The sequence below is a fragment of the Mirounga leonina genome, unplaced genomic scaffold, assembly GCF_011800145.1.
Source record: "Mirounga leonina isolate KUSES-001 unplaced genomic scaffold, KU_Mleo_1.0 Mir_91, whole genome shotgun sequence".
NCBI lineage: Eukaryota > Metazoa > Chordata > Mammalia > Carnivora > Phocidae > Mirounga > Mirounga leonina.
The window spans coordinates 17,724,160-17,796,248 of record NW_023270839.1 but is presented as its reverse complement, the minus strand read 5'-3'; the positions used below and the strand labels follow the sequence as shown (position 1 = coordinate 17,796,248).

Genomic DNA, 72,089 nt, shown 5'->3' with positions numbered 1-72,089 from the left:
TGTCAAGTCAGTGTTTTCATTTTCTTTGGGTAAATACCCTGTAGTGGAATTACTGGATCACATGGTATTTCTATTTTTAATTTTTTGAGGAACCTACAAACTGTTTTCCATAGCAGCTGCAATAAATGTAAATTAGTGCACCAACAGTTCACGAGGGTTCCTTTATCTCCACATCCTCACCAGCCAGGTTCCCTTATTTCTTATCTTTTTAATTTTAGCCATTCTGACAGATGGGAGGTGATATCTCATTGTGGTTTTGGTCTGCATTTCCCTGATGATTAGTGATGTTGAGCACCTTTTCATGTGTCTGTTTGCCATTTGTGTCTTCTTTGGAGATGACCATTTGTTCTTGATTAGTTCAGATGCAGATCTCTTAGAGGGCAGATTTAGCATAATGTGCCTATGATAATGCTAAATATCGGAATCACCTGAATGCAATTTAAATTTAAACCTCTCCCTTCATAATTTATGAAAAAGATGGAACTCCAGAGTAATGGAGAAAGGATGGTCTTTTCAATAAACAGTGTTGAGTTGATGGAAGAGCCTTACAGAATAAGCAACCACCCCCGGCCCCCACCACACACACACAGAAGAAACATCCATTTCCAATTCATTATAGATCTAAATGTAAGACGTAAAACAAAGCTTTTGGAATATAAGCAAGTATCTTCATGACTTAAGGATAAAGATTTCTTAAACTGGATACATAAAGCAACAACCAAAAAAGAAAAGACTGAAAAACTGGACTACATTTAAATTTAGAACTTCTATCTATCAAAAGACACTATTAAGAAAATAAAAAAACTATAGTTGGGGGACAAAATATTTACCACATATACAACCAAGGGCTGATAATTAAAATATATAAGAAACTTCAGGGGCGCCTGGGTGGCTCAGTGGGTTAAGCGTCTGCCTTCGGCTCAGGTCATGATCCCAGGGTCCCGGGATTGAGCCCCGACTCGGGCTCCCTGCTCAGTGGGAAGTCTGTTCTCCCTCTGCCTGCCGCTCTGCCTACTTGTGCTCTCTGTCAAATGAATAAATAAAATTTAAAAAAATCATAATAAATAAAATATATAAAAAACTTCAAATCAGCAAGAAAGACAACCCAATAGAAAAAGAGAGATCTGAACGAGCACTTCAGTATAGAAGATATTCAATGGTCAATAAACTTATGAACCAACGCTCAACCTAATTATCAGGAATATTAAAACCATAAGGTATTACTATATGCCACCAAAATAGATAAAATTAAAAAGACTGACAATATCAAGTGTTGGCAAACATGTGAAACAACTGAACACTCATATACTGCTGGTTTGAATGTAAATCGGTACTTTAGAAAACTGGCATTAAATGTGGAAGTTGAATATAGACAAATGCTATGACCCAGGAATTTCAACACTGTATTACTAACCAACTGAAAAGCATACCCATGTGCACCAAAATATACATAGGCCTGTTCTCAGCAGCCTTTCTCCTTTAAAAAGTCAGAAACTAGAAACAACCCAAATGTCCACCATAGGCAGGAAGAATAAGGAATTCGATAGGGGGGTAAAAAAACCAACTATTACTATATACAAAGATATATATGAATCTACAGACAGAATGTTGGGCAAAACCAGACACAAAAATATAAACAGTATCACTTAGATAAAATTCAAACACAGGCAAATTTAGTCACTGGTGTTAGAAGTCAATACAGTGGTTACCTTTGGGGAGAAAAAGGGACCTACTAGAGGGGGAACAAGGGAAGTTTTGGGGGTGCTGACAACATTCTATTTATTGACCTGAGTAGTGATTACACAGATATATTCTCTTTGAAATAATTCAGAGCTGTATACACTTTTGATTTGTGCATTCTTCTATATGCATATTACACTTCACTTTAGAAGTTAAAAAGAAAACAAACAAACCAAAACCTCACTACAGATGATTCCCTAGGTATCACGTTCACGGCCTTCCGCATTAGGTAACGAAAACACCTTTTAGGAAACTGGAGGCGGGTACTTCGTAAGCAAAGCACGGAGTAATGGAAAGAGGACTGACTAGAAATCCGGAAACCCTGGCCCTGACACATACAGCTGTGACATTATATCTTTACACTTCTCTAGATCTCGGCTTTCTCGCCTCCGCTCATAAAATGGGTGTTGGAAATGAAGGCTTCTAAGGTTCCTCCCAGCTCTGGAGCCTGAGGACCGCATCAGTTGTCGCCATAACCAGCTCCGACGGGGGGCTGGGCCCAGGCATGCCCCTGCTCCGCCCGGCCAACTCCGGTTTCTCACTTGGCGCAGAGGGGCCTATAAGCCGGCTGCCGGGCCACGGGCCCGGTCCGGTTAATGCGGGGACGCCCCGGGACGCAGAAAGGGGCCAGGTCTACGCCTCACACACTCACCTCGGCCCACAGCCCTTCTCACTCGGGCGGGCTGCGCGCTCCGACTTCTGTCCGCTGGTCTGGTCCGCGGCCGACCCCGGACGGACTTCAAATGCCCTCCCTTGCTGCCAACTTCTCTACTCCCTTGCTCTGCACACAACGCACGCGAGTTTTAGCTCCAAACTACGCCCCTCACGGCGCGTCAACTCTCCTCAGACCAGAGTCTCAGGCCGCAGAGCTCTCCCCGACCGGCAACTTTCGGAGATCCCGCCAAATTCTCCGGGAGGGTCACGCCAGCGTCAACGTAACGTCTCCCCGCCCCCCTCGGCTCCGCCGTCTAGCCCCCCCGCCCGCTGCTGGGGAGCCGGAGATGGGCCCAAGGATCTTGATCTTGCATGATGTTAAGGAGTTCCCTTTTCCGTTTACCCCTAAGAACTAATTCACAATTTGGGAGTTTCCTCCTTCTTCTCTTTTACCAGACCAAGGACTACAACTCCCAAGAGGTAGTGGGGTCGGTCGAAGACTCCATCTCCCAGTATGCACCGCCAGCGCCTGCGCCTCAGCCCCTCTGGGGAAAAGCTTGGCTCTGGAGAGCTTTTTTTTTTTTAAGATTCTTAATTAATTTGACAGAGACACAGCGAGACACAGCGAGACATAGCGAGAGAGGGAACACAAGCAAGGGGAGTGGGAAAGGGAGAAGCAGGCTTCTCGCAGAGCAGGGAGCTCGATGTGGGGCTCAGTCCCAGGACGCCGGGATCATGACCTCAGCCAAATGCAGAGGCTTAACAACTGAGCCACCCAGGCGCCCCCTGGAGAGCTATTCTTGATTTGATTCTGAAGTATCTTAAGCCTGTGTTTGCTCTAAGCTTCCGACCCTGAAATTCCCGCCTGGCGTTTTCTATGCCCCTAGAGGTGGTAGAGCTGAGGATGCTTGAGTAGACAGATGGAATTGGAAAACAGAGCTAGTGAAGGGGAGAAAAATGCCTGAAATATTAGTCAAGCCTTGGTAATTTACTGGAGATTTGCAAGACTCCAGGGGAAAGAGACATTGATTTTGAGAAGGTAAACCTTATCATGGTTTACTGGAAACTTTGACCCGTGATTCTGGTTTTAAAGGGTGAATGGGGTTTCCTGGGCAAGGAAGAGGAGATGGAAGACATAAGCATATAGAACAGTATGGGCATGGAAATTAACGACGTGGTCAAGCCATAGTATTGTCTGATGAGGGAGGAAAAGTGTCCCGGAGGCGCTGATACTGGAAAGTTAACATTTAGTTCAAGTTATGAAGAAGCTTAAGAACATATATGGAGCTTTAGTCTTTGATTCTTTAGGTAATGGGGAAATCATTGAAAGTTTTTTTTTATTTTTTTTAATTTTTATTTATTTTTTGACAGAGAGAGACAGCGAGAGAGGGAACACAAGCAGGCGGAGTGGGAGAGGGAGAAGCAGGCTTCCCTGCTGAGCAAGGAGCCCGATGCGGGGCTCGATCCCAGGACTCTGGGATCATGACCTGAGCCGAAGGCAGACGCTAAACGGCTAAGCCACCCAGGTGCCCCTGAAAGTTTTTTTTTTTTTTTTTTAAGATTTTATTTATTTATTTGACAGAGAGAGACACAGCGAGAGAGGGAACACAAGCAGGGGGAGTGGGAGAGGGAGAAGCAGGCTTCCCGTCAAGCAGGGAGCCCAATGCGGGGCTCGATCCCAGGACCCTGAGATCATGACCTGAGACGAAGGCAGACGCTTAAAAACTGAGCCACCAAGGTGCCCCGAAATCACTGAGAGTTTTTTAAGGAGAGGAGTCCTCTGGTTTGATCTATTTTTTTCCCCCCAGTACTACTTTATTTAGATCTATTTTTTGCCCCACCACTATACATTTGTGGAATGCTTTAAAGTTCATGAAGTTTTTATTTAATCCTCCCATCGTTGTCTTGTGGCAGTGAAGGAGAGATTTCAGGAAAGAGATAGTAAGGACAGCAAAAACTGTTAGGAAGCTCTTGCAGTATTTCAGACTAGGGATGAAGGCTTGCTTGAGTTAGAGCAATGACAGAATTCAGGAAGCATTCTGGGGGTAGACTCAACCTAACTTAGTAATTACAGATAGTACCTGGGGATAATAGTAACTGCCTTCCATACCAAATATACCCACCTTTACCTCCCCTTCTTCACACCCCTTCCTTAGAGCATCTGCAAACCCACAGCCCCTCTTGGCTGAATGAAATCACATGTGACTTTGACCTTTCATTAAAATGAAATTCCTATTCCCTGCATATTTTCAGACCACAATGCTTTGAAACTAGAACTCAATCACAAGAGGAAAGTCGGAAAGAACTCAAATACGTGGAGGCTAAAGAGCATCCTACTAAAGAATGAATGGGTCAACCAGGAAATTAAAGAAGAATTTAAAAAATTCATGGAAACAAATGAAAATGAAAACACAACTGTTCAAAATCTTTGGGATACAGCAAAGGCAGCCCTAAGAGGAAAGTATATAGCAATACAAGCCTTTCTCAAGAAACAAGAAAGGTCTCAAATACACAATCTAACTCTACACCTAAAGGAGCTGGAGAAAGAACAGCAAATAAAGCCTAAACCCAGCAGGAGATGAGAAATAATAAAGATCAGAGCAGAAATCAATGAAATAGAAACCAAAAGAACAGTAGCACAGATCAATGAAACTAGGAGCTGGTTCTTTGAAAGAATTAACAAGATTGATAACCCCCTGGCCAGACTTATCAAATAGAAAAGAGGAATGACCAAAATCAACAAAATCATGAATGAAAGAGGAGAGATCACAACCAACACCAAAGAAATACAATTATAAGAACATATTATGAGCAACTATATGCCAGCAAATTAGATAATCTAATTTCTGGAAGAAATGGAGGCATTCCTAGAGATGTATCAACTACCAAAACTGAACCAGGAAGAAATAGAAAACCTGAACAGACCTAAACCACTAAGGAAATTGAAGCAGTAATCAAAAAATCTCCCAACAAACAAAAGCCCAGGGCCAGATGGCTTCCCAGGGGAATTCTACCAAACATTTAAAGAAGAATTAATACCCATTCTTCTGAAACTGTTCCAAAAAATAGAAATGGAAGGAAAACTTCCAAACTTGTTTTATGAGGCCACCATTATCTTGATCCCAAAACCAGAAAAAGACCCCATCAAAAAGGAGAATTACAGACCAATATCCTTGATGAACATGGATGCAAAAATTCTCATCAAAATACGAGCCAATAGGATCCAACAGTACATTAAAAGGACTATTCACCACGACCAAGTGGGATTTATCCCTGGGCTGCAAGGTTGGTTCAACATCCACAAACCAATCAATGTGATACAATACATTAATAAAAGAAAGAACAAGAACCATATGATCCTCTCAATAGATGCAGAAAAAGCATTTGGCAAAGTACAGCATCCTTTCTTGATCAAAACTCTTCAGAGTACAGGGATAGAGGGTACATACTTCAATATCATAAAAGCCATCTATGAAAAACCCACAGCAAATATCATTCTCAATGGGGAAAAACTGAGAGCTTTCCCCCTAAGGTCAGGAACACAGCAGGGATGTCCACTATCACCACTGCTATTCAACATAGTATTAGAAGTCCTAGCCACAGCAATCAGACAACAAAAGGAAATAAAAGGCATCCGAATCAGCAAAGAAGTAGTCAAACTCTCATTCTTTGCAGATGATATGATATTTTATGTGGAAAACCCAAAAGACTCCACCCCAAACTGCTAGAACTCATACAGGAATTCAGTAAAGTGGCAGGATATAAAATCAATGCACAGAAATCAGTGGGATTCCTATACACCAACAACAAGACAGAAGGAAGAGAAATTAAGGAGTCGATCCCATTTACAACTGCACCCAAAACCATAAGATACCTAGGAATAAATCTAACCAAAGAGGCAAAGAATGTGTACTCAGAAAACAATAAAATACTCATGAAAGAAATTGAGGAAGACACAAAGAAATGGAAAAATGTTCCATGCTCATGGATTGGAAGAACAAATATTGTGAAGATGTCAATGCTACCTAGAGCAATCTACACATTCAATGCAATCCCCATCAAAATACCATCCACTTTTTTCAAAGAAATGGAAAAAATAATCCTAAAATTTGAATGGAACCAGAAAAGACCCCGAATAGCCAGAGGAATGTTGAAAAAGAAAAGCAAAGCTGGCGGCATCACAATTCTGGATTTCAAGCTCTATTACAAAGCTGTCATCATCAAGACAGTATGGTACTGGCACAAAAACAGACACATAGATCAGTGGAACAGAATAGAGAGCCCAGAAATGGACCCTCAACTCTATGGTCAACTAATCTTGGACAAAGCAGGAAAGAATGTCCAATGGAAAAAAGACAGTCTCTTCAACAAATGGTGTTGGGAAAATTGGACAGCCACATGCAGAAGAATGAAACTGGACCATTTCTTTACACCACACACAAAAGTAGACTCAAAATGGGTGAAAGACCTAAATGTGAGACAGGAGTCCATCAAAATCCTAGAGGAGAACACAGGCAGCAACCTCTTCGAACTCAGCCACAGCAACTTCTTCCTAGAAACATCACCAAAGGCAAGGGAAGCAAGGGCGAAAATGAACTATTGAGACTTCATCAAGATAAAAAGCTTTTGCACAGCAAAAGAAACAGTCAACAAAACCAAAAGACATCCAACAGAATGGGAGAAGACATTTGCAAATGACATACCAGATAAAGGGCTAGTATCCAAAATCTATAAAGAACTTCTTAAACTCAACACCCAAAGAACAAATGATCCAATCAAGAAATGGGCAGAAGACATTTTCCCAAAGAAGACATCCAAATAGCCAACAGACACTTGGAAAAGTGCTCAACATCGCTCAGCATCAGGGGGATACAAATCAAAACCTCAATGAGATATCACCTCACACCAGTCAGAATGGCTAAAATTAACAAGTCAGGAAAGGATGGATGTTGGCGAGGATGCGGAGAAAGGGGAACCCTCCTACACTGTTGGTGGGAATGCAAGCTGGTGCAGCCACTCTGGAAAACAGTGTGGAGGTTCCTCAAAAAGTTGAAAATAGAGCTACCCTACGACCCAGCAATTGCACTACTGGGTATTTACCCCAAAGATACAAATGTAGGGATCCGAAGGGGTATGTGCACCCCGATGTTTATAGCAGCAATGTCCATGATAGCCAAACTATGGAAAGAGTCAAGATGTCCATCGACAGATGAATGGATAAAGAAGATGTGGTATATATATACAATGGAATATTATGCAGCCATCAAAAGGAATGAGATCATTTGCAACGACTTGGATGGAACTGGAGGGTGTTATGCTGAGTTAAATAAGTCAATCAGAGAAACACATGTATCATATGACCTCACTGATATGAGGAATTCTTAATCTCAGGAAACAAACTGAGGGTTGCTGGAGTGGTGGGGGGGTGGGAGGGATGGGGTGGCTGGGTGATAGACATTGGGGAAGGTATGTGCTATTTTGAGTGCTGTGAATTGTGCAAGACTGTTGAATCACAGATCTGTACCTCTGAAACAAATAATGCATTATATGTTAAAAAAAAAAAAAGAAGATAGCAGGAGGGCAAGAATGAAGGGGGGAAATCGGAGGGGGAGACGAACCATGAGAGACTATGGACTCTGAAAAACAAACTGAGGGTTCTAGAGGGGAGGGGGGTGGGAGGATGGGTTAGCTTGGTGATGGGTATTAAAGAGGGCACGTTCTGCATGGAGCACTGGGTGTTATATGCAAACAATGAATCATGGAACACTACATCAAAAACTAATGATGTAATGTATGGTAATTAACATAACATAGTAATTTAAAAAAAATGAAATTCCTGTGGCTGTGTGGTTGTCAAACCAGAGAAACCCTATCTGTAGAAAGATTAAGAAATTGAGAGACCAAGAAAGTGGGAGAGAATGAGACAGAAAGGAAAGAAACAATTTTGAAATCTGTTTCCAAATCTTTCCAATTTCTCAGGAGCCCAGCAGCACTTACTGTTCTTGAGATCTATGAGATACTCCTACATTCCAATAAATCTTCCTTCCATTTCTTCTGCTTAAACCAGTTTGAGTAGTTTTCTGTTCCTTTCTTCCAAGACAACCCACTAAACACTTGGAAATAAGACAAACTAGAGTTCTTGCTAGCAATCCATATGTTTTTAAGTGTGTAATTGAAAAGTTTTGGATATATATATCCTAAATTACAGTCCAGTGACCTATCTGAAATCTCAAAGAGGTAACCTCTAGTAAAACCAAAACTTAATCGTGAGAAACCTAATCTTTTGTCTCAAGGATAATAATCTCCTGGTATAGTCAGCCTGAAGCATAGTAAGGGAAATCCAGAAAGGGAAACCCACTGTCATGTCCAAGTGATCCAGTTGAGTAGTACAAGGATGATCCAGTATTGGGAAATCTGTTATAATTGACTATATTAATAGGTCAAGGAGAAAACCCATAGGGTTAATTTCATCATTTTGAAAAAGCATTCAATAAAATTCAACATAAATTCCTCATTAAGGGGGAAAAAGGTAAAAAGGAATTAGATGTTTCCTTAGCATGATCAAGAAAAAAACATATATTCCAAACAAGCTGCCATTGTCTGCTTACTGGTGAAATTTTGGAAATACTTTCATTAAAACCAAGAACTGAGGCTCCTGGCTGGCTCAGTAGGAGCACATGACTCTTAATCTCGGGTTCGTGAGTTTGAGCCGCATATTTGGTGTAGAGATTACTTAAAAAAGAAAAAAACAAAAACAAAATTGTCTATTGCCACTATTATTTACTATTGTTCAGGAAGTGTCACTGGGTGTAATAATTAAAGATAAATAATAAAAGATGTAAATTTTGGGAAAGATTTACAGATATGACTGCATACCTAGATAGTTTAAGGGACAATAAGAAAGTACATTAGTGTAACCAATTATGAAATACAAAAAGATCAGCACTTTAAGTCTTAATAACTAATTAGACAATGTAATAGAAAAAGATCCTATTCACAGTAGTAACAAACCATAAGTGTCTAGGAATAAACTTTTAGAAATGTTCAGGACCTCTATGGAAAAATCCCCAAAACCATCTTCCCAGAGGAAAAGGCTCAAAATTATAAAGTTGAAACTTCTTCAACATCAATGAATTCCCAATAGAAATCCCAATGTGATTCATGGCAATCACCATTGGTTGCCTACCCAAAAGCCATTACCCTTCTTTATGGCTAAGAGAACCTAGTATGTAGGAATGATGCTCACTAGTAAGATTTTGGATGACTGGGGGCGCCTGGGTGGCTCAGATGGTTAAGCGCCTGCCTTCGGCTCGGGTCATGATCCCAGGGTCCTGGGATCAAGCCCCACATCAGGCTCCTGACTCAGCGGAGAGTCTGCTTCTTCCTCTCCCTCTGCCTCTCGCACTGCTCATGCTCTCTCTCTCTCTCTGTATCTCTGTGTCTCAAATGAATAAATAAAATCTTAAAAAAAAAAAAGATTTTGGATGATTTTGCCTTCATCTGTATTCTTTTGTATATTATTTGAATTTTTGGTTTGAATTTATCTTGTCTTTATTATAATTTAAAAATTGTAACAATATAAAATGCCTTGGAATAAGTCTAACAAGAGAAGTGCACATCCTATATAAAGGATATTTTAAGATATTAAACGAAGGACACAAAACAGAAAAGCATACTATTGGAAGACTCACTATCTTAAAGATATCGGTTGTCCATGAGTTGTTCTTTAAATTTAATATAACATGATCTCATTAAAATTACATTAAGAGTTTTTGGAGAACAAAACAATCTAGTTCTTACCTTTATATGATAAAATAAAAAAGCAAGAAGAGCTAGGAAAACTCTGAAATAAAAGGGCCTGAACTGACCAGATATTAAAACATATTATGAAACTACATTACGGGGCCGCCTGAGTGGCTCAGTTGGTTAAGAATCCAACTCTTGATCTTGGTCAGGTCATGATCTCAGAGTTGTGAGATGGAGCCCTGTGTCGGGCTCCGTGCTGAGTGTGGAGCCTGATTAAGATTCTCTCTCCCTCTCCCTCTGCCCCTCCCTGGCTCTCTCCCTCTCAACAAAACAAAACAAAACAAAACAAAACAAAACAAAACTATAATAATTACAAAGGACTTGTAAGATAAGATAGGTCAATGGAATAGAATAGTTATATCAGTATCTTAGTTTCCTATTGCTGCTGTAACAAATTACCACAAATGTAGTGGCTTAAAACAACAAAAATGTATCATCTTACAATTCTGGAGCTCAGAATTCCTAATGGGTTTCACTGTCACTGGACTAAAAGCAAGATGTTGGCAGAATTGTGTCTCTTCTGGAAGTCCCAGGAGAAAAAACTGTTTCCTTGCCTTTTCCAGTTTTTAGAGGCATCTATATTCTTTGGCTCAAGGTCCCTTCTTCCCTCTTCAAAGTCAATGATTACTCTGATCTCTGTTTCCATTATCACATCTCCTCTTCTGATTCTGACGTCCTGCCTTCCTCTTATAAAAACCCTTGTGATTACACTGGGCCTACCCAGCTAATCCAAGATAGCCGCCCCATGTCAAGATCCTTCAAAAGCTCTGAAGAGGGGGTGCCTGGGTGGCTCAGTCGTTAAGCGTCTGCCTTCGGCTTGGGTCATGATCCCAGGGTCCCGGGATTGAGCCCCGAGTCAGGCTCCCCGCTCTGTGGGAGTCTGCTTCTCTCTCTCCCACTCCCCCTGCTTGTGTTCTCTCTCTGGCTGTCTCTCTCTCTGTCAAATAAATATAAAAATCTTAAAAAAAAAAAAGCTCTGAAGAGTCCCTACTGTGATGACATTCACAGGTTTCAGGATGTGGACATTTTGGTGTTGGGGGGGGTGGTTACTATTCTGCCTACTGCACTCAGATATGAATACGCAGAGAAATCTAGTATATGATAAAAAAATCATTCCAAATCAGTGGGGGAAAATAACCTGTTTGTTAAATGGTGCAGGGATAGCCACATAGCCATCTAGAAAAAAAAATTATTTTGGATCCTTAAACTTTATGTTAGGATAAATTTCCAATTGGTTCAAAGATATAAATGTAAAGTATTAAGCCATAAAAGTTCTAAGAGAAACCATAGATCTTACAGTGGGGAGAGTCTAAATATAACACAAACTCAAAAGCCATAAAAGAAAATATTGATACATTAGACTACATATCTTTAAAATTCTAAATGGCAAAACCTATAATAACTAAAGTCAAATAAAACCACAAATTAGGGGGAAACTTGGCAAACAACTATCACAAAGAGTTTCTTTTAAAAAAAAAAAATTTAAATTTAAATTCAATTAATTAACATATAATGTATTATTGGTTTCAGAGGTGGAGGTCAGTGTTTCATCAGTCTTATATAATACCGAGTTCTCATTACATCATGTGCCCTCCTTAATGTCCATCACCCAGTTACCCCCTCCCCCTCAACAACCCTCAGTTTGTTTCCTATGATTAAGAGTCTCATGGTTTGTTTCCCTCTCTGATTTCGTTTTATTTTTTCCTCTCTTCCCCTATGATCCTGTTTTGTTTCTTAAATTCCACATTAGTGAGAACATATAATTGTCTTTCTCTGATTGACTTATTTTGCTTAGCATAATACCCCCTAGTTCCATCCATGTCTGTTGCAAATGGCAAGATTTCTTTTTTTTGATGGCTGAGTAGTATTCCTTTGTATATATATACCACTTTTTTTTTTTAATTTTATTTTCTTAAAGATTTTGTTTATTTATTTGGCACAGAGAGAGCACAAGGAGGGGGAGCAGCAGGCAGAGGGAGAGGGAGAAGCAGGCTCCCCAGTGAGCAAGGAGCCCGACTCGGGGCTCGATCCCAGGACCCTGGGATCATGACCTGGGCCAAAGGCAGACGCTTAACCAAGTGAACCACCCAGGCATCCCAATTGTGCACTTTAAAAGGTGAGTTATATGATGTAAATTACATTTCAGTGACGCTGTTTTTAAAAAAAGGAAGTTAAGGGGCACCTGGGTGGCTCAGTCGTTAAGCGTCTGCCTTCAGCTCAGGTCATGATCCCAGGGTCCTGGGATCGAGCCCCGCATCAGGCTCCCTGCTCAGCGGGGAGTCTGCTTCTCCCTCTCCCTCTCCCCCTGCTTGTGTTCCCTCTCTTGCTGTGTCTCTCTCTGTCAAATAAATAAATAAAAATCTTAAAAAAATAAAATAAAATAAAATAAAAAATAAATTAAAAAAGGAAGTTAAAAAAAATAAACACAACACAGAATACTGGTCCCTACCCCTAGTGTTTCTGATTCAGCAGGTTTGGGGTGAAGCTGACACCACTAGTCTAGGGACTAAACTTTGAGAACCACTCCATTAGCTCATAGAAATGATAGTTTCCTGAGGAACTTCAAATAGTTTTCTTTTATTGTCTTTCAGAGACAAAGACATAGGGATAACTATGGTTTGTATATAGTTCTTTTTTTTTTTTAATGTTTTATTTATTTATTCATGAGAGTCAGAGAGAGAGAGAGAGAGGCAGAGGGAGAAGCAGGCTCTCCGCCTAGCAGGGAGCCCGATGCGGGACCCGATCCCAGGACCCCGGGACCACGACCTGAGCCGAAGGCAGACGCCCAACCATCTGAGCCACCCAGGCGCCCCTGTATATAGTTCTTATACTCAGGTCCTGACATATTTCAATCTTATCTCAGTTTTCAAATAAGTGGGTGTTTCTGGAAGGAGCTTCCTTTGGTATATCTTCAAAGGTCTATTGAACACATGGTAAAACCAACCAACCAACCAACCAACCAACCCAAAAAACCCTCTTCACTTCATAAAGAGACACTGCTTAAAAAGATTTCATATAACAAACTTATTTTAATAGTGCAAAAACCAACCTGCTTCTAATCAGTGAAGGAACAACTTCCAAAAAATTTTATAAAAATAGCCAATCCTTTGAACAAATACAAATGCAAATAATTAAATATTACAATTATGTAGCCAGACCCAGGAAGCAGAGATCATAATTACAAGCCAAATCATTCTTGGAGTTGGTCCATTCCAGGTTACCAAAATGCATAAAACAAAACCTCTACTTTTCAGGTTTACAGAAAAGAAATAACTCCAGTAAGAAAACTAATTTAAGTTTCATGGAAAACAGACCATATTGGTGACTTTAAAAGTTTTTCAAGGAGTTCACAGAAATAAAGAACGTTTACGTCTTGATTTTTATGAAAAATGAATTTTATGTTGACTTTCAAAGCTTAAAAGACCATGTCATCTTTTTCACCAATAGCTCAGAAGTAAAAGCCAATTCAAGAGCGAAGATAATATTCATGGGACCCATAGGACTTGAACCAGATCCTAAAGTATAAAGCAAAATTTTAGGTGAATTAGTTTAAAAATGCAATATACTTTAGTTTAGAATTAAATATAAAAGAAACAAAAATTACCATGATTAGGATTTGACTAAAGTTTGGGTAAAGTTTTCTCATATTTACCTATCTCACAGATAATACCGATCATTCAGCATCAGTGGATATGCTTATTTTTTTGTATGAGAAGGGTGTGGCTTCAAACACCAGTACTCACATTAAATCCATCACTACTGCCAGAACTTGACAAAATTGGTGGTTTTGAATGTGATACATTGTTTGAAGTACAATTATTTAATAGAAAGAGACTGAGAGTCTTGCTGCAAAGCATCCTTCAGAAAGATGGAAACGGTCCAGACAGAAGAGTATCTCTCTATACAGCTCTATGTATTTCTATATATATCTCCCTACACATCACAAACATACAAGAAAATTAATATATTTACATATATGTACTGGGCCAAAAGGAATTAACTTTCTCTATAAAATTATACTTAAGAAAACATTAATAGACATTATATAATAAAAGAAGGCAAGGCCCTCAAGAAAAGATGACAACCATTTGAATAGCTGAATGCTACTGTTTTTTTCTTAACATTTCTGCAATGGAGAAAAAGAAGGATGAAAAGTTTGTAGAAAGATAGATCTCTATTCCAGAAATACCTGCTCGGCAGAAGCCAGGCAACTTGAAAATCATAGTTCTATATATGAAGAAATGGCTAATGTTTTTGTCAGAGGTGACAGCTCCTTTTATACTTAATGTTACTTCTCAGGGCTTGCCCTATAGCAGAGAGCACAACTTTAATTAGAAGAAATTTCCCCCTAAGTGTTCTACTATTTAAACCTTTTGTAAAAAGAGGAGCAGGTTGATAATATGGTATTTGAGGCTGTCCATTGTTCCCGACTGCAGAAATTAAAAAACTAACCATACAAATGAACTATAACATCATCAGAAGGAATTTTATTAGGCTTCATTCTATGACCTAAAGACAAAGATTAAATAGCAATGGATACTCTGACATAGTATCATTAGGAAGTGCACTGTGCTTGGTTGTTACAGCTATAGAAATGGCAGTCCTGAAGCAGATCTTGGTAAATTTGCTTGACTACATTCTTTAGGTAGTTGTCCTCCAGTGGTACTTTAGATAGAATTGCAGTGATTTCATCGTGGCTGGAAAGAACAAAAGGTTCATTAATTTTTCTGGACACTTACCTCCATTTCATTGGAATTCATGTTTTTGGGGATGGTCTCTGAGTCTCTTAGGAAGCTCAAGTAGGCATTTCTAGAAATAGCCTGCCCAATTGGAATTGAGATTCCAAAACGAGGCCAAAGAGCAATTCTCTATGAACTGTGAGGTATCTTGACTTAGCTAAAAATCTGAATTGTTGGTGTTTGCTGATGGATTTGAGGTGGGTGCATTCTAAACTCTGCCACCTTACAAACTGTCAGCAGTGTGTCTAAAAAGTCACAAAATATATGGTAGGAATGAAATATTGTTATATCTGATTACAAAGACTAATTGACAAAAGCATTATGGCTACACAGCTTTTTAAGTGATTATTAAATGATTAAGCGCTTATTCTGTTTTTAAGGCCATAAAAGTTGTTTATATATGATCTGGGCTAAGCTGATACCCATTTTTTTCCTTCTTGGTTCCTGCTTTAGGTAAGAGTATTCAAAAAGTACAGCAAGTATAAAATAGACCAATGGTCTCCAGCATCCCCTGGAGCTAAAAATGAAGGTCACTGACTTTAAAAGAACAAATTTTTCAAAATGAAGTCAGAGAGAAGTGACATTTGGCACTCACTATGGGGGATTATCCATTACTGGTATATCCAATAATGGTATATGCATTATTTCTGACCACTTTGAGAGATCTTTCAAATGATATAACATAGGTAAAAAGGTAGTTAGGAGCCCTATCCTGGTGGCTCTTTACTTACCCAATGTTTCCAAGGTGATTTTGAATGGAGAAAGGTAATGGGACAGTTGGAAAATGGACTGAGAGAGGCAAAGTTATCTCAAATTTTGCAAATGCTGTAGAGCTGGAGAATAAAAGCCTCAATCTATAAAAGACAAGATCTCCAATTAAAAATACAAAACAAAAACAGAATGAAACAAATACATTTTCCTTTTATACTCATATGGAAACTTAGGTAGTACATTATTTACTTGTCCTTATCAAATGGACAATGGGTAAAAAATCTGGAACAAAGCATTATTATTAGTAGTATCATTTTCATTGTTAGTCATAAAACTCATTAAAATAAATCATTTTAGTAAATTTTTGACTATTTACTGTTATGGGTTGAACTATGTCCCCTCCTGCCATCCATATGTTGAAGCCTTCGTCTCCAGCAACTCAGAATGTGACCTTATTTTGGAAATAAGGTAACTGCAGATTTAATTAATTAAGATGAGGTCCTGCTGGAGTGGGATGATCCCCTAACCCAAAATGATTGGTGTCCTTATAAAAAGGGTACATGTGGACACAAACATGCACACAGGAAGCACATCATGTGAAGATGAAAGCAGATACTAGGATTATATATTTATAAGCCAAGGTATGCTAATGACTGCCAGCAAATCACTAGAAGTTAGGAGACAGGCATGGAACAGATTCCCCTTCACAGCCCCTTGGAAAGAACCAACCCTGCTAACATCTCGATCTCAGACTTCTAGCCTCCAGAACTGTGAAACAATAAATTGTTGTTGTTTTAAGCCACTGAGTTTGTGGTACTTTGTTATGGCAGCCCTGGGGAAATAAAGTACTTACTCAGTATTCGTCACATCTATGTTCATTAGGTTATAATTTGGTCCCCATCTCTTTAAAAACTCAATTTCCTCTCCAAGGAGTCTACAATGGCTCACTACCATTGAGATTTCTTGAAGCATCTAGGAAAAATTGAGGGAAAAAAAATTATGAAAACATTTACGTTTTTAGTGGCTTTTTTATAAAGAATCCCTTGAAGTTAAGCAATTTAATATATTTATAGTTTCAGGATTAAATATATGACATTTCAGTTCTGCTTTTTGGGACATATAATTTTCCTACAAAATACTTCAATCAGATTTACCTCGGGTACTTGATGCTGTGTTGTACATTTCTTCTTCCAGGATTCCTGTTCCTCAATGTACTGAAAAATAAGCTTATGAACTAAAAGGGAGGAAGGAGGAGCTTTATCCTCTGAGGAAGGGAAAAAAAAAATCAAAACACGGTATTACTTATTTTCAAATATATACATAAGCTAGAAATACCTTCAAACTACTAAGTGTCGAAGTATCTTCTCCATTTTATTTTCAAGCACATAAATCAACATATATACAGTTAACATAGACATTCTTTTTTTTTTTAAAGATTTTATTTCTTTGAGAGAGAATGAGTCAGGGGCAGAGGCAGAGGGAGAGGGAGAGGGAGAAGCAGACTCCCGGCTGATCAGGGAGCCCAACGCAGAGCTCGATCCCAGGACCCTGAGATCATGACCTGAGCCAAAGGCAGATGCTTAACTGACTGAGCCACCCAGGTGCCCCAAACATAGACATCTTATAAAAACTCAAGACTTTATCATATACGGAACAGAACTTGGTTAAAAGCATGGGTTTAAATATAACCTAAACAAGTTTAAATACTGCCTTTCCTTACAACCTGAGGGATCCTAAGCACACTTACTTCTTTTGAGCTACAGTTCCCTAATTTGTAAAACAAGGAATACTTACCTCAAAGTGTTGATATAAATAATACCAATGCCTGATATAGTATAAGTACTCAGACTGGTAATTTTTGCATTACAGAAATAGCTTTTATTATTATTATTATTTTTTTTTAAGATTTTATTTATTTATTTGACAGAGAGAGACACAGCGAGAGAGGGAACACAAGCAGGGGGAGTGGAAGAGGGAGAAGCAGGCTCCCCGCAGAGCAGGGAGCCCGATGTGGGACTCGATCCCAGGACCCTGGAATCATGACCTGAGCCGAAGGCAGTCGCTCAACCGACTGAGCCACCCAGGCGCCCCGGAAATAGCTATTATTAATCATTGCTTACAATCTAGTAATAATTAAAAATATAATTTTTTTTTTTAAAGATTTCATTTATTTGACAGAGAGAGCGAGAGAGCACAAGCAGGGGGAACAGTAGAGGGAAAGGGAGAAGCAGGTTCCCTGCCAAGCAGGGAGTCCGATGCAGGGCTTGATCCCAGGACCTTGAGATCATGACCTGAACCGAAGGCAGACGCTCAAACATCTGAGCCACCCAGGTGCCCCAAATATAATTTCTTTTAAACCCTACCCAATATTTAGAACATTACCCAAGCAATTATATGTCTAATACACATTTCTAAGGACAAATTATTATTATTATTGTTTATATTTAACTTCATATATGAAAGAGTTCTCAAGGAGCAAATTACACTTGTAAATATTCAACAAATTTTTAATGGATAAGTGTTTGGACTTACCATCTAACAGAGATTGAAAATTCAGGTCAACAATCTTCCTATAAGCCTTGTCCAGGAAAAGGAGACCAACTAGAAGAACCAGAATAAGAGTAGTACTTTTTAAAAAAAAAAAATTTTTTTTTTTTTTTTTGAGGGGGGGGGGGGGCGGTGGGGGAGGGGGGGGGGGGGGGGGGGGGGAGGGGCGCGGAGGGAGAGGGACAAGTAGATGCCATGCTGAGCCCACACAGGGCTCAATTTCATGACCTGAGCTGAAATCGAGTGGGATGCTTAACTTGACTGAGCCACTTCCGGCACCCCATTATTTCTTTTTATTATCTGATTTTAAACTACATACAACTCAGTACTTTAGAATCCTACTTTTTCTGGGTAGCAGGGTTTTTTTTATATAAGCAGTGAAAGATGTATCTTTTTTTTTTTAAGATTTTATTTATTTTAGAATGAGAGAGCATGCGTGTATGAGTGGGAGGAGGGGCAGAGGGAGAAGGAGAAGCAGGATCCCTGCTCAGCAGGGAGCCCGATGTGGGGCTCGATCCCAGGACCCCAAGACCTCAACCTGAGCCAAAGGCAGATGCCTAACCGATTGAGCCACCCAAGCGCCCCTAAAGGTGTATCCTTGAATCATATTATTCTTTGTGTATGCCAAACGCTCCCCCTGAAACTGCTGAACTACATTTATTGGCAAGTCTCTGAAGGAAATTTAAGGTGTAGTACATTTATTGTAAATTTATCAAGGCCTCCTCCTTGACTCCTAACTTTTGTGCAAAGATACTATTTTCAGACACCATACAAAAAAATGACTATCATCTCTTCATACCTACTATCTTTTTACAAATACAGTGAAAATGATTTATGCTTTTAGCATTACAGTAATGAGTAGCCAGGAGAGCTGCTTCCTCTTCCAAATTCTAGAGTTATCTCCTGTCTCTCAAATTCGATTCTTTTTACTTTGTTGAATATTCTCTATGTATTAGTGAGACAGACAGACACAATCAATTTATAGTCTCAAAAAGCTTATAACTCAGGGGATGCACAGATAATTACACTAATAAACACCAAAAACTACAATCAATGATAAGCACTATTAAGGAAAACTGCAGGAAGCAATGAGAACATATATAATAGGAGGGCAAATAGTAGAGGAAGTGGATAAAAGGAGAGTCAGGGAAAACTTTCCTGCAAAAGTGATAACTGAGTTAAGCTCTTAAGGATTATTAACAGAAGTTCATTTAGTGAAAAGGGAGTACTATGGTCTGAATGTTTGCGTCCCCCATCAAATTTATATACTGAAATCCTAATGCCCCCTGTGATGGTATTAGGAGATAGACCTTTGGAAAGCATTTATTAGGTCAGGAAGGTGGAACCCTCATGAATGAGATTAATGCTCCTATAATAGAGAACCTAAACAGTTAGCTTGGTCTTTCAGCATGTAAGAATACAATGAGAAGTCTGCAACCTGGAAGAGGGCTCTCACCTGACCATGCTGGCACCCTGATCTTGGACTTCCAGCTTCCGGAAATATAAGAAAAAATTTCAGTTGTTCAATAACTACCCAGTTGATGGCATTTTTGTTATAAAAGTCCAAATGGACAAAGGGAAAGAAAGGGCTTCCAGGTATAAAAAACATCATTATGAAGGTCCTGAGTTGGATGGAACATGATTGAGCATGAAAAGACCAGGACCTTTTAAGGAAATGAAAGAGGAGCACCTGGCTAGCTCAGTTGGGAAAGCATGCAACTCTTAATCTCAGGGTCATGAGTTCAGGCCCCATGTTGGGTGTAGAGCCTACTTAAGAAAAAAAAAAAAAAAGGAAATGAAAGAAATCCATGTGCCAAAGTGCAGAGAATAGTTTAAGATGTGGCAGGAAAAGGAGGAAAAATTCAATTCATGCAAGACATTATAGGCCATAACAAATATTTTGATCATTAGTCTAAGAATATTAGGTGCCTGATTCGATTTCCAACAATCACCATAGCTACAGGAAGGAAGATGAATTGGAGAGGAAAAGGAGAGGATTCAGAAAGGCCAGCTGGAATGTTATTGTAGCCATTTGGTTAGAGATGACTATTGACAGGAAACAAAGAAATGTGGATCAGTATTAAGAAATTAAAATCCCTAAGTCTTATTGATGATTAGGTATGCCTGATAAGGGATGAAGAGGTATAGAGTGATTCCTAAGTTCTATTTTTTGTTTGTTTGTTTGTTTATTTATTTATTTTTAAAGATTTTATTTATTTATTTGACAGAGAGAGACACAGCAAGAGAGGGAACACAAGCAGGGGGAGTGGGAGAGGGAGAAGCAGGCTTCCTGCGGAGCAGGGAGCCCGATGTGGGGCTTGATCCCAGGACCCTGGGATCATGACCTGAGCCGAAGGCAGATGCTTAATGACTGAGCCACCCAGGCGCCCCTATTTATTTATTTTTAAGTACACTCTACGTTCAATGTTGGGCTTGAACTCATGACCCTGAGATCAAGAGTTGCATGTTCTACTGACTGAGTCACCCAGACACCTCTAATTCCTAAGTTTTAATTTTGGACCTGGACTGAAGTTGATGGTATTATTACTATTTTTTAAAGATTTTATACACCTATTTATTTGGGAGAGAGAGAGCATGAGCAGGGAAAGGAGCAGAGGGAGAGGGACAAACAGACTCTTTGTTGAGCACAGAGCCCGATCCCAGGATCATGACGTGAGCCGAAACCAAGAGTCAGACACTCAACCGACTGAGCCACTCAAGCGCCTCGATGGTATTCTTTGAAAAAAAGGAACTTTTTTTTTTTTTTAAGATTTTATTTATTTATTTGACAGAGAAAGACACAGCAAGAGAGGGAACACAAACGGGGAGTGGGAGAGGGAGAAGCAGACTCCCTGCTGAGCAGGGAGCCCGATGCGGGACTCGATCCAGGGACTCCAGGATCATGACCTGAGCTGAAGGCAGTCGCTTAACCAACTGAGCCACCCAGGTGCCCGAAAAAAGGAACTTTTAAGGAGAATCCTCTGTGGAGGCTGGGAGACTGTGAAGTTTGTTTGGCCATGTTGAAACTGTTTCAGAGAAAAGACCTAAAGACACTGACAGGAGACTCTCAACAAAACAGCTAGAACTCTGTCCAGCCACCATATAGTGATTCTACCTACTTTGATAAGCCTACCAATACACACAGAACTTCCAATTTTTTCAGGTTAACTTAAGTACAAAAAAAAGTTAAGAGTCATCAGCCATTAGAGTAAATCCTCTATTACAAAACACAGATGGAGAAAAGGAACTCAGAATAAATAGATGCAAATAGCATGTTGATCCATTATTTGGATACATAAAATTTCTATCGTCTAATGTAATTCAACAAAGGTCAAATTTCACTAGTTGAATTTTTATTTTTTTATTTTTATTTATTTTTGAAGATTTTATTTATTTGACAGAGAGACACAGCAAGAGAGGGAACACAAGCAGGGGGAGTGGGAGAGGGAGAAGCAGGCTTCCCGCGGAGCAGGGAGCCCGATGCGGGGCTTGATCCCAGGACCCTGGGATCATGACCCGAGCCGAAGGCAGACGCTTAACGACTGAGCCACCCAGGTGCCCCTGTCAATAGTTATTATTGTATTAAAATAAAGAATGGACTCTCTAGTGAGTTTAGCCATACATTTTCCTGCAGAGGAATTATCTTACTTTTGCTACTCACCTACTGTCTCTCCAAAGGTGATGGTAAGTTCTATTGTGTCATAAAGAAAGGTGAACACAGCTTGATCATCACTCCACTCAATGACTTCCCACTCAGACAAGCTGGAGAGAATGAAAGAGAGACAAAGAATTTTTTTCTGAGGTAAAAGAAGAGAGTTAACTTCTGATACCATGCAAACAGTATCAGCAACAGCTGCTGAAGTTTTTCTACTGGTTTGGGGGACAATCAGTATTTTGATTCAAATACTGTGAATGTACAAACATGCTTTAAAAAAAAAGAATTGACTCAATTTTGAATTGTGTATCAGAGAAAGCCAAGTTTAGGCAATATAAGGTGTTAAATATTTTAACATATAGCGTTCCTACCTCATATACCTTCAGCTTGATGCTGGGTACACTGACTCTTTTTGAGAATGTATTGTACTATAGCTTAAAACAGCGATACACATTACAAACACATGTCAACTGCTGTAAGAGGTTTAGACGACCACAAAGGCAGAGGATAAAACACAAACTAATGACACCTACTTTTCCTTACCTCAACTGATCCAGTAGCTCTTCAGTTTTATCTGTTTGTTTTTGTACAAAGTCTATTTGAGCAAGGGTCTGTTCTTTCTGTACTTCCAGTTCTAAAAGATTTCTGCAAATCAAAGTAGGTATTCATAGCAAGATAAGGCTGCTGTCAGAGAATTTGGACTCCATTAAAATAAAGGTTTACGACAAGAAGTCACATGCTAGATAGCTCCCCACTGAAGTGAATGGCATCCATTTTTGTTTTTTTAGGTTTCTTTCTTTCTTTCTTCCCTTTCAATAAGCATTAATCTAGAAATATGGATCTAATTAGGAAAGGCTTAAATAAATGGTTCTCAAAATTAGGATCCATGAAGGTATCCTTGAAGGTTTGCATATTCTTTAAGATTATTATTAAAATTTATATTTTGTTTTCATGATAAAATATAAACATAATGTAGATCATAAGAATGCCCACCTTAAAACTGAGACATGCCATAATTTTGATGCCTACGTTTGGTTTTGTTTAGTTTATTAGAGCTAAATAGAACTTATGCCTTGTTAGTCATTTTGCTGGCATCAATTTAATTTTAGCCAAACATTATCACCTGTCAAATTAATGTTGTCAGTTGGAATTTTATTGGTTTGTCATTATTTATATTTGATTCATTTTAGTCTTATAGTTAAATAAGACCCATGACAATAAGAAAAATATACTTCATTTTATACTTACTTAAGTATAATATGAAAGTACAATACAAAAACAGCTTAATGCTAGGTTTATTTTCTTCAAAAGGATACTGATATTATTCAAGCTCAAGAAATACTACCTTGGATTAACACCCTGTAAACAGTAAGTGCTTAGAAAATGTTGTCAACTAAGATGGGTCAAGTTCAAGGTGGAGCAGAAGCCCTGAGTCAGTCTTAAGTCAATACTCATGTGCCTAATCTCCTCAGTTTTTGGAGGTAGGAAGTCATTTAGGCCTGTAAAGTTAGCCTATTTTCTAACACTCCAAATGAAGGCTGACCTTTGGAGCTTTTCTTCTTCAGTTTTCAGCTGTTCCAGTTCTTTGGAAAGAAAAACAAAACAAATTTATCAAACAGACACATTAAAATGTTGCCACAAAAATCATTTGTTCTATTGAAAATTCTGTATCACTTAATCTCACCTAAATAAAGAATAGATTTTTTCCCCCATTTATCTCCTTAATTAATTGTTACCTTTTTTTTTCTTTTTAAAATATTTTGTTTATTTATTTATTTGAGACAGCGAGAGAGAGAAAGAGAGACAGAGAGAAGGAGCAGAGGGAGACGGACAAGGAGACTTCACACTGAGCAGAGCCTGATGCAGGGCTCAATCTTACGACACAGATCAAGACTTGAGCCAAAATCAAGAGTCAGATGCTCAAACAACTAAGCCACCTAGGCACCCCTTCAGTTACCTTTCTCTGCAGCTCTCATTTCAGAATCCCATTCTTCCATAGGACTGTCTTTCTCTTCATCCTCCAAATTCTTAGTTTCTAAGGAGGCAATGTGCATTAGGATAACTCAGTAAAAAATAACCAGAGATGAGAAAAAAAGATGGTCCCAAAATGAAGTGTTAACAATATTTCACAAACACTCATTATTCCCCATTTTCCTCACCAATAAAGCACTGAGCTATAATTATAATTTCATACAAAGACTTGCTTCTAGTGGCAGACAAGTGCACTTTGAGCCATATGGCAATGATCTCCAACAGCAACTTCTCAGGGGCCACTTGAGGTAGAAATTGTTTATATATAATTTGCATACATCAAAGTTATTGGGAGGCAATCCCATGGACAAGACACAGGAACAGATACACATATACAAATGCATGCATGCACATTTTAAAATTTTGTTTTTGAAATCTTAAAACCTCATCCTTAAAATCCCTTTCTTTCCCACATCCAAAACAAGTTTAGATTTTTTCCTCAAAAACATAATTTTTTAAAAAGATTTTATTTATTTATTTGACAGAGAGAGAGAAGAGAGAGCACAAGCAGGGGAGCAGCAGAGGGAGAGGGAGAAGCAGACTCCTTGCTAAGCAGGGAGCCTGATGTGGGGCTTGATCCCAGGACCCTGGGGTCATGACCGGAGCTGAAGGCAGCTGCTTAACTGACTGAACCACCCAGGATCTCCTGTTCTTTTTAATTCTTCTTCTCCTTTTTTTTTTTTTTAAGATTTTATTTATTTATTTGTCAGAGAGAGCAAGAGAGAGCACAAGGACTGGGGAGCAGCAGGTAAAGGGAGAAACAGGCTCCCCGCTGAGCAAGGAGCCCGATGTGGGACTCGATCCCAGGACCCTGGAATCATGACCTGAGCTGAAGGCAGCTGCTTAACTGACTGAGCCACCCAGGCATCCCTGTTCTTTTTAATTCTTAACAATATTTTGTATTTTCTCTTTAATTCTTTATATAAAATTATTAAGTCAAAACTCCTTAAGAGGCCCTCCTTGGCCAGGCCTCTAAAGCTGACATCTCCAGCTTTATCTCAGATCATGTTCTCTCTTATGCTCTCTCTAGTCTAGCCACATTGGCCTTATTTCAGACCCTTGTACTTGGCATATTCTTTCCCATAAGAGCTTCTGCATGTGTATTCATATTAAATAGTCTACTCTCCCCTCCTCACTTTAACTCTTCCTCATTCTTCAGATCTTAGCTTAAATGCCACCTCCTCAGAGGGAAGCCCCTCCCGACGTGACTAGGTTAGATTTCTATTTCAGGACTACAGCACCATGTAACCTCTTTTGGAACCACTTATCATGTAACCACTTACCGTAAAACTATTTAATTCTTTTTTCTAAAGATTTACTTGAGAGAGAGAGAGAAAGCATTAGTGAAGGGGAGGGACAGAGGTGCGGGGAGAAGCAGACCTCCTGCTAAGCAGGGAGCCTGCGGCGGGGCTCCATCCCAGGACCCTGGGATCATGACTTGAGCTGAAGGCAGATACTTAAGCAACTGAGCCACCCAGGTGCCCCCTATGTGTTTAATTCTTTTTTTTTTTTTTTTTTTTGACAGAGAGAGAGAGAGAGCACAAGCAGAGGGGGCAGTAGAGGGATAGAGAGAAGCAGGCTCCCCGCTGAGCAAGGAGCCCGATGTGGGACTCGATCCTAGGATGCTGGGATCATGACCTGAGCCGAAGGCAGCCGCTCAACCGGCTGAGCCACCCAGGTGCCCCCCTATGTGTTTAATTCTTATGTTCTTTTCTAGATGAGACGCTCCACAAGGCCATGAAAGTTTTTGGTGTTTTTTTTTTGAAGATTCATTTTTTTATTAGAGAGCATGTGCACGTGAGTGAGCATGCACATAAGCAGGAGAGTTGGGGAGAGGGAGAGAGAAACCTAAGCAGACTACACACTGAGCTGGAGCCCAACGTGGGTGGGGCTTGCTCTCACAACCCTGAGATCACAACCTGACCCTAAACCAAGAGTCGGACGCTTAACCAACTGCATCACTCAGGCGCCCCTAAGTTTTTGCTTTTTATCACCATAGTATTCTTCGCACTAAGCATTGTACATGGCCTATTGTAGGTACTCAGCATATTTGCACAAGGAATAATGAAGGAATGAGAAAGAAATAGAGAGCTATTTGTTAGTGGGTCCTAGAGAGGGAAGTGTGGTTTTGGTATTCTTAAAGATAAGAGAGAGGTGAATATATCCTTCAGAGAGGAGGCGGGGAGGTTGAATATATAAGAGATAAGGAAAAATCAGTGATATGAAATTCCTGAGACGATAAGAGAGGATGGAACTCAAAGTTTAGGTGGAAAGATTGGTCTTACGGAAAAGAAGGATGGATGAAAGAATGGATATAGATATATAAAAGTTTGATTTGTTTGGCAATAGGAAGTTCAGAAATTGTGGCCTAATAACTTCTATTTTTTTGTGTGTGAAGTAGAGAAAAAGGTAATGAACAAAGGGGTAGGGCAGTCTAAGATTATGGAATTCATATACTCATTATCAAGGCAATGCAGTAAACATGTCCTAGGTACTTACTCAATACAAAGCATAGTGCTAAGAACTCTGAGGGATATGGAGAAAAATAAAAGCTGATCCTTGCTTCCATGGAGCTTACAATTTAGTCAGGGAGATAAACTATGCAAAAGTAACTATAATTACAAGTAGATGTATAGCTACTATAAGAAAGACTAACAAAATAGCTATAGGAGCTCAAGGGAGTTGATGACTACCTCCTTTGGTAGAAAACAGGAGAATGCACTAGCAAAGACAAAGTGGCACTACTGCATAGAGATAACAAGATTTGGTTGGAATTTGGGATGCATAATAAAAAAAATAAATCACATAAGAAAGGAAGATCTAAAAAGGACTGGAGAAAAAAATGATTGTAGAGAATGTTAAATGTCAAGCTCTGGTGTTTGGACTTTATTTTGTTATAAATGGAAAGACAAGTTTTTCAAAAAAGTAACATAATGAAAACTGTTCTTCATAATTATTTAATCTGGCAGCAATGTGCAGCTTGGACTGGAAGGAGACAGAATGAAGGTAAGAGTGTAGATAGATTAGTTAGAAAACTTGAAATAGCACGTCAGAATTAATGATAGCCTTAATGGAAATGGGAAAGAATACAAGAGATGCTGAAGAAGTAGGTATGACAGGACTTGATAAGAGAAACTCAAAGACAAAGAAAGTTTTAGCTTTTTACAGTTTATAACAATAGTGATGTCTTTAATAGAGATAAGAAACATCACAGGGAGAGCAAGTTTTCAGGCTTTATTTTGGAAATGGGAGAAGACAATAAATTTCGTTTTATTCACACAGAGTTTACGGTGCTTAAAGACATTTTTGTATAGAGGTTCAGCAGGAAGCTAGAAATGTTAAGTTTGGAACTCAAGAGACAGGCTAAAGATGCTTTTACTCAGAATAATTATAAGCTACTCAAGGTCAAAATCTGTGTTTATATCTTTTTTTCTGATGCTAAGCACAGTATCAGCTATGCAGTAGGTGTTCAACAAATGATGAATTTAACTGAATTTGGGAATCACTGATACAAACACAAATGTGAAAGCAGATGAAAGGGAGAGAATATAGAAATGAGTAGATGATAAAATCTAAATGCCTACACATGAGGTTAGAGAGAGACCAACAGAAGGACTAAAGGGAGTACTCAGGAAAAAAGCAAACAGTTGGGGGTAGTGCAGTATCACAGAGGTTCAGGGAAATGAAAGGTTCAGAAAGAAAAGAATCAGCAGTGTCAAATGCTGAGAGGTCAAGATGGTTAAGAACCAAGAGCTTCCAAGTTTGATGATTATGTGGAATTTTGTGATCTTTGAGAAAGCAATTTCAGGACAATAATAGTAACAATGCGGGATCATGAGAGATCAAACTGAAAGGAGAGATAATTTTCAAAGAAGACAATAAGTTCATCTATTTAAAAAAATAAGACTATGATTTAGATTATGAAGAGCTTTCTAAAGAGATTTATTATCTTGAGCATCTCTTGTTGATTGTGTTACGGATGACCACAGGAAAGGAGTTTTATTTTGCTCTAATTTAATGTCTCAAGTTGCTAATACAAGGCTTCAACATAAGTGACACCAGCAATCTGTACTGTAGGGAAGTATTTAGATAAAATTAAATTTTCTTTTGGAAAAGTATTCAAAATACATTACCTATTTCAACCTCAGTGAGACAGTTCTCAATCTTCTTAAGTATGTTGTCCATCTCATCTATCCTTATCTGAAGTTTCTCCCTCTCATTCTAAACACACAATATTATATTGTCAAGTTACACTTCTAAGCAAAATATTTTAACATTATAAGTGGTTAAACTTGCTGACATACTGCTATATCACGAACAGGCAAATCTTAAAATGAAGGTCAAAGCTTCAAGCCTGGACTTGAAATGTTTTTAAAAAGCATACATAACAGATTAATATAAACTTATTTTTTGTACTTTCCTTTATTCCAGTATTTCCATGTCATATAAGATGCTAATACATGTTACTTAAAAAAAAAATTTTTTTTTAAAGATTTTAAGTAATCTCTACACCCAATATGGGCCTCAAACCTACAACTCCAAGAGCAAGAGTCTCATATCCACTGACTGAGCCAGCCAGGTGCTCCCCGCAAAAAGGATTTTAAATTTTTTTTTATTTATTTTTTTAAAAAAGATTTTATTTATTTATTTGAGAGAGAGAGAATGAGAGAGAACACATGAGAGGGGGGAGGGTCAGAGGGAGAAGCAGACTCCCTGCCAAGCAGGGAGCCCGATGTGGGACCCGATCCAGGGACTCCAGGATCATGACCTGAGCCGAAGGCAGTTGCTTAACCAACTGAGCCACCCAGGCGCCCAAGGATTTTTTATTTTTAAAAATTTTTAGAGGGGGCAGGGGAATGACAAAGAGAGAGGGAGAGAGAATATCTTTTTTTTTTAAATTATTAACATATAATGTATTATTTGTTTCAGAGGTACAGGTTTGAGATTCATCAGTTTTACACAATACACAGTGCTCACCATAGCACATATCCTCCCCAATGTCCATCACCTACCCACTCCATCCCACCCACCCCACCTCCACTCCAGCAACCCTCAGTTTGTTTCCTGAGAGTAAGAGTCTCTCATGGTTTGTCTCCCTCTCTGGTTTCTTCTTGTTTCATTTTTCCTCTCTTCCTGTATGATCCTCTGCCTTATTTCTCAAATTCCACATATGAATGAGATCATATGATAATTGTCTCTCTCTGACTGACTGAGAGAGAATCTTAATCCACACCCAGTGTGGAGTGCAACTTGGGACTTAATCTCACGACCCTGAGATCAGGACCTGAGCGAAAGAACCAACTGAGCCACCCAGATGCGCCCCCAAAATAATAATTTTTTTTTTTTAAAGATTTTATTTATTTATTTGAGAGAGAGAATGAGAGAGAGCACATGAGAGGGGGGAGGGTCAGAGGAAGAAGCAGACTCCCTGCCGAGCAGGGAGCCCGATGCGGGACTCGATCCTGGGACTCCAGGATCATGACCTGAGCTGAAGGCAGTCGCTTAACCAACTGAGCCACCCAGGCGCCCCAAAATAATAATTTTTTAAAAAAATATTTATTTATTTGAGAGAGAGGGAAGCAGAAGGAGAGGGAGAAGCAGAATCCCCGCTGAGCAGGGAGCCTGCCTGGAGCTCAGTTTCAGAACCTCGGGATCATGACACCTGAGCTGAAGGCAGACGTTTATCCAACTGAGCCACCCAGGCGCCCCCAAAAAAAGAGTTCCTAAAAAAATGTTCTATGGTCAAATAAATATGGGAAACACTGAACAGAACTATAGCATGTTTTGTTCCTTTTATTTTTTTAAAGATTTTATTTATTTATTTGACAGAGAGAGACATAGCGAGAGAGGGAACACAAGCAGGGGAGGTGGGAGAGGGAGAAGCAGGCTTCCGGCGGAGCAGGGAGCCTGATGCGGGGCTCGATCCCAGGACTCTGGGATCATGACCTGAGCCGAAGGCAGACGCTTAAGGACTGAGCCACCCAGGTGCCCCTGTTTTGTTCCTTTTAGACTTAAAAAAAAAAATATTTCTGACTTTAGACTTTAATATGCTAGCTATTATATTTCTCCAAAGGGGGAATATGGCATGTAACATTTCTCAGAATTATTTGCCGAGGGAAAAAGTTTTTTTATGCGAAGTACAATCATTTTGGGAAATGCTACTTTAAACATGCACACACAGGGGCGCCTATCTGGCTCAGTCGGTAGAGCACGCGACTCTTGATCTCGGGGTTGTGGGTTTGAGCCCCATGTTGTGTGTAGAATTACTTAAAAACATAAATAGATCACAAACTTGAGATGAGGACATAGGCCTATATTAGTAAATATATTCTAGAATTACTCAAGATGCCAGATTTCCCACTTTTGATAAACTGAACCCCACCTCTTTATGAACCATGTTCCTTAGGAAACATTCTTCATATTCTATAACCACTATAAAGTAATTTTAATAGATCTTTCTTTCTATGCTGTTAACTGTTTCAAATTACCTGAGCTGACTGTACCAGTTTGCTGTAGAGAGCCACTTTTCCTTGGTGAGTGAAGACTTTAGTCATCTTTGTAAAACGTGATTTTATTTTGTTTAGGTAAATTCCAAAGACCTTCAGCTGCAAGGAAAAATCAAAGGTTAGGGCGTACTAAAATAAATGAGTTAGGAAAGGCAAATGGTCTGGGAAGGCTGGTTCAGCTGCTATGGGCTGTTTTGCCCATCCTAGACTGATTCCTAAGGCAGGGCATGTCTCATTTGCAAATTTAATCACATTTAGTAGTTTAAGAACAGAACCAAAGATTTTAATTTTAATTCTTGCCTTTAATTCATTTATTCATATTACAAATCAGAAAATGATAGGCCCTAAGTTAATAAAACTCTTAATATATTAGAGCACATATAAAATGAGTTGCTATTTAAGTAACCAATTAAAGTAAATCTTTTCCTCATCTAAATCTAAGTGAAACAAGTAGGAGGAAATTCTAAATGAACTTCAAATATATTTCATATATTTAATTGGTCATTTGGGGTTTGAAAAGATTATATATTTTAATGATTATTCACGTATAATTAAATAAAAACCTTGCTAACATATTTTACCTGAGAAGTTAAAGAACTCATCACTAATTATCAAGTAACAGTTACTTATTTCACAATAAACAGGTTCAAAATGTCTATACTAATTCCCATTCAGAAAATGAGATAAAAATACCTCCTCATCAGAGCAGTGTCTCATTTTTTCCCACAGGTTCCTATTTACATCAGTCAACAGTTTATCCTGGTTCAATGCAGAAAGCTTTAATCTAAAATATAGAAAAGCTAATTAATTAGCACAGGGTTCAGAAGTCAGCTTGAATGAATCAACTGAGATTTACAGGCAAACTTAACTTAATTCCTCCTAGTTCTTTTCTACATTAAAAAAAGGGGAATTCACACAAGAACAGTGGTCAGTCTGATTATTTCAATGCTTGTAGAACAGGTCAAAAATGTTATGAATCAGAAAAACTTCCCTCACAATCTCAATGAACTTGTTCCAATATAAAAATATGTTGCTTTTAAAGAATCCTTAAGGCCTATCAGTGCATAACTGTTACGAAGTTGTAGCTATTATTTTAAGTAAAAGTTCCCAATTCAGTTCCCAGTCTTAACTCACCTTTATACAATAGCATTTATAAAAGTAGTAAAATTATATATTAGTCTCTTGTTAATAAGAAATAAATTTCTACCAGAGTTAGAATATATTATATACAGGAACATAAGTGTAAAATCAAACAGTAGAGCACATCTAAACAGACTGTGCATTGTATGTGAGATCCTATTTATTCAAAATAAAACATTCTAAGACAAATCTTGAGACACTCAACTCTTTTAGACAATATGAAGAAAAAAACCTTTTGTGTCTTGTTCAGTGATGAGCCCCAGTACCTAGTACAGTGCCTGGCACATAGTAGGTATTCAATATACAGTTGTGGAATGAAAAACCAGAATCAGGCAAATCTGTAGTATTATAATTTAACAGCATCTTAAGTTTTTAGTTTAAAAACTACATAGTTATTTAAAAATTATTTTATTTCTTTTCTGTTTGTTAGATTGGTTCAAATTTAGTCTAATAGTTCTAGGTAAGTATGATATATTTTGCGCAAATCTAATTTACCTGAGGGAATTTAGATATACCTAATCTGTAAATTACTATGCAGCATCCACATATACCAAAGCACTGAGCAATAATCTGTGTAATACCATGTACTTTCTTACATGCAAATCAAGGGCAAATGTGATAAAATTATAAACCCAAAGACAATCTTGATTTCAGGCACTATATATAAATTTCTAAAGGGTATTATCTTCTTTTGAAGATGTTCTTTTGCAATCAGTTTATGATATCATAACCTAATAACTGTTTACTGAGTGTATGACATACTTTTTGCTATGAATAGCATGAAAACATTTTATATACACTATTTTTACTGCTCATATCTACCTGCTGAGTAGGTATTATTATCCCTAATTTATGGATGTTGAAATGAAGGTTAAATGTCTTACACAAAGTCACTGAGCTAGTGCTGTACCCAGGACTGAGCTTCAATCTGTCTGCCTACAAACCTGATTCTTTTCCACATACCATATCACACTGCCAATTAATGCCATGAACTTTTTCCTATGCCAATGTTATTCTAATTAGAACTTTACCACACAGATTATCACCCATCCAACAAAACACACACAAAAAATAAAAACTTCCATACTCTTCAATTTTTTGGCGAAGAGTCTCACAATCTTCTCTATAAATCTGTATCTTGGGTCGGTAAACATACTGACTTAACATCAGGTCTTCTGGAGTAGGTGGTGTGTTTATAGTAAACTGGAAAAAAAAAGAAAATCAGTCCCTCAAAACTGGTAGCTTGAAGACAAAACCATGTTTAAGAACTGTTTGAAGTTTCAGAGTGCTGGGACGCCTGGGTGGCTCAGTCGGTTAAGCGTCTGCCTTCGGCTCAGGTCCTGATCCCAGGGTCCTGGGATCGAGTCCCGCATCGGGCTCCCTGCTCCTTGGGAGCCTGCTTCTCCCTCTGCCTCTGTCTCTCTGTCTCTCATGAATAAATAAATAAAATCTTAAAAAAAAAAAAAAAAGTTTCAGAGTGCTCATTTTAAAGTTCTACAAAGAAAAATTTGATTATTCTATGAAATTGATATACCCAGTAAGCTACAAGTTGGAATCCGAATACAAGTCTTTGACATAAAAGTCCATTTCCTACAGATGTTTAGTGGATGTTCCACTCACACGCGATTGAATAGTGGTTTGAAAATGGCTATGTGCTGTTTTAAGAAAATCAATACCTGAAAATTCAAACTTATCAGGAACCCTTTCATTAGAAGAAAGAAAAAAGATACCAGTTTCCTAGATTAATCTTTTCTACTCCCATTCTCTAGCCCTGATCCTTACTTCTATCCCAGTTTGAATTCAAATTTTTCTGGCATATGTAAAATAAGGTAGTAAAAATTTGGTTAAAAAAATTCTTTTAATCTCTGGACATGTCTTCTTTCTTAACCATCTATATTTTAGCCTTTTATTTTCTTACTTAGGCTCTTAAGGGTTTTCTTATTTTATTGTCTTTTCAAAGTACCAGATTTTGGATTTGCTATTCTTTCTACTAATTTTTGTTTCCTGTCTCATTAGCTTTACCATTTACTTACATTAATTCTGCCTTCTTGCTTTTTTAATGGATTTTATTTTATTATTCATTTTCCAATTTCTTTTTTTTTTAAAGATTTTATTTATTTATTTGACAGAGAGAGAGACAGCAAGAGAGGGAACACAAGCAGGGGGAGTGGGAGAGGGAGAAGCAGGCCTCCCGTTGAGCAGGGAACCCAGCGCGGGGCTCGATCCCAGGACTCTTGGATCATAACCTGAGCCGAAGGCAGACGCTTAACTGACTGAGGCACCCAGGCGCCTCTCATTTTCCAATTTTTTAAAGTGAGCATTAAAAATTCTTTTATTTTTAGATTCTCTTCTATAATAACAATGTTATCTAAGGCTTTTAATTTCCTGCAAAGTATAATTTTTGCTGTATGTCCCATATGTTTGGTATTAAATATTCTCCTTTGCTTTCTTAACAGTCTTGATTTCCTCTCTGATCTCAGAGTTATGTACAAGTGTATTTTTCAATTTCCAAGAAGCTAAGAATGTTATAGTCCTTTTATTAGTTCTAATTTTATTGGATTAAGATCAAATGATGTTGTCCATAAAATCTCCATTTTTTTCAATTTGTTAATATTTGTGGCCTAGGGCATAACTAATTTTTGTAAATGTTCGACAGACTTAAGAGAAAAACATATTCCTATTAAGTGACAAATTTTTCTTCTTTTAAAATGAGTTTGTTGATTGTACAATTCAAATATTTGTATAATCTAACACAATTTTGATTTTGAAAAATGTTTATTAAAAACTGCTATATTTGGATTTTTATATAGTGGGAAAAAGCATATGTTCAGGAAAAAGTATCAGAGACAAAATACATGGCAAGGAATGAGAAAAAAAATAGAATTTCATCTTATCAAAGTCTATGATATTACAAAAAAAAAATCAATTTTTTTTGTTTTTAAGTAGGCTCCATGCTGAAGCCCCAACACAGAGCTTGAACTCATAACCCTGAGATCAAGACCTGAGCTGAGATCGAGTCAGACATTAGCTGAATGAACCACCCAGGTGCCCCCCCAAAAAACAATTTTTATGCTAACCACAATGTACCTACTATAGAAAAACTTTCTGCAAGCAAATATTCTTCCTTAGATTCTTTTTCTATTTTTGAATAAACAATGGTTTTGATGCACTTTAATAAACAAGTATAATACATTTTAACTGAGATAACTATTTTGCCAAGAAACTGCACTTACTTTGGCTGGGAGATTGCTCTGTCGGGGTTTCTGTATCAAAATGTGCACCTGAAGAAGTATAAAGAACTCCTTTATTGTAATTTTCCCATCTTTGAGTTTCTGAGGAAGGAAAAAAAGTTTGCACAATATTCAAGGTGAGCTCATTTTGACTATAACCACCCCATTTTGTTTCTAAATAGCTTATAGTATTTTTCATATATTTGTGGAAATATCCAAATATTTGTAAGCTATACATGAACAGATTTTATCTAATATTATTTCTTAAGGTTATTCAGTGACAACAGAATTGAGAACAAACAACAAAACACAGGTCTTTTAATTGTGATTTCTACCCCATATGATCAATCACCATGCTGGGTCCTTAACAAAAAAACCTAATTCTATATATAGTTGAATATTTAATAATTTTTAAGAAAAATTTAAAAAGTGAAAACAAAACAGGGAATATAGTTGCATTAGAAATGAGAAATAGTTTAACATACCTCCTTCAAGCTCTCTTCACAAATAGTGTCTCCAAGAAACTGTGATTCCATTTGACTATTGTGCTGTGCTAGATGTAAAGCAAATTCAGGTGATAAACAAGTCAAAATTAAATTGTAAGCTTAATTTTAATTATCATTCAGGTTTATGTGTTGTTCATGCTCTTAAAGCTATCCATTAGGATCTTTTTGGGAAAAGAGTCATTTACAGGGCAAAGTATATTACCGTTTTAAGACCCTATCCAATTATTTCTCTACTAATTATAAGCTTCTTTTTTTAAGATTTTATTTATTTGACATAGAGTGAGAGAGAGAGAGAGAGAGAACACAAGCAGGGGAAGTGGTAGGCAGAGGGAGAAGCAGGCTCCCGGGCAAGTGGGGAACCCGATGTGGGACTCGATCCCAGGACCCTGGGATCATGACCTGGGCCAAAGGCAGACACTTAACTGACTGAGCTACCCATGCGCCCCTAATTATAAGCTTATTTAAGGAAATTACCCTTTATGGTCTATCACTTCTCAATTTATTAAAATAACTAAGCATTAAAAATAAACTAAAATTATTTTACTTATCAACTATGTATAACTCCCAAAAAGCTTAAATAAATTTCAAATATCTCCTGAATTGAATACATTTATTATTAGTGAAGTAAGCAGATGACGTCTATTATTTAGTCTTTATGAAGATCTTACTGCTGAAGTCCAGAGAGGTCCCATCGGCCTTGATCGAATCAAGAGAACTGCTGCAACTAGATGGTGTTCTGCTCAGGCTTTTTATCAAAACACTGTTAGTATTTTTATCTATATCCCCATCAGCATGGTGATCAAAAATCTGAAATTATCAATTAAGGAACATCATCAGCCTCGTTATGACTCTGTATACTTACAATAACTGTTGAACACTAACAAATACTACTTCATAACATAAAATTTATCTACAATTATATGAAATATCTTAGTAACAAACTGGAATAAGTAACAAGAACTTATTAGGCCTTTAGAGTTCAAAGTAATTTTATTTTAATTTTTTAAAAAGTTTATTTATTTTTCTTAGTAATCTCTACACCCAACATGGGGCTCAAACTCACAACCCTGAGATCAAGAATCGCATACTCCTCTGACTGAGCCAAACAGGTGCCCCTAAAGTTCAAAGGAATTTTATTTAAGAATATATAGAAATCAGTTTGCGTATTATACTGTATAAGCAAATTGTTTCTCAGATGTGTCTAAGTTAAAGCCAGATCCTATGAGCTGCCAAACGCTGACCTATTCAATTATTCAACTACTAGCCACCAGGGTCAGGGCTACCACACTGAAATAAAACAGCATAGAATATTGGCTATTCATAATGACTCTGGCTAGAACAACAAAGAAACTCATTTCCAGGTTTTAGTACTTCTTTCCCCAGATGACTAAGACTCCTTTGGCTGATGTCAAATAAGTGATATGGTCTTGCTTTTACCATTTTAACCATTTGACTTTAAGCCTTAAATGCCATTTTCATCTACCTACTTACATATGTTTTTGAGGACAATATATCCTTTGTCTAAATGTTAGAATGTAATCTCCATGAGAACAGATTTTTTTTCTGTAAACTGCTGCTGATGCATTCCCAGCACCTAAACAGTACTCAGGACACAGGAGACATTCAATATCTACTGAACAAAATACTAATTTTCATATAATCCGTTCAGTTATAAATTTCCTATCACTGATACTACATTCTCAAAGCTTCACAGATGAACCATTTCCTCAGGACCTCATATTATAGAACTACTGAAATATTTTTCTAAGCTTACTCACATATTAGGGTTTAAATTTTGTTTTCTATGAACCTCTGATACTTTTTAAAATTATTATTATTTTTTAAAGATTTTATTTATTTATTTGACAGAGAGAGAGACATAGCGAGAGAGGGAACACAAGCAGGGGGAGTGGGAGAGAGAGAAGCAGGCTCCCTGCAGAGCAAGGAGCCCGATGTGGGGCTTGATCCCAGGACCCTGGGATCATGACCCAAGCCGAAGGCAGACGCTTAACGACTGAGCCACCTAGGCGCCCCTGATACTTTTTTAAAAAAGATTTTATTTATTTATTTTTGGGAGAGGGAACACAAGCAGTAGGGAGAGGGAGAGGGAGAAGCAGGGCTCGATCCTGGGATCATGACCTGAGCTGAAGGCAGCCTCTTAACTGACTGAGCCACCCAGGCGCCCCCCTCTGATACTTTCTAATCTTTATTTCTCTACCTATAAAACTCAGTTTGAGTGACAGATTTTATTCTCTCCAAGTTATCCAAATGAGTGTTCCCTCAACTTTTAAAATCTATAACCTCTTTCATAAACTCAAATTCTCACTTCTTCACTTTGAGATACTGGGCTTGACCTAGGCATTCTCTCATCCACTAAAGAGGCATTCTACATATCCTCATTAGCCAAGAAAATTCAGGCAAGCTTTTCTTTATGCAGTTTGCATAACAAAAAGGCTTTTTTGTTATGCAGATATTTAGACTGAATTTAAGACTAAATATTCAGATATTTAGACTAAATTTAACGTTTCAAACTACATATACCCTGCCTAGAGATTCTCCTAATGCAAAACCACAATGACAAATTACACAATTACATTAATTTTTGTACTACTTCCCATTTCACTTTTTGTGATGATTTGTCACTTCAAATTGTTTTTAAGTCTAGCTGTTAGTCAAATAATTCCTTAACATTCTAAATAGGAATATTTCTCCAGCCCTATAACTGGAAATAATCAATTCCTGCTCATCCAAGACTAAAATTAAAACTCAATACTCATAACTTAAAAAACACATTCCTTAGTTCAAGACAGAGCTTACCTCCTGATCTTGTGCAGTATCACTAAACCTAATCTCACTTTTCCTGATTTTCTTCTCATTCTGAATATCCTCTTCATCTTGTACCCAGGTTCTTTTTTGGCTACTGTAGGTTTCTCTTATTTTATTTTCAGATGGTGAAATCTCTTTTTGATATGTCTTAATCAAAGCCTTTTCCTCAGATTCTATGGTAATAGAATCTGAGGAATTAATCTCACCAGGATATACAGGAAGGTTTTCCTCATTTATATATTGAGATGGACTTAAGGTCAGTTTAGCTGCAACAAATTCAATGCTTGACTCCTTACTGAAGACTGGTTGAGCTTCTAAATGATTTAAATCAGTTGTTTCTGCTTGAATCTGCTTCAGGTCATTAATACCAGTGACACTACAATTTCTCTTGTTTGGCAATCTGGGCAAAAATATTCCCAAAGAACATCTCCTCACTTTATCTTTTACAACTGGTGGTACAGAATTAGTTTCAGCTCCATTATGAGAAATTTTACTTTTTTCATCTCTATCATCTTCAACATTGCTGGGCACTGTGTTAATATTATGTATTTCTGTAGCTTGCACTATACTCATATGATTGTGTGCCTTATTTACTAATGCAAATAATTGTTCTGGAGAAGGTGGTATATGAGGAGTTTGGAAATCTAAAAATTCTTCAGGTTTTCCATTCAAATTATTCAGATTTGATCTGACACTACTAAAACTTGCAGTATTAGATGCAATTGCAGGATCTGATGTTTCTCTAGAATTAGCACGAGTTTGAATAACTTGCTTAGTCAAGTCTGAATTACTGTGGAAATCTGTATTACATTTAGCTGTCTGAATATTTTTTCTTGGCTCCTTTGTACAGGCTATAGTAAACTGTTTGTCATTATTGAGCATTTTGGACTCATTTTCACATGTGGGTACAGAGGAATTTCCTATAACAATATTTAAATTCTTATTTCCAGCATTCGATGATATAGTCTCATCTTTATTCACAATTATCTGTCCTTGTTGAGGTAATGGAGGTAGCTGGCTTGAGAGATGAGGCTGAGAAGTAACACAAACATCATCAACAAAGGTCATCTTTAAATTATGTTCTGCCTTATCAACAAAGTCCTCCATTTGATCCTCTGGGAGCTTTAAAGATACTTGCTTTGAATTAGGTTTAGTTATCTCCCCCAGATCTTGATTATATAATAAAGTTTGATTAGCTATTAAATTTTGGGGCTCCTTAATCAGATCTTGATCTTTGAGCACTGTTGTAACACAGTCTGACTGTCCTTTGGTATTGGTTTGAGTCACTTTTTCCTTTTCTAACAAAGAACAAGAAGCAGAGAGAGGCAGTCCCTCAGATTTCAAGTAATATTCATTGGCTAAATTGTTTACATAAATAAGATCATTTTGCACTGGACAGTTACTGGCTTTCTCATCTTTATCACCTAAGGACATGACATTCCCCTCCAAATTATCAAAACAGGAAACAGCATTTGGTAAACAGGAATAATTATCACTGGATCCACACACAGCAATTGCATGACTATTTGTAAAGTCCATGTCTCTTCTATCTGTACTATTTAACTGACAGCTTACAATTTTTGCTTTTTCCAGTGTATAGGCCTGGTCTACAACTTTCCCCATGACCTCTTCATCTACAGTGCTATTGAATTTGATAACTTCTAACTCACTTTGACCCCTAGACAATGTATTAGTAGGAACAGAGGGTATCACATGATGCTTTTGCTTAGTGTAAAGAACAATTTTGTTTTCTACAGCAGGTGCTTGTTTTTCAATGACTTCTTGAACAGAGCTACCATCATTATGAAAAGAAATACCCAAAATTTTTCCATTAGCTATTCCAGATTTAGGGCATTCTTTAAGACTTTTCTCTGTGTCTTGACAATCAATGAAAACAGTATGGGACTTGGTGACTTCCAGATCATCATGATTATCTACAAACATTAGAGTTTTGTCTATTGGCCTGGTAGTTTTTTTATCTGGTGAGACAGTTTTACATTCTAAGGCAGTTGTGTAACTTCTAGTCATCTCCATGTCATCTTGCCCATATATATACAAAACAGTTTTAGAAGTTCCTGCCAAAGGCACCAAATGGGAATCCTCTCTATCTTCCAGGGCAGTTTTGTTGTTTATTTCCACTGTATAGCTCTGGGTGATATCCATATCATTTTTATCATTTTTGGAAAATGCAGCAGTCTTGTCATTTTTGAGTCTAAGGCTTTTCCTTCTCTGACTTTTGCCTGATATAGTTTCATTCAGAAATTCTGGTTTTTGTACATCATCACTTTTCCAAAAGGTTGATTTAGATACTTCCATGTTATCAGCAGCTATAAATCCTACAGCTTTCTCTATAGGACCATTGTTAGACCATCCCCTCAGTAGTGTTAGCTCGTTGACTTTTGCTGAATGGTCACTTTCACCATTCTCTGGAAAGGAAACATTCTCCTCAGCAGAAGCAGGTGTCAGTTTTGGCTTTTCTAGGCTTTTCCTTTTGTATAGTTCAAAGTCAAGTCTGTCTGTAAGCACAGTCCTCTCCTTTGCTTGGTAGTCAATGAAAACAGTATGGGACTCTGTCATTTCCAGTTCATTGCAATTATCTACAAACATTACAGTTTTGTCCATCGGCCTAGTGGTTATTTTATCTGGTGAAACAGTTTTACAGTCTAAGGCAGTTGTGTGACTTTTAGTGACCTCCATGTCATCTTGCCCACATGTATACAAAACAGTCTTAGAATTTCCAGCCAAATGGGAATCTTGTTCATGTAATAAAGCTTTATGATTTATTTCCACTGTATAACTCTTAGTGATATCCATATCATTCTCATTATCTTCTGAAAATACAATAGTCTTATCAATTTTTTGTCTGCCAACACTTTTCCTTCCACAAATTTTGACATCTTGCTTTTCATTCAGAAATCCAAGTTTTTGTATGCTTTTGTCTTCTAACACATCTATGTTATCATTAGAAATAAATGCTCCAGTTTTTTCTGTAGGAATTTTATTACATTTTTCAACTTTTACAGTTATCTGTCTGTCTACTGTTGTTAGCTGGCTGTTAGAATTTTCTAAATTAGTTTTACCCAATTCTTGTACTTCAGAAGGACCAAATCCAATGACAACAGTGTGACTCTTGGTTAGATCCATATTTTGTTCCTCCTCTGAACAAATAATTGTTTTGTTATGGGAACAGCCAGGTGTGGGATTGCCTACACTTTTCCTCAGTGGCTCAGGCAGTTCAGAATTCTGGCCTGATATAGGTTTCTCTGTGTAACTGTTAACAGTAGTATTATGATTTTTCATGGTAGACTGTCCTTCTAATGAAAATAGTGACTCTGTGGCAGGAAACAAAGATGGCTCACATAAAACTGTATTTCTATTATTTCCCAGTGCTATTTGTTTCTTAAGATTTCCACCAGAGTATACTATACTATGGCTCAGTGCTATGTCTTGATTAATATCAGCTGACTGAGGAGAATCTTTATCAAGATAGGGTGCAGTCTTTAAAACTTGATCTTTTTCTTTGCCCCACATGTCAGTTGGAATGTTTTTAGATATTATGTTTGGCTGCTGGGATGGTTCAACATGACTTTTGGTCATTTCTTCCCATTCATCTGAAAGGCTTTTGCTGTGAGAGTGAAATTTACTGGTATTCTCAAATATTAGATTGTAAGATGCAACAGGAGCTTGACTTTGTAAGTTAGCTGTGTGACTTTTAGTCAAATCCATATCTTCACCTGTGAAGATTTCAGTCTTTTTGTCAGTCAATGAAATAGATAAAGAATTTGCCAGGCTCTGCTGTAATCTTCCCTTAGATACATGAGGAACTAAGCTACAATTTATATTCATTTCCCCATCCTCTGACATGGTTATGAGATTTTGGAGCATCATTTCTTTTTCAGATATTGGTATGTCTGCTCTCTGTATATTTGTCTGATCTTGTTTAAAAATCTGATTATCTATTGCAACTGTATGACTCCTGGTAATGTCCATGCTATCCTCTCCTGAATAAATAGTTTTCTCTGTGAGAAGAGAGATGGCATCTAGATTGGGATACATTTTAGAATAATTACTATCATTCTTCAGCAAATTCTTCTCTTCTCTCATAACTGAGAGACACTTGGTCAGTTCCATGGCATCATTACTATTAGAATAGAAAAATGTCTTATAATTTTGAGTCGCTGGGCTGGAACATATAGATTCTGGGATTATGGCCAATGTTCTGGCATCTTGGTTAGAAGTCTGTGTGCCTGTGTGAGTTTCTGTCCCGGTAATATGACTTTTGGTAATATGTATTTCACCATTAGGGTTTAAAGAAGGGTCTTGAAAAGCAGCATTTGGTTTATTCTTAAAGACTGTCTTCCTTCCTGGAGCTTTAGTTCCATAATCTGTCATAACCTCCATCATGACATTCTGAGTTTGATTTTCTATATTAGATAAATTATCTGATGAGGGTAAATTCTGTATAGTGTGATTAGTTGTCAAGTCCATAAAATCATTGCCATAAATTGTAATATCATCACCTTTAAATTCCCTTAAGCTGACCTCACTGGATATGGGAACCAAAGTCTGAATATTGGCTGTATGACACTGGGTGAAATTCATCCCATCATCTTGTTCTCTAAAGATTCTAGTCATATTATTACTATTTTCATCTACCCTAAGAGATACATGCATTTGATGTACAGAAGAGGCCCTATTTGATTCTTTGGGATGAATAGATATCTCGAAATTTTCTTTATCAGGTCCTGTTAGAGAGGCATTAGATTTTCCCATTTTCAATCTTTTTATGAAGTCATTAAAATTTATTTTCTTTTCTGAAGAAGTGCTTTGATCCGTGGAAAAATTTAATTCTTTTTTCATTCTTGAATCCTTAGTATGGAGCTTTAAGTTAGCCAGAAATGATGTGGTATCTATCTTAGTGGACTTTTCACTTTTAGGACAACCTAAAAGGCCTTTGGTAATCATTATGGTGTGACTTGTTGTTAGGTCCATCTGGTTTTCATCTGAAAAGATGATTGTTTGGTCATTTGCATGTTTCCTTTCATGGTTGTGTTCTGTAATTGAAATCTATAATGAAAGCAAAATATAGGAGATCAGATCAAATGCAAACTTTTAAGACAGGTATTTTATAATATGTACTATATATAGAGTACTATATAAATAATCCTCAACGATGGCTTCATGATACACTGGTTTGTTTGAATCAGTGGTGTGGTATGTAGCATGTAATTTGTTATTACATTTTTTTTCGAAGTCTGTAAATGCTTTTAATGTTTTTCGACAAATAAAAGTTCAAGGTTAATTATACACCAACTAGAATGACTAAAAAATGAAAAAGACTGACAATATCAAATGTAACTATAATGAAAATTCTAATTATTATATTAGATAGGTCATTCTCATTCTAAGTAAAAAATACTTAGAATGGGCTAAGAGCATGATGGCTAATTTATAGTACACTCTACTCTTGGAAGTTGGGTTCTCTTTGAATCTTAATGCAATGGTTTTATTTGTAAGGAAACAGTCTAACTCCTTTGTACTCAAAGTATGTTTTGTGAACTAGTGCACTAGTATCATCAGGAGATTGTTAGAAGTGTAGAATCTCAGGGCCTGCCCCAGATATACTGAAAAAGAATCTATATTTTAACAAAATCCTGCATATGCCCATTATAGTTTGAGAAGTCCTGATATAATTATATATTTCCCTATTATTTAAACTGGCCATGATTGAACTGTCCTTAGGTTAACTGAAAAGGTAGGAAGTTTTCCAGTCTACGCTGGTCTTCTTTAGTAAGTAATCCCTAAATCATGCCATTACCATTAATTTTTTTGTGTGTTAACTACAAGGGAGAATAAAATAAAAGGCATGTGCATGAACTCATACCTCTCTCTGTTGCATCTGGGTCTGAATGGGAGCACAAAGCAATGTGTTCATCCCTATTGAGAAAGATGAAAAAACTACAGTCAATGGCAAAAATATGTATCACCAAGAGCCTGATTTTTCTTTCCTTAGGTTCTTGATCATTTATGAGAATTTATTGAAGTTTTATCAGTTACTAAGCCCTTCGTAAGGACTTAGGTATTAAATTTCATTAAGACTTCTAATTGTCCCTTGGTGCTCAGTGGAGTAAGTCTTCAACTCTTGATTTCGGCTCGGGTCCTGATCTCAGGGTCTTCAGATTGAGCCCCATGTTGGGCTCCGCACACTGTGGGGAATTTGCTTCTCTACCTCTCCCTCTGCCCTTCACCCCGTGTGCTCTCTCTCTCTTAAATAAATAAATATTTTATTTTTAAAAAAAGATTTCATTTGAGAGAAAGCATGAGTGAAGGGAAGGGCAGAGGGAGAGGAAGAAGCAGTCCCTGTTGAGCATGGAGCCTGATGTGGGGCTCGATCCCAGGACTCTGAGACCATGACCTGAGCCAAAGTGAGACATTTAACCAACTGAGCCACCCAGGCACCCATAAATAAATCTTAAAAAAAAAACTCAACTTATAATTGTCCCATTTTAGGGACAGAGAGATCTGTGATTATTGTATACTCTACGTGACTGAAATATTTTTAGAATGTGGTGATTTTATTTATTTATTTTAAAGATTTTATTTATTTATTTGACAGAGAGAGAGACAGCGAGAAAGGGAACACAAGCAGGGGGAGTGGGAGAGGGAGAAGCAGGCTTCCCGCCAAGCAGGGAGCCCGATGCGGGGCTCGATCCCAGGACCCTGGGATCATGACCCGAGCAGAAGGCAGAAGCTTAACGACTGAGCCACCCAGGCACCCCTAGAATGTGGTGATTTTAAAGGTGCAAAGTTTGGACTACTTTTTTCCCCCTTTACTTCTTTATTTTTATTCCCTGTATAGTAGAGGTTACATGGTAAAGAGTACCAATTCATGAGACTGAAATGTTAGAGTAAGATTTTGAAGCATCTTTTATTCTATGTTAAGGAATCTAGATGTTACCATGATGAGATGTGCATTTTATAAAAATAACTCCAGAGAAGGAGAAAAAAGTAGATTTAAGAGAAGATGAACCAGTGAGGAGCTGCTGTAATAGTACAGATACAAACAGGATGAGAATTTCTGTTTGGGTAAGAGAAAATGAGAATGGAAATAAAGGATTAGACTCAGGACACTTTAGGATTGAAATATAAAGATTAGATGGACTTTGGAAATAAGGAAGGGATTGAAGATGCTGTAATAAAACAGGAAATACATTTTTATAATATTTAAGTTTAAAGGCAAATCTCTAGAACATTTTTTTAAAGTTTTTATTTAAATTCTGGTTAACATACAGTGTAATATTAGTTTCACATGTACAATACAGTGATTCAACACTTCCATACAACACCCAGTGCTCATCACAAAAATCTTTGAAACATTTTAAAGAGTTTATGGCAACCTTGATTGAATATGAAGTAATTATAGGCTTTTTGTTAAAAATCTTACTTATATATCAAGCTTTCATTCACTTATCCAACAAATATTTACTCAGAACTTATTATGTGCCCCAAAAGTCAACTACCTACTAAGGCACAAAGAACAGACAACATTTCTGGACTCAGAGTTCCCAGTTTAATTAAGGAGCCAGAAGGAAATACCTAAAATACAATATGATAAATTCTACAAAAGACTCAGAAATAAAAAGGGTATTAAACCATTACAGGACAGAGTGACTCCTTGGTTTTGTCAGAAAAGGCTCCATTTAAGCCAGTACAACTTGATGTCTGGTGCCAGTCTGTGAACTGCTTGTTACCAATTCATGATGAAATAAGGAGCTTGCAGCCAATGTAAATCATGTGATATTTCTTTCATCAAGAAAGCTTTGCTAAGAAAAAAATGTCAGCTAACTAAACAGTAGTTTACTGCCATAGTTGATTTACATTCTAGTGCAAGTTCCGTTTATGTCATGGATTATTAACAGTTTGAGGGCTAGCTACTTTGTTTTTTTTTTTTATTAAGATTTTATTTTTAAGTAATCTCTACACCCCGTGTGGAGCTCAAACTCACAACCCTGAGATCAAGAGTTGCATGTTCCACCAATTGAGCCAGCCAGGCACCCTGGACTGGCTACATTGAATAGCACTGAAGTTAACCTAAGTGAAAAACTAAGTTAGGTGAAAAATGAGAAGACTAATAGGCAACTTGGAGTAGGAAGGGCACTTCAGAGAGAAGAAAGAAATGGATACCCAGAAAAAAAGTCAACATGGGGATCTATTAATACTTCTTCATGGGCTAGAGCATATCTATAAAGGGTAAGAGATAAGGTAGGAGAAGTCAAGCCAAATTTTAAAGAGCCTTCAAAGTCTATGCCAAAGAATGTGGGTTTTATCCTGTAAGGAAAAAAGTGTCATTGAAAAATTTTAAGTTGGGAGGTAATATCAGATTTAGAAATATGTAGAATGGATTATAGGGATAAGAAACTAAATACAATAGCCCCTGAAAGAATAATGAACAATGAAGATTTGAACTCAAACAGTGGCAGAAGGAACAGAGAGGAGGTAAAAGATTTGCAAGATATTTAAGAGAAAGAATAGAGAGTGAAGACAAATGGATATAGAGAATGAGGAAAAAGTTCAAAAATGACTCAATTTCTGACTTGAGTGAATGAATGAGTGAGTGGGAATCCAAAATAGAGAAAACAAGTGGAACAGCAGGTCTGGCAGAAATAATAGCAAATTTGTGAAATTTCATATTGAAGATTTTGTATAAAGAACAGAGCTCTTTACATTTTTTTCCAAAGTTCTTTTACACATTACTCTGTCCGAAATTTGGCTGAAGAGAAAGTTATGTGGTAAGAAAAGTATTCTGGTCATACTCACCAGTAATCTCATAGTAGTTATCTTCTGGATTCTTATTCCTAAAAATTAAAAAGTATTTTAAAAATCTATATCCCAAACAATGATCAAGAATCATAACATTTGAAAGAGTAGGGAAGGTGAAAGGTTTTCATAGGGTGACTGTCAGAAAAATACAATGACATCTTTAAAAAGACTCATCTAACTCTGGCAGAAAAAAATTACAAGGCAGTCAAAGGAACCTTTTCAGATTGGTCTTCAGGTGTTGTTAATTTCAAGGATACTATAAAAATATGCTTAATACATGCTGTTGTCTTTTTTTAAAGAACAACCTACAAAGCAACTCATTATCTAGAGATTTAGCCTTAAAAAAAAGCAAATAAAAGAAAACAACCCAAATGTCCATCAACAGGGAGCTGACTAAATGCTGATGCAAACATACAACAAATTATGAAAGGCTGAGGTATATCTATATGTAACAACATGGAAAGTGTTATCAGACATATTATTAAGTATTCTCATTTTTGTCTTGTTAAAAACAAAAACTAAAGATAAACATGCACTTGGATATACATTTAAGTTTCTGCAAAGACATCTAAAATTATCAGGGTGCCTGAGTGGCTCAGTCAGTTAAGCAGCTGACTCTTGATCTCCGCCCAGGTCTTGATCTCAGGGTTGTTGAGTTCAAGCCCCATGCTGGGCTCCACACTCAGCGGTGGTTAACTGTGAGGAACCTAAGCTTAGAGAATTTTCTGAATCAGTATATAAAAAGAATCTTTTTTTCCAGCTCAAGAGTAGTCAATTACATGGAAAATTTAGAATTTATTTAACCAGTCCCTGATAAATCCTTAGGATCTTTTACCTCCTTTGCTATTACAATAAATGCTGCAGCAAATAACCTTATATGTTCATTTTAAACATTTACAAGTATCTTGAAATAAATTCCCAGACATGAAATTACTGAGTCAAAGGGCATGTCTATTTAAAATTTTGAATGATACTGCCAACTGCCTTCTTCAGTTTATATCCACTAGCAAAGAGCGACTTTTTACCTATATTCTTTTTTTTTTAAGTTCTATTTATTTGAGGGAGGGAAGGGCAGAGGGAGAAGGACAAGCAGACTCCCTGCTGAGAACTGGATATGAGGCTCGATCCCAGGACCCTGAGATCATGACCCAAGCTGAAGTCCTGGGTCCCTGTTCCCTGCTCAGTGGGGAGCCTGCTTCCCCCTCTCCCTCTGCCGCTCCCCCTGATTGTGCTCTCTCTCTCTCAAATGAATAAAATATTTAAAAAATAAACACTGAATTTGATAGGAATAAACAGCTTTTAAAATATAATTTGAATCACATTTTCTTTACTTACTGTATAAACAGAACATTTTCTCCTGCTTCTGTTTCTAAAAATAAAATAAAAATTAAATTTGTTCAAGGATACACTGATAAAGCATTAGAAAAATTGCATACGAACATTAACAATTAAAAAAAATAAATTACTAACTACCCATCTTACTTTCTGACCCCATGGCTCAAGCTATACTTTTTAAGCAATAAGATAGACAGTTTTATCAATGACCTGGTTAGATAGCCACAGTAAAATTTAATAGAAAACAGATTTACCTGCAATTTCTGACTTTACTATTTTCATTTGAGACTCTGTCTGGAATACTCTAGAAAAGAAAATAAAGATTACTGAAAATCTGCAATTTAAAAAAAGATTTTATTTATTTATTCTGGGTGGGGGCATGAGCAGTGGCGGGCTGGTGCGGGGGTAGGGGGGAATGGGGAGACAGGGAGGAGGGGTTGGGGTTGGGGACGGACAAGCAGATTCCCTGCTGAGCGTGGAGCCCAACCTGGTGGCTCGAGGCTCTGAGCTGGGCTCAGTCTCAGGCCGTGAGATCATAACCTGAGCCGAAACCAAGAGTCTGAGGCTTAACACACTGAGCCACCCAGGCACCTGTGAAAATCTGCAATTTTTTTTTTTTTTTAAGATTTTATGCATTTATTTGACAGAGAGAAAGAGAGAGAGCGAGAGAGGGAACACAAGCAGGGGAAGTGGGAGAGGGAGAGGCAGGCTTCCCGCTGACAGAGAGCTCGATGCGGGGCTTGATCCCAGGACTCTGGGATCATGACCTGAGCTGAAGGCAGACGCTTAACAACTGAGCCACTCAGGTGTCCTGAAAATCTGCATTTTCAATTAGAACCCTATGGTGTTAATTTATAGTCTGTTTTGAGGTAAAGATAACTGATTTCAGCTTCCTCTTTGCTACATCATGTACTATTAATATTTCAAATGCCAAAATGCATTTAACATTAAAATCTGTTGTTTTTAATGAACTCTGACAAAAATCATTATTTTATCCCTCTCAATAACCTAAAATATTCACTCTATTCAACAAAACATTTATTAAGCACCACTATATACTTGATGCTATATACTAGAGTCTGATATATGATCCTTGACCTCCAGTAGTTTTCACTGTAAGTAGAGCTGGAACAGTTATAAACTTTTGTTATTAACAGTTCAGATAAGGGGACATGGACTCCAGAGGAAGGGATCTCTTTTGATTGGGATGATTAAGCTTCTGGAGAAGAAGCATTTGATAACTGCCTTAAAGAATCTGGCTAGTTCATTTTTGTTCTAATATTAAGTATCATTCATTATTGAGAACCTAGTGTTAATAAGAAAGAAAATTTAGTTTCGATTACAGGGGTACCTGCGTGGCTCAGTCAGTTAAGCATCTACTTTTGGCTCGGGTCATGATCCCGGGGCCCTGGGATTGAGCCCCACATCAGGCTCCCTGCTCAGTGGGGAGCCTGCTTCTCCCTCTCCCTCTGCTCCTCTTGGCCCGGCTCCTGCTCTCTCTCTTTCAAATAAATAAATAAAATCTTAAAAAAAAAAAAATTTAGTTTCAATTACAAAAAAGCAGTGAACATTTGCATACATACTGTGTGACAAGCATTCTGTTCTTTATATACATTTTTAATGATTATAACAATTATCATGTTATTTTTCAGATGTAGATATTGAAGGTCATAAAGTTTAAGTAAGTCCCAGGGTCATATATCCAGTAAGTGGCAAAACCAAAATGCAAACCCAAATCTGTCTGACTTCAAAACCTGAGCTTATAACTACAAAGCTATACTTGAAAACTTTTCTTCAAATCATTTACAATAGAATAGAAGCCTTTTTATTCAATATGAGCTGGATCAGTAGTTGGTCCATTAATCAAAAAACAAAAACAAAAACCACTTCAAATAAGGAATCTTTTTTTTTTTAAATAGTTTTTTTTTTTTTTTTAATTTATTTGAGAGAGCGAGAATGAGAGAGAGTACATGAGAGGGGGGAGGGTCAGAGGGAGAAGCAGGCTCCTCGCTGAGCAGGGAGCCCGATGCGGGACTCGATCCCGGGACTCCAGGATCATGACCTGAGCCGAAGGCAGTTGCTTAACCAACTGAGCCACCCAGGTGCCCTTAAAATAAGGAATCTTAACTGATACCTACATAACTTAAATATTAAAAAAAAATTAAAACACGTAAGTAGATTTTAATTTGCAAATCTCTGAATGTCAATCTGAGGACTTTACTTTTGTGTGGATCTACTGGTACAATTTTAGTGTATTTATAAAGTGGAATAAAAAAAACTTTTTTTTTTTTTTTAAAGATTTTATTTATTTGACACAGAGAGAGAGAGCACAAGCAGGGTGAGCAGCAGGCAGAGGGAGAAGCAGGCTCCCCGTTGAGCAAGGAGCCCAATGCAGGACTCGATCCCAGGACCCCAGGATCATGACCTGAGCTGAAGGCAGACGCTTAACCGACTGAGCCACCCAGGCGTCCAGACAAAGAAACTTTCAAGTAATATGAACACAGACTCCTAGATTTCATGAAAGATTTCCCCATGGTTGTCTCAGCCATACCAAATTTTTATTTTATTTTATTTTAAGATTTTATTTATTTATTTGACAGAGGGAGACACAGCGAGAGAGGGAATACAAGCAGGGGGAGTGGGAGAAGGAGAAGCAGGCTTCCCGTGGAGCAGGGAGCCCGATGTGGAGCTCGATCTCAGGACCCCGGGATCATGACCTGAACCGAAGGCATATGCTTAACGACTAAGCCACCCAGGTGCCCAGAATTGTTTTTTTTTTTTAAGATTTTATTCATCTATTTGACAGAGAGAGAGAGAGAGAGAGAGCGAGCGAGCACAGCAAGGGGAGCAGCAGACAGAGGGAGAGGGAGAAGCAGGCTCCCCGCCAAGCAGGGAGCCCAATGCGGGGCTCGATCCCAGGACCCCGGAATCATGCCCCCAGCCGAAGGCAGCTGCCGAACCGACTGAGCCACCCAGGCATCCCTTGAAAGAATTTTTTAAAATAAATTCACCTTTATCAAAGTTTTCGGTGCTGTTCATTACAATTTTCATAGAAATAACTATCTTTATCTTTGAACTCATTTTCATCAGTTTATGTAATATTAAATTAAATTATGCAATTACAACAACTTCAACTAGATAAACAAGTACTTCTTGGTAAGCCTACCAATCGACTCTCAGGATCTAAAGTTTATGGACAGGAAAGAACATTCTTTGTGCTATAAATATCAGTATACTTTACAAGGGGAATGGAAAATATAGGTTAATTCTAACAATTCAGTGAGCTGGGAATTATTAAGAGTGCTTTTACTATGCATGTTTCTATATCTAGAATCCTGTAATTCTTTTTCAATTAATCTATTTAACAAAGATAATTTTTTTGAAACACCACTCATACATTGTTCAATATTACTTAAATTGACACTATTTGTGATAACATACACTATCTTATTTTGGCCATGCAATACTATGAGATATGAGATATGTAAGGACTATTATTTCCATCCTAAAAAAAGGAGGAAGCTGATGCTCTGTTAAATGACTTAAACTAGGGACTATTTAGTAATAAGCCAGAACTGTTCAGTTTTTTTGGTTTTGAACCTGAAATTCCTTTTAATATCCAAGAGCCATTTTAGGAAAGTAAGCATAATGAGTAGATTATATCCCAGGAAAGGAAAGGGTGGACTAGGTTTAATAGTATTTGGGAAAGTCTATCAGAAGAAGTGGAAAAAGCAGTAGACTAGGAGTCAGGAGACCTATATTAAACAACTGTGGTTCTGTCACTACCTACATTATCTCAGGAAAGTCATGTCACGTCCCTGGCTTTAATCTTCTTGGTAAAACATAAAGAGTTTGGACTATACTTACTTACTTATTTAGTAGGCTCCATTCCCAGCAAGGAACCCAACATGGGGCTTGAACTCACAACATAAGACTGAGATCAAGACCTGAGCCAAGAGCAAGAGTCAGACACAACTGACTGAGCCACACAGGTGCCCCTACTTATTTATTTTTTTAATTTATCATCATCATCATTATTATTATTATTATTTTTTAAGATTTTATTTATTTATTTGAGAGAGAGAATGAGAGAGAGAAAGCATGAGAGGGGGGAGGGTCAGAGGGAGAAGCAGACTCCCTGCCGAGCAGGGAGCCCGATGTGGGACTCGATCCCGGGACTCCAGGATCATGACCTGAGCCGAAGGCAGTTGCCCAACCAACTGAGCCACCCAGGCACCCCATTATTATTATTTTTAAATATTTTATTTATTTATTTGAGAGAGAACACGAGTCGGGGGGAGGACACAGAGGGACAAGAAGAATCCCCACTGAGCATGGAGCCTATAGCAGGCTCACACAGGGCTGGATCCCAGGACCCCAAGATCATGACCTGAGCCAAAGTCACACACTTAACTGACTGAGCCACGCAGGTGCCCTAAAAAGTACGATTCTGAATGAAGTCATAACAATTATGACTATGTATCGATGAACATACAGAATCAATATTCATAAAGAAAAACTATTGGAAATATAGAGAGAGACAGAGTGAGATGCAGTATCAACAGGACACTAATTTACCTCTCATAATTCATGCAGATTAAACTGAATAAAAGTTAAGATTATAGAAGTTCCAAATAACAAGGTATAAGGTAGATATAATTGATATATATCAAACTCTACACCCTAAGATACAAAATATCTTCTTTTTAAATACCTATGGATCATTTACAAAAATTCATTTTTTATTAAAAAAATTTTAATAAAAATCAAAATAATACAGATTAACATTCTCTGACTGCAATAAAACTAAAAATTAATGACAACAAAATACCCTTACCACTTGGCTATTTTAAAATTCTCTATTAAACAACTTTTTTTTTTTTAAGATTTTATTTATTTATTTGACAGAGACAGACAGCGAGAGAGGGAACACAAGCAGCGGGAGTGGGAGAGGGAGAAGCAGGCTTCCCGCTGAGCAGGGAGCCCGATGCGGGGCTCGATCCCAGGACCCTGGGATCATGACCTGAGCCGAAGGCAGACGCTTAACGACTGAGCCACCCAGGCGCCCCTATTAAACAACTCTTGAATCAGTGAAGAAATACAAATATACTGCTGAACATCAAGAAAATAATCATGAAAACAATATATATAAGAATTAAATTAATAAATTGGGGCACCTTGGTAGCTCAGTCAGTTAAGCACCTGACTCTTCGTTTTGGCTCAGGTCATGATCTCAGGGTTGTGAGATTGAGTCTTACATTGGTCTCTCCAGTCCACGTGGCGTCTGCTTCCCCTCTCCCTCTGCCTCTCCTCCCACTCGTACACACTCTCTCTCTAAAATAAATCAATAAATCTTTAAAAAACTAAGGGCACCTGGGTGGTTCAGTAGGCTAAGCAGCTGCCTTCGGCTCAGGTCATGATCTCAGGGTCCTGAGATAGAGCCCTGCACTGGGCTCCCTGCTCAGTGGGGAGTCTGCTTCTCTCTCTCCCTCTGCTGCTCCCCCTGCTTGTGCACTCTAGCTCATGTTCATTCTCAAATAAATAAAATCTTTAAAGTTTAAAGTAAAAAAGTAAATTAATAAATTAATTTAGGGAAAAGTAACATCTTTGTGATGTTGAATCTTCTTTTTTTTAAAGATTTTATTTATTTATTTGAGAGAGAGAGCAGAGCAAGCGAGAGAGAGAGAGAGCACGAGCAGGGGTAAGGGGCAGAGGGAGAGGAGGAAGCAGGCTTGTATCTTTTTATTCAGAAAATTGTTATAACTCCATTTGCACAATTTTTTAGTATCCTTCAGTAATGGTTTATCCTTTATATGCTTTTATTATTAAATACATAGAAACAAAATATAACACAATGGGGGGGGAAAGGTATTTATCTTCTATTTGGTTATTATTTATATATAGGAAATATACCAATTTTCATATATTATTTTTGTATCCTGCTACTTATTGTCTGTACCAGTATTTCAACTGATTTTTTTTTTAAAGATTTTATTTATTTATTTGACAGAGAGAGATACAGTGAGAGAGGGAACACAAGCAGGGGGAGTGGGAGAGGGAGAAGCAGACTCCCTGCTGAGCAGGGAGTCTGATGCGGGGCTCAATCCCAGAACCCTGGGATCATGACCTGAGCTAAAGGCAAACACTTAACGACTGAGCCAGCCAGGCACACCTCACTTGATATTCTTATATTTTCTGAATATACAAGCATCTAATTTGCATAAGGTAATAGATATACCCCCATCTTTCCGATCTTTAGAACTCCACTTCCTCTATTTTGTTGTTGTTGTTGGTGGTGGTTATTTTTTAAAATTTTATTATGTTATGTTAGTCACCATACAATACATCATTGGTTTTTGATGTGGTGATCCACGATCCATTGTTTTCGAATAACACCCAGTGCTCCATGCAGTACGTGCCCTCCTTAATACCCATCACCAGGCTAACCAATCCCCCCTCCCTTCTAAAACCCTGTTTGTTTCTCAGAGTCCGTAGTCTCCCATGGTTCATCTCTTCCTCCAATTCCTGCCCCCCAGTTTTTCCCTTCCTTCTCCTAATGTTCTCCATGCTATTCCTTATGTTCCACAAATAAGTGAAACCATATGATAATTGACTTTCTCTGCTTGACTTATTTCACTTAGCATAATCTCCTCCAGTCCCATCCATGTTGATGTAAAAGTTGGGTATTCATCCTTTCTGATGGCTGAGTAATATTCCATTGTATATACGGACCACATCTTCTTTATCCATTCATCTGTTGAAGGGCATCTCGGCTCTTTCCACAGTTTGGCTATTGCGGACATTGCTGCTATGAACATTGGGGTGCATATGGCCCTGTTTTTCACTACATCTGTGTCTTTGGGGTAGATACCCAGGAGTGCAATTGCTGGGTCATAGGGTAGCTCTATTTTTAAATTTTTGAGGAACCTCCATACTGTTTTCCAAAGTGGCCATACCAGCTTGCATTCCCACCAACAGTGTAAGAGGGTTCCCCTTTCTTCACAACCTCTCCAACATTTGTTTCTTTCCCTGTCCATTTTTGCCATTCTAACTGGTGTAAGGTGGTATCTCAATGTGGTTTTGATTTGGATTTCCCTGATGGCTAATGATGATGAACACTTTTTCATGTGTCTGTTAGCCATTTGTATGTCTTCTTCAGAGAAGTGTCTTTTCATATCTTCTGCCCACTTTTTTGACTTGATTATTTGTTTTTTGGGTGTTGAGTTTGAGAAGTTCTTTATAGATCTTGGATACCAGCCCTTTATCTGTAGTGTCATTTGCAAATATCTTCTCCCATTCTGTGGGTTGCCTCTGTTTTCCTGACTGTTTCTTTTGCTGTGCAGAAGCTTTTTATCTTGATGAAGTCCCAAAAGTTCATTTTTGCTTTTGTTTCACTAGCTTTTGGAGATGTATCTTGAAAGAAGCTGCTCTGGCCGATGTCAAAGAGGTTACTGCCTATGTTCTCCTCTAGGATTTTGATGGATTCCTGTCTCACATTGAGGTCTTTCATCCATTTTGAGTTTATCTTTGTGAATGGTGTTAGAGAATGGTCGAGTTTCATTCTTCTGCATGTGGCTGTCCAATTTTCCCAGCACCATTTATTGAAGAGACTGTCTTTTTTCCATTGCATGTTTTTTCCTGCTTTGTCAAAGATTGTTTGACCATAGAGTTGAGGGTCCATATCTGGGTTCTCTATTCTGTTCCATTGTTCTATGTGTCTGTTTTTGTGCCAGTACCATGCTGTCTTGGTGATCACAGCTTTGTAATATAGCTTGAAATCGGGCAATGTGATGCCCCCAGGTTTGTTTTTCTTTTTCAACATTTCCTTGGCGATGCGGGGTCTTTTCTGATTCCATACAAATTTTAGGATTGTTTGTTCCAGCACTTTGAAAAATGTCATTGGAATTTTGATCGGGATGGCATTGAAGGTATAGATTGCTCTGGGTAGCATAGACATTTTAACAATGTTTATTCTTCCGATCCATAAGCATGGAATATTTTTCCATCTTTTGTGTCTTCTTCAATTTCTTTCATGAGTGTTTTGTAGTTCCTAGAGTTAGATCCTTTACCTCTTTGGTTAGGTTTATTCCAAGGTATCTTATGGTTTTTGGTGCTATTGTAAATGGAATCGTTTCTCTAATTTCTCTTTCTACAGTTGCGTTGTTAGTGTATAAGAAAGCAACTGATTTCTGTGCATTGATTTTGTATCCTGCCACATTACTGAATTGCTGGATGAGTTCTAGTAATTTGGGGGTGGAGTCTTTTGGGTTTTCCACAAAAGTATCAATGTCATCTGCGAAAAGAGAGAGTTTGACTTCTTCTTTGCCAATCTAAATACCTTTTATTTCTTTTTGTTGTCTGATTGCTGTTGCTAGGACTTCTATTACTATGTTGAAAAATAGTGGCGAGAGTGGGCATCCTTGACGTGTTCCTAATCTTAAGGGAAAGGCTCTCAGCTTTTCCCCATTGAGGATGATATTCGCTGTGGGTTTTTCATAGATGGATTTTATGAACTTGAGGAATGTTCCCTCTATCCCTATACTCTGAAGAGTTTTGTTTTTTTTTTTTAAGATTTTATTTATTTATTTATTTGAGAGAGAGAGAGAGAAACAGCATGAGAGGGGATAGGGTCAGAGGGAGAAGCAGGCTCCCTGCTGAGCCGGGAGCCCGATGTGGGACTCGATCCCAGGACTCCGGGATCATGACCTGAGCCGAAGGCAGTTGTTTAACCAACTGAGCCACCCAGGCGCCCCTATACTCTGAAGAGTTTTAATCAGGAAAGGATATTGTATTTTGTCAAATGCTTTTTCTGCATCAATTGAGAGGACCATATGGTTCTGCTCCCTCCTCTTATTAATGTGTTCTATCACATTGATTGATTTGCGAATGTTGAACCACCCTTGCACCCCGGGGATAAATTCCACTTGGTCGTGGTGGATGATCCTTTTAATGTATTGTTGGATCCTATTAGCTAGGATTTTGTTGAGGATTTTGGAATCCATATTCATCAGGGATATCGGTCTGAAATTCTCCTTTTTGATGGGGTCTTTGCCTGGTTTGGGGATTAAGGTAATGTTGGCCTCATAGAATGAGTTTGGAAGTTTTCCTTCTGTTTCTATTTTTTGAAACAGCTTCAGTAGAATAGGTATTATTTCTTCTTTGAATGTTTGGTAGAATTCCCCAGGGAATCCATCAGGCCCTGGACTCTTGTTTTTTGGGAGGTTTTTGATCACTGCTTCAATCTCATTACTGGTTATTGGCCTATTCAGGTTGTCAATTTCTTCCTGTTTCAGTCTTGGCAGCTTATAGGTTTCCAGGAAGGCCTCCATTTCATCCAGATTGCTCAGTTTATTGGCATATAGTTGTTGATAATAATTTCTAATAATTGTTTATATTTCTTTGGTGTTAGTCATGATCTCTCCCCTTTCATTCATAATTTTATTAATTTAGGTCCTTTCTCTTTTCTTTTGGATAAGTCTGGCCAGTGGTTTATCGATCTTATTAATTCTTTCAAAGAACCAACTTCTAGTTTCGTTGATCTGATCTACTGTGTTTCTGGTTTCTAATCCATTCATTTCTGCTCTAATTTTAATTATTTCTCTTCTAATGCGTGGCTTAGGCATCGTTTGTTGCTTTTTCTCTAGTTCTTTAAGGCGTAGAGTTAATTGGTGAATTCAGGATTTTTCTATTTTTTTCAGTGAGGCTTGGATGGCTATGTATTTCCCCCTTAGGACCGCCTTTGCAGTATCCCATAGGTTTTGGACCGATGTGTTTTCATCCTCATCGATTTCCATTGAATTGTTTAAGTTCTTCTTTGATTTCCTGGTTGACCCAAACATTGTTGAGCAGAGTGGTCTTTAGCTTCCAAGTGTTTGAATTTCTGCCAAATTTTTTCTTGTGATTGAGTTCCAGTTTTAGAGCACTGTGGTCTGAGAATATGCAGGGAATAATCTCAATCTTTTGGTATCGGTTGAGACCTGATTTGTGACCCAGTATGTGGTCTATTCTGGAGAAAGTTCCATGTGCGCTCGAGAAGAATGAGTATTCTGTTGTTTTAGGGTGGAATGTTCTGTAAATATCTATGAGGTACATCTGGTCCAATGTATCATTCAAAGCTCTTGTTTCCCTGTTGATTTTCTGCTTAGATGATCTGTCCATTGCTGAGAGTGGAGTATTGAGGTCTCCTACAATTAATGTATTGTTATCAGTATGACTCTTTATTTTGGTTAACAGTTGGCTATGTAGATGGCTGCTCCCATGTTGGGGGCATAGATATTTACAATTGTTAGATCTTCTTGTTGGATAGACCCTTTAAGAATGATATAGTGTCGGGCGCCTGGGTGGCTCAGTCGTTAAGCGTCTGCCTTCGGCTTAGGTCATGATCCCAGGGTCCTGGGATCGAGTCCCACATCGGGCTCCCTGCTCAGCAGAGAGCCTGCTTCTCCCTCTCCCACTCCCGCTACTTGTGTTCCTGCTCTCGCAATCTCTGTCTCTGTCAAATAAATAAATAAAATCTTAAAAAAAAAAAGTTAAAAAAAAAAAGAATGATATAGTGTCCTTCTGTGTCTCTAATTACAGACTTTAGTTTAAAATCTAATTTGTCTGATATAAGAATTGCTACCCCAGCTTTCTTTTGAGGTCCGCTGGCATGGAAGATGGATCTCCATCCCTTCACTTTCAGTCTGGATGTGTCTTTAGGTTCAAAATAAGTCTCTTGTAGACAGCATACGGATGGGTCCTGTCTTTTTATCCAATCTACAATCCTGTGCCATTTTATGGGAGCATTTAGGCCATTCACATTGAGAGTGATTATTGAAAGATATGAATTAATTGTCACCATGTTGCCTGTGAAGACGTTGTTTTTATAAAATGTCCCTGTAAATTTCTGTTGTAGATCACTCTTGGGGTCTTTCTTCTTTTATAGAACCCCCCTTAATATTTCTTGCAGGGCCGGCTTAGTGGTCACATATTCTTTCAGTTTCTGCTGGTTGTGGAAGCTCTGCATCTCTCCATCCATTCTAAATGAAAGCCTTGCCGGATAAAGTATTCATGGCTGCATGTTCTTCTCATTTAGTACCCTGAATATGTCTTGCCAGGCCTTTCTGGCTTGCCAGGCCTCTGTGGATAGGTCTGACGTTATTCTGATGTTCTTCCCTCTGTACATAAGGAATATCTTCCCCCTAACTGCCCTTAAGATGGTTTCCTTGGTTCTAAGATTTGCAAGTTTTACTATTACAGGCCGGGGTGTTAGCCTGTTTTCCTTGATCTTGGGAGGGGTCCTCTCTGCCTCTAGGATGCGAATGTTTGTTTCATTCCCCAGATTAGGGAAGTTCTCAGCTACGATTTGCTCAAATACATCTTCTAGTCCTCTCTCTCTCTCCCGGGATTCCAATTATTCTGACATTGGAACGCTTCATGGTGTCACTTATTTCTCTGATTCTATTTTCATGGATTCTGAGTTGTTTCTCCCTGGCCTCCTCTTTTCCCTTTTTATCTATTATATTGTCTTCCAGGTCGCTTATTCGCTCTTCTGCCTCAGTTACCCTAGCTGTTAAATTACCTAGATTGGATTGGATCTCATTGATAGCATTTTTAAGTTCTGCCAATTCACCTTTCATTTCTGCCCTTAGAGACTATGTTGCCATTAATTGATTTCTCCATTCTAGCCATTGTCTTCACAATTGCTAGCCTGAATTCCATCTCCGACATCTTGGTTATATCTGCATCCATTTGTAAATCTGCAGCATAAGTCATAATCTCTGAGTCTTTTCTATTTTGGGGGCTCCTCCTACTAGTCATTCTGTTGATGGGTGTTTGAGGGAATGTATAGAGTCCAAATTATTGACCAGAACCCAAGCAAGATGCACCTGTTTTCTTGGGACCTTAGGGTTGCTGGCCTCTTGTTTTCACAGCCTGTCTTCTGCGGGAGGGGCCTGCTGCGCTGTTACTCAGGCAACCCTGTTTGGGCGGAGTTGCCCTGCCCCTCTGTGGTGGGGGATGGGCTCAGCGGGAATCAGTCTTTGGGGTTTTGTTCTCTGGCGGCTTTCCCTGGTGGCTTTCCACGTCTCTTCCGCGAGTCAGAGCAGACGAGACCATTTCCAACCCTCTGCCTCAGAGCAGAGAGATCGCAGTCTGTTCTTCTGTGAGCTCTCCAGGCCACACCGTCTCCATTTCTCTCCGTGCTGCTATAAACTGCAGCGTCCTGGGTTGTGCGCCCCTCCACAGCGCTCCTAGTCCTGCCTCCAGGTCAGGGCCCGTCTCTGCCCTTTGTGCTTCTAAAACCGCCAGCTGCTCCCAGTTCAGGCACATACACGCGACCCCGCCGCTCTGGGTTTCTGCCCCGGGGGCTGCCCTAAAGTCCTTTCCCCGCCACTACCTGTCTGTGAGTCTGTGCCCGGTCCCCAGCACGTGAGGCTGTCACTTACCGGTGGTGTAGGATCCCCATGGCCAGGAACCCTCTTGCTGCCGTTTATCCTCTGATATCTGCCCGCGGAATCACGGCTCCCCGCTTCGTACCTCAAAACCAACCGCCTGCAATATTCTGCTTGTAGAGATCCAGATCTTCTTACATCTCAGGCTGGTTTCGTGGGCACTCAGAGTGGTCTGGTAGATATCCAGCTCAATTCCTGGGACCAGTTGAAATAGGGTCCCCTACTCTTCCGCCATCTTTCTCCCCAGTCCCACTTCCTCTATTTTTATTAGCACCTTCAATACAATGTTAAATTAACCATGCTAAGACATAGCTGGTTTTTTTTTCTGACTTTAGAGGTGATGCTTTCAATGTTTCTCAAGCATAAAGCTGAATAACAACTTTTTAATAATAATTCTCTAATGCTTATGTAATTAAAACCCAGATTATCCAAGTCAGTTATTACCAACATACCTGGTTTGATACACAAAAAATCATTACCTGTAACATTTTAATCATTCCTCCTTCCAACTTACTTTATAGTATCTGCAAAGCTGACTCGACGAGAGCTTTTCTTATTTCTCAAAGCATTAGATTCCTAAGGGCAGAGAATATATAGTATGATTCTTTTTTCTTTTTTAAGTTAGTTAACATAGAGTGTATTATTAGTTTCAGAGTAGAGTTTAGTTATTATCAGTTGCATATAACACCCAGTGCTCATTATCTCAAGTGCTCCTTAATGCCCTTCACCCAATTACCCCATTCCCTCCCACTTCCCCTCAGTTTGTTCTCTATAGTTAAGAGACTCTTATGCTTTGCCTCTCTTACTGTTTTTACCTTATTTTATTTTTCTTTCCCTATGTTCATGTTTTCTTAAATTCCACATGAGTGAAATCATATGTTATTTGTCTTTCTCTGACTGACTTATTCTGCTTAGCATAATACCCTCTAGTTCCACCCACATCATTGCAAATGGCAAGATTTCACTCTTTTTGATGACTAATATTCCAGTGTGTTTGTGCGTGCATGTGTACCACATCTTCTTTATCCATTCAACTGTTGATGGACATTTGTGTTCTTTCCATATTTTCACAATTGTGAACATTGCTGCTATAAACATTGGGGTACATGTGCTCCTTTGAAACACTATTTTTGTATCCTTTGCATAAATAGCTAGTAGTGCAATTGCTGGGTCATAGAGAGTAGTTCTATTTTTAACTTTCTAAGGAATCTCCATACCGTTTTCCAAAAGTAGCTGTACTAGTTTGCATTCCCATCAACAGTGTAAAGGGCTCCCCTTTCTCCACATCCTCCCCAATATCTGTTGTTTCCTGAGTGGTAATTTTAGCCATTCTGACTGGTGTGAGATGGTATCTCATTGTGGTTTTGATTTTTATTTCCCTGAGGATGAGTGATGTTGAGCAATTTTCATGTGTCTGGAGAAATGTCTGTTCATGTCTTTTGCCCATTTCTTGATGGGATTTCTTCTTTTTGGGTGTTGAATTTGCTAAGTTCTTTATAGATTTTGGATACTAGCCCTTTATCTGATATGTCATTTGCAAATATCTTCTCTCATTCCATAGGTTGCTTTTTAGTTTTGTTGATTGTTTTCTTATATGGTATGATTCTTACTGAAACTACTATGAATTAGGTCTCCAAAGTACTACAGACAGAGACCAAGTCTTATTCTGAGTTAATGTGATATTATTAATTTTGGTAATTATTTATTTCTCTGAAATATCTCAATGCACTTAAGAAACATGATTTTCTTTTTTTTTTTTTTTAAGATATTATTTATTTATTTGACAGGGAGAGACACAGGGAGAGAGGGAACACAAGCAGGGGGAGTGGGAGAGGGAGAAGCAGGCTCCCCGCTGAGCAGGGGGCCCGACATGGGGCTCGATCCCAGGACCCCAAGATCATGACCTGAGCTGAAGGCAGACACTTAACGACTGAACCACCCAGGTGCCCATGAATATGATTTTCCATGTGAATGGTAATAAGCATACCAACACAAACATATATTTAACAAAGTTGATTACTGTTCCTTACTTTTTCTCTCTCCTTTTAAATGAATGATTGTTATTAAGAAAAATTAAGGGGCATCTGGGTGGCTCAGTAGATTAAGCGTCTGCCTTTAGCTCAGGTCATGATCCCAGAATCCTGGGATCAAGCCCCGTTTCAGGCTCCCTGCTCAGGCGGGAATCTGCTTTTCCCTCTCCCTCTGTCCCTCTCCCTGCTTTCTCTCTCTCTCCCCTGCTCAAATAAATAAATAAATAACATCTTAAAAAAAAAAAGAAGAAGAAGAAAGACTGGGGACAAAGCAAGTGATATGTGGCCTGTTACGGTAAACTTATTATACTATTTTTAGGATTTAAGAAAAAAATTTAACTGTGGTAAAATACACATAACAAAATTTAGCATCTTAACCAGTTTTTAAAATTTAATTTATGGGGTGCCTGGATGGCTTAGTCGGTTAAGCATCCAACTCCTGGTTTCAGCTCAGGTCATGATCTCAGGGTCATGAGAGTGAGCCCTGCGTTGGGCTCTGCAGAGCTCAGCATGGAGTCTTCTTGAGATTCTCTCTCTCCTTCTTCCTCTGCCACTTCCCTCTTCTCTCAAATAAATCTTTAAAAAATTTTTAATTTTTATTTTAAAAGTGGTCAGAACTCTTAACTTTAGATCTACTCCCTCAACAAATTTTTAAGTGTATAATTCAATACTGTTAACTATAGGCACAATGTTGTGTAGCAGATTTCTAGAACTTACCTTGTATAACTGAAACTTCATACCTGTTGTTAGCAACCCCCATTTTGCCCTTCTCTATGGCCCTGGCAACCAATGTTCTGCTCTCTGCTTCTATGATTTTGACCATTTTAGATACCTTATATAAGTGGAATCATGAAGTATTTGTCCTTCTGTGATTAGCTAATTTCATTTACCATAATACATCTTAACCATTTTTAAGTGTACAATTCAGTAGTGTTAAGTAGGTATACATGGTTGTGAAACCAATTTCTGAACTCTTTTCATCCTGCAAAACTGCAACTCCATATCCATTAAACAAGTCCTCTTTCCCCATCCAATCTCCTAGCACCACCATTTTATTTTTGGTCTCTATGAATTTGATTAGGTAATTCATAAGTAGAATCATAAAGTATTTGCCCTTTTTTTTGTCAGATTTTTATTTATTTTTTTTAGAGAGAGAGAGAGAGCAGGAGGAAGGGGAGAGGGAGAGGGAGAGAGAGAATCTCAAGCAGACTCCACGCTGAGTGTGGAACCTGATGTGGGGCTCAATCTCACAACCCTGAGAGCATGACCTGAGCTGAAACCAAGAGTCAGATGCTTAACCAACTGAGCCACCCAGGGGCTCCGTATTTGTCTTTTTGTGATTGGTTTATTTCACCTAGCATAATGTCCTTAAGGTTCATCTTTGTTGTAGTGTGTATCAGAACTTCCTTTTTAAGGCCAAATAATATTCCATTGATACCACATTTTGTTTATCCATTCATCTATCAATGGACACTGGTTTGCTTCTACCTTTTGCCTACTGTGAATAATGTTGCTATGACAGGGGTGTAAGTCTCTTCCACCCTGCTTTCAATTCTTTTGGGTATACACCCAGAAGTGGAACTGCTGGATCATATGGCAATTTTATTTTAATGTTTTGAGGAACCACCATACTGTTTTCCATAGTGGCTACAACATTTTACATTTCTACCAACAGTGTACCAGGTTTCCAATTATTCCACATCTTAGCCAGCACTTGTTATTTTTTGTTGTGTTTTTATTTTACAGTAGCCATTGTAATGGATATGAGGTAATATCCCACTGTGGCTTTGATTTGCATTTTTCTAATGATTAGTGATGCTGAGCATCTTTTCATTCTAAAATGCTATTTTTATTTTCCCTCATCTTCTTTAACAAGAGCAAACCTTTTTACTCACATAAATACCAAATACAAAAAGCAAATGACAGAGAAATAAACAAATCTACAGAGACTTTTACTATGTTAATTCTTAATACCTGAGCATGTCTTACTATAAGAAAGAATCAGGAATGTTCATCCTCTCTGTTAACACCCTAGCAGACACTACAAGTGGCCTCGAGCTTAATATGGACAATAATACTACCACAGTACATACTGAAACTAACAGAGACTAATATACTTCTTACTAAAAAAAAAAAAAAAAAGGGACACCTGGGTGGCTCAGTCATTAAGCATCTGCCTTCGGCTCAGGTCATGATCCCAGGGTCCTGGGATCGAGTCCCACATCGGGCTCCTTGCTCAGTGAGGAGCCTGCTTCTCCCTCTCCCTCTGCTGCTCCCCCTGCTTGTGCTCTCTCTCTCTCTCTGACAAATAAATAAATAAAAATCTTTAAATTAAAAAATAGTAATAAATTAAAATAAATTAAAAAATAAAAAAAAGAAAGAAAAGCTGAAAATTTTGTGCTATATTGGAAAGAGCACTGAGCTAGAAATTAGGAGATTACAGCTCAGATGTGAAGTCTGCCACTAACTAGCTGTGTGGGCTTAGATAAAAATTTGACCCCCTTGGACCTCATTTTTTTTTCTTCTATAAAACTAAGAAATTGGATTTAAGATTACTGGTGAGGTCCTGTTGGTTTTAAAGATTTGAGTCTATGAATCTGTCCTTTACTCATTCAGCATTCATTACATTTTTCTTTTCTTTTTTTTTTTAATATTTCATTTATTTATTTGATAGAGAGAGACACAGCAAGAGAGGGAACACAAGCAGGGGGAGTGGGAGAGGGAGAAGCAGGCTCCCTGCTGAACAAGGAGCCCGATATGGAGCTCGATCCCAGGACCCTGGGATCATGACCTGGGCTGAAGGCAGACGCTTAACCAACTGAGCCACCCAGGCGCCCCTCATTACATTTTTAAAACACACACACACACACACAAGGTCCTGTGCTGATGGAAAAATAGTGGTAAAGGAAATAAATGATTCCTTACTCTATTGTTTTAATGGTGACACAGACATTAAAACAAAAAGATCTATATAAATATAAAATTCAAAGTGTGATGAGTGTTATATAGGAAAACTATGTTTAAAAAAAAACAAAACTAATCTAGCCTAAGAATCAGGAAGATTTCTTTGAGGAAGTATATTTGAGACCTGAAGGATTAGTTAAAAATTAGTCAGATGAAGAGTTGGGTAGAGAGAAAGCATTCTAGGTAGAATGTGTGCAGAGGCCTTGAAACAGGAAAAAGCTTGATGCATTTGAGAAATAGAAAGATTAGGGAAGCCAGAATAGAGTGTGCATTCAGAATTATATGGTCTCCAAAACTATATGCATTTCATCAATCAACAAAATGTACTGAAATTCAACTATATCAGGCACAATAAGTTGAAAAAACACATGATAAAGTTCCCACCCTCAGGGAGTTCTCAATTTAGAATGGACATTAGCAAACAATTATAATGGAAGGTATTGAGGGATGATTTTCTGAGAGAAGCAATATCAAAGTTGTGTCTTAAAGGACAAATAGGAATTACCAAATAATGAGGGCTATAGACTTACAATAAAGCAAGTATGATAAAATATTAATTGAAGAATCTAAGCGATGATTATATGAGCATTCACTATAAAATTCCTGCTACTTTTCAGAATGTTCCAAAAAAAAATTTTTAATAGAATGTTGGGAGGACAAAGAAGAATGAAGGACTAATCATCTAAATAGAGGAGATATTTCATGTAAATTCTTGCAGGCTTGACAGTTTGTGTCATGTCTGCAGAATAGTAAGCAATGGTGAGATACATGTGTGAGAGTGGCAAGAAAGGCTGAAAAAGTAAACTGCACTTAAAAATTAAGAGTGCCAGTGTACTCAAGAGTTCGGATTTTAATCTGATAGCCCCTGGATGCTTACTTGTACACATTCAACCAGAAATCATTTATGATGTTCTCTCCTCATATAGCTAATAAAGTTCCTATTAAAATTATCACTGAAAATAGTCATCTATAAAGCATTTGCATTAGAGACTTACCTGAACTGTTTCATTCCCACCTCTGAGGTCCTGAAGAGGACTCCTTGGAGGCTTCAAAATCTAGAAGAATTAGAATTATTCAAGAAAATCTGGGATTAATATTAATAATCAGTTCAAATTCCACCATAGGAGAAAGGTAGAGATGTTAAAATTTGTGAAAACCTGTAAAACTCCTCAAATTCGTACTCTTCAGTGCTGTAGCTTGTGGCTGGTTTAAATATCTGGCATCTATTCCCTTCTCCCTGCCCACCTTCCTCAATTATTTTGCCTTCTCTCATCCCCTGTGGTTTGGGTGAAGCTCCACCCCAACCCTAGGGCACAACATGTAGCCCTGGTCTAGAACAATATGCAAATAATATTCTCTCATCAACAGTGAGTGGTTCAGGAAGGAGGACTTGACCCATAACAAGACAGTCGAACCAATATGATTCAATCCTAAGTCCTTTGTTTTGTTTTATCTTGAGGAAATAGACACCTCTTCATTTAGGAGTTAAACTGGACGTTGGGAGAGCTAGAGGTACTATAGTAATCATGGGGAGAGGGCCCGTCTGAAAATGGAGATTACCCAGAGGAAGCAGTCAGAGTAGAAAAGTGAGAGAAAATCCTAATATTGGTGATATTATTGGAACCCCTGGTCAGTTATGTTGTGCCAAAAGTCATCCCTATCTTTGGATTTTTCAATTTCAAAATCCAATAAATTTTGTGCCTAAATCAGTTTGAGTTGGATTTTTTGTGTATTACTACACTATTTAAAGATATTCTTAAACTTTATTAAAGTATAATTTACATGGCATACAATTCATGAAATTACCATGAAATTCATAAAATACAAATTTTAGTATATTTACAGAATTGTGTAACCAGGTAAATATTTGAGTATCCAGAGAGCAATAGGAGCCAGCGGGAGTGGGATGGTGATGTTATAGTCAAAATTACTGTGACATATAGTCATCATTCAATAAAAGGTAACAATTATTATTATTAATTTTTAAGACTTTTATTTATTTATTTAACGAAGATAGAGAAAGAGCACAAGTAGGCAGAGTGGCAGGCAGAGGGAGAGGGAGAAGCAGGCTCTCTGCTGAGCAGGGAGCCCAACGTGGGACTCGATCCCAGAACCCTGGGATCATGACCTGAGCCGAAGGCAGCCGCTTAACCGACTGAGCCACCCAGGCGCCCCAAAGGTAACAATTATTAACTTAATGTTTCTTACTGAGGAATGTCGTCTTCTAACAGGTCTGTCCATATTGTCACTGAAAAAGGAAAAAAAATTTATAGACACACTGGTAAAAGACTGAATTTCCAAAAGCCATCATCACAGCATCTTTTACATGCTTTTAAACTGGCCATCACTTTCACTTAACACATGGCATCACTTTTACTTAGCAAAATTTATAAGACATTAAAGTCACTATTTAGAAGGTCAGTGTTTTAAAATACATATTGTATACTCTAAGAATATCTCCTGCAAAACAATCAGCACAACATAATGTACCATGTTGACAGAGGTACAATTTTAAGATAAATGGGTCATAAATCAAGAGACTCTAGCTCTGGTTTTACTACTGTGTGATTTTTTTTTTTTTTTTTTTTTTTTACTACTGCGTGATTTTTAAATCAGGTTTGGAAAATTCAAATGCCTATGGAGGCCAAACAGATCATTTAGTAGATGCAAGGAAAATAGGTGGTGTTGGTCTAATGGTCACAGTCATTACTCTGATCAGGTTAGCTGTTACCACAAGAATATGAGCCCAGTGTTGCTACACTCAATTTTTCTTTTTCTTTCTTCTTCTTCTTCTTTTTTTTTTTAAGATTTTATTTATTTTAGAGAGAAACAGAGAGAGAGCTTGCATAAGCAGCGGAAGGAGCAGAGGGAGAGAGAGTATCTCAAGCAGACTCTGCACTAAGCATGGAGCTCCACGCCGGGCTTGATCTCATGACCCAGAGATCATGCCCTGAGCCGAAATCAAGAGTTGGATGCTCAACAGACTGAGCCACCCAGGTGCCCCTACACTTGATTTTTCATGAGAAAAGTTTAGCAACTAATTCAAAATTTAAAAACATTGTTTAGGGGGGAAAAATTCTGTAGACTATGAATAGGTCACCATTACAGTTTGTAATGCCAATTTTAGACCAATCTTTCCATTTCCTTAGGCCTCAATTTTCCCATCCTTATTTATGTTTTTAATATTTTCTGTTTTATTTGACAGAGAGAGAGAGAGAGCACAAGCAGGGGGATCAGCAGGTAGAGGGAGAAGCAAGTTCCCCACTGAGCAGGGAGCCTGACGTGGGGCTCGATTCCAGGACCCTGGGATCATGACCTGAGCCAAAGGCAGACGCTCAACCGACTGAGCCACCCAGGCTCCCCCAATTTTCCCATCCTTTTTTTTTTTTTAAGATTTTATTTATTTACTTCAGAGAGTGACAGAGTGATAAAGAGAGAGCATGAGAAGCGGGAGGGTCAGAGGGAAAAGCAGGCTCCCTACTGAGCAGGGAGCCTGATGTGGGACTCGATCCTGGGACTCCAGGATCATGACCTGAGCCGAAGGCAGTCACTTAACCAACTGAGCCACCCAGGCACCCCAATTTTCCCATCCTTAAATCGAAGGGATGGGAGGTGGTCTCTAAAGTGCCTCTTAGTTTTGACTCTAGATATATATACACAAAGTATGGCAAAGAGATCTATGACTTTGTAATATTTACTTCTTTTCCCTGGAACAGAATGGAAAAAGATTTCAGAAGTTATCAATAGGTCTTACCCAAAAGAAAAGTATCTTTCTCTGATAAAGAGTTTAACATTTTTAGCTATACTACATGAACTTACTTTTCTTCATTAGCCTCTGAAGACATCCCATCCATTTTTGAAGAAAACCTTTTCTGTAACAAACACACAACATTAGAAAAGGTGAGAAAGAAAGAAAAGAAGTTAAAAACTATGAAGAGATTAATAGCAAAGCTGTAACTTCAGGATTACTTTCTGGGGGAAGACTGAAAAAAGGGAAGAAAAAGCTACACTATGGGGCTATAAAACATGAGAAATTTTGAGTTTAAAGTACTCCATTATAATTAATACTTCTGGAAAATTCTCATATTCAAGATAAAAATCAGTGACTAACTGGGATGATAAGGGCATTAATGGTTCAAAAAAAATTTGGCCTACTTTATAAGAATTTATGGATTATATAATAATTTAACCCCACAGTGAAATCAATTAGGTATCAAAATATACTGGATGTGCATAATATACATATTTATGTTATGAAAATTCAACTATAAGTACTCAGCAAAAAAACTTTAAGACCTAAAAATAACATTTGAAAGAGTGTAGCTGAATGTGAGAGTCCAAGATGGCAGAGGAGTAGGAGACCTTAATTTCCTCTCGTCCCAGGAATTCAGCTAGAAAGCTATCAAATCATTCTGAACACCTGCGAACTCAATCAGAGATTGAAGAAAATAGCTGCAACTCTACGAATAGAAAAGCGACCACTTTCTGCAAGGTAGGCGGTGCGGAGAAGTGAATCCAAGGCAATATATGGGAGGGTAGACCACGGGGCGGGGAGCCTCCCTCAACAGGCTACCGGCAAGTGATATAGCAGTGGAGCACAAAATTGGAACTTATAGAAATCTGCTCCGGTGAGGGATGTCACTTAGGCTGCTAAGTGGGGATGGAATCCTAGCTGGGGCAGTGTGGTCTCAGGATCCTCAGGGTCACAGGAAGACCAGGGGTGCCTGAGTGTGGCAGAGCTCCCAGGCATTGGAGCGGGGAAGCTGGCTACAATCAGTGAGCCGAGGAGTGGGCTCTCAGCTCGGGGTTGCCATAAGCCAGGATCCATCGCACAGTCGGGCCCCTGCTCGCAGAAGAACTGGGAAGATCCCCCTTCCTCCCTTGGGAGGAGTGGCGCAAGAGCGCACCACAGGAGTCTGATGGCTTTGGAGTCTCAAAACGGCGTCGTGTGCCTGAGATAGAGACACTCGGTCACAGGCCAGGTGAGCACTGAGTGCGGCCAGAGACCAGGGAGAGAGGAGTGATTGTTTTTCTCTGAGGCCTCACTGAGAAGTGGGGCCCAGAGTCTTCCGCTCTGGGGCTGGAGACTGAAAAGCTGCCATTTTCATTTTCATCTTCTAAAGCTACGTGGAAAGCCTTCAGGGAACAAAAGCCAGAGAGAGCAAAGAGGAGCAGATTACTTAGCCTGGCCCCTGGCAAGGGTGGTACAATTCTGCCTGGGGCAAAGACACTTGAGAATCAACTCAATAAGCCCCTCTTCCAAAATATCAGCAAGAACATCCAGCCAAGACCAAGTTTACCAATCAATGAGAACTGCAAAACTCCAGCACATAGAAATCATGGCTTTTTCCCCATGATTCTTTAGTCTTTCAACTTTAATTTTTAAAATTTTCTTTCTTTTTAAAAAAATTTTTATTTATTTTTTCAACCAATTTTTTATCAACTCCTTTTTAAAATCTTTAATTTTCATTTTTACAGTCACATTCTATCCTTTCATTGTATTTCATCTTATTTTATATGTGTCTATCTTATTTTGTGTCTGTGTGTGTATATATATATTGTGTGTATATATATAAAAGTTTTTCTTTCTTTAAAATTTTGGGATGCAATTTCTTCTAACAGACCAAAATACACCCAAAATTTAGTGTATGGCTCTGTTCTATTTGCCCACCTGATCATATTCTCTTTTTCTTCTTCCTTTTTTTGCTTTTGTTTTGTTAAAGTCTTTTTAAATTTCCATTTTACAGTTACATTATATCCTTTAAATGTATTTTATTTTTGTATATATAAGTTTTTCTTTCTTTACAATTTTTAGATGTAGTTTCCTCTAACAATCCTACCAAAATACACTCAGGAGATAGTGTATTGCTTTGTTCTGTTCACCTGTCTGTTTATATCCCTTCCTTTTTGTTGTTGTTTTCTTCTTTCTCTTTTGTATTTTCTTGTCTTTTAATTTCCATTTTTACAGTTATATTCTATCCTTTCATTGTATTTATTTTTGTACATATATAAGTTCTTCTTTATTTACAATTTTAGGATCTAATTTTCTAAAAAAACAGACCAAAATATACACACAATCCAATGTATTGCTCTATTCTGTTCACTTATTCAATTATATTCTCTCTTCCCCTCTTTTCTTTTTCTTTTTTTCCGGTTTCGGGTCTCTTCTGATTTGTTTAGTGTATATTTCTCTGGGCTTGTTGTTGCCATATTATTATTTTGTTCTCTCGTTCATCTATTTTTCTCTGGACAGAATGACAAGATGGAAAAACACCTCAAAAAAGAGAACAAGAGGCAGTACTGGCTGCCAGGGACCTAATCAGTATGGACATTAGTAAGATGTTGGAACTAGAGTTCAGAATAACGATTATAAAGATACTAGCTGGGTTTGAAAAAAAACATAGAAGACACTAGAGAA

The 72,089-nt window shown here is 38.1% G+C and overlaps 2 protein-coding genes across 2 annotated transcripts in view; both read right to left on the bottom strand.

Annotated features, from left to right (window-relative positions):
* RAD51 (RAD51 recombinase) overlaps positions 1-2,825 on the bottom strand; it is a 32,058-nt gene extending 29,233 nt beyond the window's left edge. The window contains exon 1 of the mRNA XM_034993682.1: positions 2,393-2,825. The gene's annotated coding sequence lies outside the window, so the exon portion shown is untranslated. The remainder of the gene's footprint in view (positions 1-2,392) is intronic.
* Positions 2,826-14,665: 11,840 nt separating this feature from the next.
* Positions 14,666-67,913, bottom strand: KNL1 (kinetochore scaffold 1). Its single transcript, XM_034994043.1, has 24 exons — positions 67,880-67,913; positions 66,667-66,726; positions 61,192-61,253; positions 48,501-48,550; positions 48,247-48,280; positions 46,909-46,946; positions 43,976-44,028; positions 38,083-43,158; positions 35,934-36,072; positions 35,245-35,312; positions 34,763-34,861; positions 32,617-32,732; positions 31,083-31,173; positions 30,372-30,488; positions 28,017-28,104; positions 23,810-23,887; positions 23,396-23,435; positions 22,396-22,497; positions 21,859-21,959; positions 18,183-18,251; positions 16,805-16,914; positions 16,504-16,622; positions 15,671-15,793; positions 14,666-14,897 (listed from the first exon to the last, which is right to left on the bottom strand). The coding sequence occupies exons 1-24, from the start codon at positions 67,910-67,912 to the stop codon at positions 14,756-14,758; spliced, it is 7,008 nt and encodes a 2,335-aa protein (XP_034849934.1). The 5' UTR covers position 67,913; the 3' UTR covers positions 14,666-14,755.
* Between the last annotated feature and the right edge of the window lie 4,176 nt (positions 67,914-72,089).

Excerpts from the sequence above, each read along its gene's own strand:
- KNL1 (XM_034994043.1), bottom strand. The coding sequence starts at position 67,912 with ATGGACAGACCTGTTAGAAGACGACATTCCTCA. Across the intron at positions 48,551-61,191 it reads AGCTTTGCAGATACTATAAA|AGTATTCCAGACAGAGTCTC; the intron begins GTAAGTTGGAAG and ends TTTCTTTTCTAG. Across the intron at positions 16,915-18,182 it reads TTTTCAATCTCTGTTAGATG|AGGATAAAGCTCCTCCTTCC; the intron begins GTAAGTCCAAAC and ends TCCCTTCCTCAG.